Source organism: Pinus tabuliformis, chromosome 1_2 (genome assembly GCF_031772625.1).
Source record: "Pinus tabuliformis cultivar Carrire ecotype Pingquan chromosome 1_2, CPIR1, whole genome shotgun sequence".
In the NCBI taxonomy this organism is placed as follows: Eukaryota; Viridiplantae; Streptophyta; class Pinopsida; order Pinales; family Pinaceae; genus Pinus; species Pinus tabuliformis.
In genome coordinates, this window is record NC_142298.1 from 944651265 (window position 1) to 944723353 (window position 72089).

Consider the following 72089-nt stretch of genomic DNA (forward strand, 5'->3'; position numbering starts at 1 on the left):
TGAGATACTTGTTGAGAAAAATGACTTTGATTGTATTAATTCAAAAGAAGAAGAACTTTACAACCTGTGCCTTGACGCTGTACAAGCTCCTCCCCGGATCCAGCAAGAAGTCTCCTCTACTTTGACAAGTTTCACTCACTTCCGAATGAAGCCAAAAAGGTATGTGATCTCTCCTCTTAAGCTCAACTAGGAAGTCTTAATTTCACCAGCATTTACCCTAAAAAATGTTCAGCTTCTAACCTCTCTAGCAACCAGCCCAATGCCTGAATTTATAGTGTAATGGAGGGAGGTTACTAGGTCCTCCTTCAAAGGGATAAAGCCCTCCTTCAAAGGGATAGCTCCTCTCATCAAGGGATTATCTCCTTCTCTTTTGGGATGCATGAACCACCTAAGAGCGGCCAATCCACGTCAAAAATCCTTCTAGAATCATCTAGAATTAACCCAAAGTGAGTTTTTTATAATAAACTTGCGCCTTTTTGACTTTCACAGGGGTCCGCACCCACACCTTTAGGGACAGAGCGGGCAGGTCCACAGTTTTTGTAAACAGAAGGTGCGGGACCGCAAGTAACAGTGAGAGAAAGTGCAGAACCAGAGTTTCATTGATTTTCAATGTCTTTCTCCCATTTTCAAAGCTTGACTTGAAGAGCTGAGGTCTGAGACTTGCTTAGGAGGACAGTACAAGTGATGATAGACCCATACTGACTGCAAATAATCATGGTGATGATATTTTTGTGTAACATTCCCCTTTCCCACTTCTTTATTCCCTCATGATTTATTGCAGGATCTTGCACACCAAGAGCAAAACAATATGCTCTGAAGCATCAAGGAAGGGCAAAGAAAATTTCCAGTATAAGTTAAGGAAATCATGTGAAAATCCAGCCTATATTTAAATTCTCTGTTTTAGATATTATGCTTGCACTAGTGCAAGCATGTTGTCCTATGTGATAAGATAAGCAGAAAAGTACCAGCAGAACAGTATGATTTTAAGCGGTGCAAGATCAGTACGAGCATGCACCTCATCAACAGCATAGTACAAGTTATTTTTATATCATATGGCATAAGAAAGTGGTCATTATGGAAAGTTATATGAAGTCTTTTCATTTCACCGACGAGTATTTATGCTATCATATTAACTAGGAGGAAATTAATTAAAAGTACAAAGTTTTTCTAAGTAGAAATCATGATTTTTTTAAATGAATGCTAAGTTTCATTTTTAAATTATGAAGAAATGCGGAAATGTGTTAACCGTTGCTTGCACGTAATTACCCCTGCTTCGCCATAATCTTAAACGTCCTTCACTCATGATTACCCTGCTCCACCATAATCCTAAACGTCCATTCACACGTAATTATGACTTTAGCTAACCGTTAAACCGTCGCCACGAGTACCAATTCGGCCAGACCTCCAAGATGTTGTGTATCTACGACAGGTGAACCGGTGATACGATGGAAAGGATGGATGAACAGTTAGATTTCTATTTATGAAGGTTGATTTCCCTGGTATTGCATGCAAATTCTTAGAGCTCGACTGTTCATAGCCGCTAGCAGCAATGCCGCCTGTCCGGAATGAACCCCTGTCTCTCAGCAAAATTGAGCAGACTGCCGAGTATCGCAATAGTCTTGCACTATTGCGAGACTCGGGTTTTCTATAGTTCCTATAGAAGTTTGACGGGTATGACAAAGAAGTCGCCCTACAGTTTGCAAGAAGTTTTAAAAACGGCCGAGTGAAAATTGGGCCTCTTAAATTCAAAATTACAGAGGAATTCATAGCAGCAGCAATGGGCTTGGACAACATGGGAGAACAATGGTTCAAAAATCAGAAGCTGGAAAGTAAACACTGGCAGCATTTCATTGTTGATAAAAAGATAGAGGTGGACTGGAAATTAGGAGTTCCACGCAAAGCCCTACTGGGACAGTGGCAGGACCTCCTCTTTATTTTGTAGAAGTTTGTGACCTGCGAGGGAAGATACACCCGCACCTTGGTGTATCATTTTAGAATGCTCCAAAATTTTGAAGCAGGCTGACATGTCCGATGGAGGATGAACTTCCCCTACTTTCTGCTTAAAAGCCTGGAGAAAATGACTAAAAGCGTACAGGATGGAAGGGCAAACCAGGCCAATACAAGGTTATACCATCACGGCCTGATCAAAACCTTGGTCCTGAAGCAGCTGGAGAAGAAAGAAATGACATGGGAAGCACTGTTAAAACAACTACATGAAGGGACACTCATTGGAGAAGAGATAAAAGACCCCGCTAGTATGAGCAAGGGCTCGAGCAAAAGCGAAAAGGGAAGTCCTTCTCGCACTAGTGCGAAAAGGAAGCGGTCAGAAAAATCGACAGAAGAGAAGGCCTCGTCTTCAGCTAAGGAGACAGCTAGCACACCCGCTAAAGAAACCCCTACTACACCATCACCACAGGCACAAGCCCCCAAGCACGACAACCTGTCGGTCCTTGTAGACGCGGCAAAGATTGCAGAGGTCGAGGATGATACTCTATTGGCCAATTTTATCAAAAGGCCCCGGAAGAAGAGTAAAGTCTTTGATGCAGGAAAAGAACCACAACCCCCACAGGGTGTGGAATCCCCTCCTGCACTAGTACAGGAAGAAGCACCAGTGCGAGAGGAAGAAACGGAAGCAGAAGAAGAAGAAGAAGAAGAAGAAGAAGATGCAGGAGGAGAGGAATCCATAGAAGAAGAAAAGGCGAAACCCGAAAAAGAAGAGACAAACCCCACATAAGAAGAAGAATTGGAGGAAGAAGAACTAAAGGAGGAAGAGCTGTAAAAAGAGGGACCACAGGGAGAAGAGTTCCCTGATGTGACCATGGCAGATATGAAAGTCCCTGAGGAAGTTACAGCCCCTACTGAAACAGAAGGAGGAAAAGAATTGGTGACTCTTGCTGCTCGGGTAGCTGAGTTGGAGCTTCAAGTGCAGAACTTGGAGCAACTTGTAGCCGAAGCACAGGAGGAGAAAGAACAGAGCAGAGGAGAGTTAAAGGTAGAGCTCTAGAAAAAGAAAAGCAAGGTCAGAGTTTGGAAATATCGAGCTGCACGATGTTTCAAGCGATTGAAAAAGGTGACAAAGAAGTTAAGGAGCATCAAAAAGAAGAAGGCTGAAATAGTGCAGCCTGAGGACAACATGCCAGAGCAGGATTGAGTTGGAGTACTTAAAATTTTGAAGTTTTTTGCAGAGGTAAAGAAGTTGTGTGAGGACACACAACAGTTTAGGGATGGGAGGATGTTAGTCCCCTAAATTTCCCCTTTTTGACCATTTTTCCCTTCCTAAATACCCCTGTTTTACCTATCTTACACACCCTCATCTTGCACTAGTGCAAGAACGATGACACATTTTGCATTAACTTTATATTTTACATTTTTTAACTCAACTTAACATTTATTAATTATTTATTATGTGATTTCTTGCTTATAATTACTTTCATAACTTATCGATACCTCTAATGTTATTTGGTAGTTAAATTCTTACGTGACCGCTGATCTTAGTGCAGGAGTGGATCTCGCACCAGTGCCAGCACTGCGAATCCTTGCAGCAAATCCAGATCTCCTTGATCACCGCCCAGTTTTGTGCCGCTTTAGCCACGACAGCAGGTTAGATCTGAAGGCAGTCAAGCTCCAGTTACGACAGCAAGGCAATCTAGAGGTAGCTGAGATCAGGTTTATGAGAAATGAATAGCTGGTTATTGTTGCAGTCTCTTATGTTAAAATGCCTAATTTTGAAGGCCGAAAGCTTAATTCTGCAATCGGTTATGTAATTAGTTGAACGATCTGCAATCGGTCATTTAATTAGTTGAACAATCTAAATTCTGCAATCGGTTATGTAACAAGTTAAACGATCCTTTTGGCCTTTGGCCAAGGATCTCTATAACGAGAAATGCAAATAGGACAAGATGGCGAATGGTTGATAGAGTTTTATAGAACAAAGATAGAACTAGGAAGGTGGTAAAAGGCCTGTATTTTGTTATCACCCAAATCTGGGCTGGATATGTAATCACGCATGTATTTTCCTTTATGATTTAATAAGAAAGGGAGCTCCACCTTATGTTTCATGAATCTTATTTTTATGTTTAACAGCTGATGAATTGATACAGTACTAAGTAGCGTTTGCATTTAAAAGGGAAACACACTAGTTGGCTAGGGCCCAGCCAACCCAGCGCGTTCTCCCTATTTTTTGTTCTTGTAATTTATGTTTTATACTGCCAAGTGTGATTAAATTTACAGCATCTGAATTCCTGTTTGAGTGAAAGCAGATCTACAGTGTGAAGCAGTTAAATTTCCTTTCCCTGCATCTGATTTTGGATTGGTTTTTCCCGCCTGGTACAAGTAGGAGAAATTACTTTCACTAGTGCACATTGGTGTGCTATTCACTTTCTGCACATTTTGTTTGGTTTTCCCTGCCTAGTCTAAGCAAGAGAAATTACCTGCACCAATGCACGTTCGTGTTCTGCAAGCCTGTTTGATTTGGTTTCCCGCCTGGTTTAAGCAGAAGAACTGAACCTGCACCAGTGCAAGATTGTGTGATGTAGCAAGCCTTTTTAGTTTACTTCTAACAACTTTCTTGCTTTCATTAATACTTCATAATAGGATAAATTATAAGCATTGTTTCTCTATTTCTACACTTTGCTAAATTCAGAAACACTCATCTTTTTGGTATGCAATTTGGTTTCATAACACTTGCAGTAATTAAGCACTGATTTCAAGAATTAAATGTTAAAGTGTAAGAAGCTCTGATCTGGTACAAGAACCAGTTTCTTGTTACTGGATCTGAGTGCTTCGGACTTGAGAAAGTTCAAGCCCTTGCACGAAGAAAAACACTTTTAGTACAGACATCGTTTTACACCCTCTACATAAATATTTGTTCCTGCACTAGTGCAAGATAGATTCTTGCGAGAAGGAAATATTTACACAAGCAGGATTTGAAGGGCCCATCTGTAGAAGACTATTAAAGTGTCTTTGCTAAAGAAAACACACACTCAGTAGATAATCAATAGTTAGCTAGAGTAATTGCCCCTTTATTTCTAAATTTCTTTTGCAAGTACATTTTTTGGTTATATTTACTGATATGAAATGAATGCAGGTTTTAGGCCTTCTTCAACTAAAAATAGTGTCACATCTCTTCAAATTTCTTCTTGAAGACTTGTCCAATGATGCAAAACTAGGTTGTACATGTAGACAAAAAGTAAAGAATAATGATGTGCTTGTGCATTAATTTATAATTTACAAGCCCTATTTCACTAAAGTTATTATATTTTCTTAAGTTAGCAGAGTAGCTTGAATTGATATACGTGCTCGGGCATTAATTTATAATTTACAAGCCCTATTTCACTAAAGTTATTATATTTTCTTAAGTTAGCAGAGTAGCTTGAATTGATATAAAACCAGCATAGATCCATCTTAAATACGGATCTAACATGAGCCGAGAGGGATCGAGTTTCTTCATGTGCAAATTTTTTATGAACATGCATTATTTAAATTTTTTGTATAGTTATTTATTTATTTTTTAATTTTTATTTGGGCCCACATGAGAAAAATTTCAACTTTGATGACAGAAGGACAAGGTTACACATCATACTGCGCTGTATTAGTTAGGGTTGGAGTTAAGGTTTTCTAGAAACTATTTATAAAATTCATAACTAAATTAACATTGATATAAAATTAGTTATAATTGAGATTAAGATTTTCTAGAAACCATTTATAAAATTCATAACTAAGTTAACCTTCCCCAAATAGTTTTAATTACTATTATAGAATAAAAAAAACATATATATATATATATATATATGAAGATTAAAAATTAGTATAATTACTATTTCTATTTTCATTCTATATTTTTATAAATATTATAAACCTCAATATATTATATCATCTAAATTTGTCTTAAAAAAATAAAGTTAATTGAGTTACTATTTCTATTTTCATTCAATATTTTTATAAATATTATAAACTTCAATATATTATATCATCTAAATTTATCTTAAAAAAATATATAATCATTCCCTAATAAATTGTTTAAAACAAAATTTCAAAAAGTTCACAACTAATACCAACCCAAAGATGCCATTAATAAGCACCTAAAAGTGAGATGGAAAAAAGTCACTAAAGGTGGACGCAAAGCGGATAATTGTAATCGCTTTCATGGTAAGTTGAAAGATGGGAAGTAAAAATTGCATGCTCAAGCTTAACGAAAACATTGGCGCTTGGTGAAGGATGCTAAGTAATCGGTGAAGAGCGTAACTAGCATTTGCACCAGATGTTGCAAAGGAAACGCCGTAAGGCATAAAATGCGGAAATTCATTATACATGCAGTGTGCGTAATGTCAATGACCTAAATATCAACATATCTATTCACTTTTTCTAAATGTTGTAAACAACCAGAATTATAGAAATATTCTTAAATGTGTACCAATATTTATAGGCACACTCCCTATACCTTAAGATTTTTGGCTTCAGCATTGGAAGTCTTGAGATTTACCAAAGCTTCAATTCTTGCTTCTTCTGGCTCATGTTTGAAATTTACAGAAAACTTGAATGCTCACAAATTTTGCTGTGAGAATTATAGATAACAAATGCTAGCAATCTATTAATTTAGAAAAAGCTTTGTCAAAGATAAAGGTCTTATCGTAAATAAACATGTTTATGAATACATAGCATTGTAGGCTAGAGCTCATTTCAACTTTAAAAACTGGAAATTGAAACTAGAAAAAGAAAAAGAAGAAAACATAAAAGAAATTTCACAGAATTGCAATACAATCTTTTAAATGCATTAACACTTAGCTAATGATATGTTCTTAAGAAACAAATAGGTAAGTTCAATGTATCAAAACAAACCTAAATTGCAGACAAACAAAATAACAATAGAAATTTTCAAAAACGATCATAATGATTTTAGTCTAACTCTAAACTCCAACTGAGCTCCTATTAAACTAATTGTAAATTCTTGTAATCTATTAGCCCAGCAAAGACTAACAATAACTTGGTATCTGACCAAATCACTGAACCCAAACCAGAACTGAGCACCTAATATTTAAGGAAATAGTTAGACCATCATAAGCACAAACATAATAAAGTCCTAATATAATAGCTTGCTGCTAAGTTGTAATAATTGTAGATAACAGAGCATCTAGATAAAATATGGTTCATACCAATCAAAAATTTATGATAGAAAGCTCCTCTATAATGAGGAAATAAAAATGTTTTTGATTAATATAGAGCAATTTAAATAAAAATTATTGAAAAGCCCACAAGTATTGGAAAACTCTGGATCATTATAAACCTATAGAAGTACGTTAGGGTTAGATTAGTGTTAGGTAATGCCCAGGATTTCTGGACTCTTTTCTTTTGTCTTGTTTTCATGTTTTGTTGCAGATAGATATGCGTTAGAGGCATTATAGTATATTCACATTCTCTCAGATGTTTGTTAATGCTTTTGATTCATTTATCTCAGCTTCAAATGAAAATGGTACATAACTCATAATACATAATATATATGAATTGGATGATGATGCACAGAATTTATATAAATAAACTGTAAATTTCATTCAAAGTCTAGCTGCTTTGTACAATAAGCTAAAACTCATTTTCTTATCATTTCTCTTCGGGTTTGAAACTTATTGGAAGAAAACTGAGTTACATTATTGTCCACATATAATCTCTTATTGCCATTCTAGCGACCAGAGTGCTAGAGAAACTATCCACTCTGAACCAGCCACATACTCAAGTAAGACTTCTACAAACCCTGCCACTTCAGATCCTTCTCTGAATCATCCACTCTGGGCATGTGATCTTCCAGGGCATATAAGGCCACACCAGTGCTGTAGACCCGTTATCTCTAGACCTGAAAGATCCAATCAATAGCATAATCCAGAATAGACAATATCTCACACTGCACTCACATATCTCTGCAGTGGTTGTTGTAGATTTTAAAGAAAGATATTGAAGTGAGATTGAGTCCACATGTGTAGATCCAACCTTCCTCTTATCAAATTTGTAATTGAAACGGCCAGACTGTGATAAAATTAAAAAACCTGTTACCGTTTCACCCAATTCAAGTTCTACTGAAAGCAAGACTCGACAAGCACGCAAGGCAGCCAAGCAACCTTAAAATCAACCACTGCATCATAAATTAGTTCTCCTGTCAAGTTTTGAATACACCCACATAGAACAAATTTGTGGTGAAAACTGCGAAAGTGCCTGTGCACGTGATTCCTACATCTGGAGATAAACTAGCAATTGCCCCAAAAGGTGCAAAGAGAGGCCGATAGAAATGTTACATTGAAAGAATTGTATTTTGGTTCAAAATAATAAATATTATAATAATTTAATCATTCAAACTAAACCTAGTCAATAAATTGCCCAAAATAAAATAAATCATTAATCAAATTATACAAATTATTATTCTTCGTTTCTCTCAATTATTTATATAATAAGATCCAATCAATCATTCAAAATTTTGTAATAATAACAATCCATATGGTTCACATGTGACTGTTGAGAAAATTTGAGCCACTAAATTACAATTTAAGTCCAACATAACCTAGAAATTCAATATAATCCAAACATATTGAATCCAAATATCATCTATATAGCAGTTCCATGGCAGTTAAACGCACTTTGTAGCATAGGTGTTTTTCTATATAGCAGGTCAAGGGAGTCTAAGAAACACCTTGAAATGTATACACTAATTAGAATGCACAATGTATAATGGTAGTTCAATGCTATCATTTGTTAAAGTCTTGAATGAGTAAACATTGATCAACTGTTACGACCCTTTAGCCAATGTAAAGGATCATTTGTGGAAGTAAATGGTACGTGGATTGATTGTGAGATTAGTATATATAGGAGACACTCTTCTGTATATTAGAATTTGCAGGCGCCAGTAAAATTAAGATTAGTGTGTTTGCTCTTTACAAATTTTACAGTGTAAGTCATTAGTAGAAGAGAATTCTGGAATATTTGCGTTTTTACCAACTGAGTTGATGTTTCACACTACCAATCAAGGGCCCACTTACAAATACAGTGGAGAAAACTGTGTTGGCTAAAATGAAAGAAAACCTAAACCAACACCAAAGATAAAAAGTCAAGCTAAACAAGCTTAAAGGAAGGAAGAAAATGATAAACAAGAAGCTAAAAAAATTTAACACCTAAGCAACAAGAAACAATTAAAAGTTAGAGCAGCGCTAGGGGATTGGTCAATCAATTGAACCAAAAATCTGAACACCTAAAAAGAGCCCCAAGGGTCAGCTCAATCATTTGAACCACCTGCCCAAGTATTGTTGCAGATAGGATAAGCCATAAGTCACATGATCAAATACAGTAGAGTCCCTCAGGGTTACCAGCTGTGGTGGCTGACAGTTGAGTTGCCCTCTATTTTGATATTCTAGGGAAGAGGGGGAATCATGAGAAGTTTTCCATAGAAAACAAATATAGAAGCTAAAGGAATAAAGGCTAAACTTAAAAAACAAATTAAGTAAAAATATAAACTAAAACTAAGAAACCAAACTCTAAGGTGGCAGGTGTAGTAGGGATCGTCCTTGATCCCAGAGGAAATCAAGAACTAAGTTTAAGAAAGGGGTTTAGGAGAATCCACCAAACATCAAGCAGAGGTGTGCCATTGTTTCAAGGGTTGAAAATTCCCATGCCAATGTTTCAAGGGTTGAAAATTCCCAAGCCAAAAGAAATAAATTGACTTACAGTACTTGGGGACTCTACGGTTATAGTTCAGCATACACAAAACCAATCAAGCCCTCGAGATATGTGTCTAGGTAGACTCATTCGTAGTGCTCAAATGCCAGCAAGGAGCTTCCAAAAAATAGAATTCTACCAAGCTTAGACCTTCAGGAAAATGAAGTAACTTTGATGGACAATGGAAAGTTATGCATAAATGGGCAGGCTCCAACTATTTCACATCTTCCTTTAACATTCAAAATACACAATATATCATAAGAATGAAGGAAACACGCATATTTAAGAGAAGTGGAGGAGAATCATTATGGTGAAAGAATGGGCACTAAAGCCCTCCCAGTGTCTGGTAACCTGTCATTTACTCTAACGCATGGTGAAGTTTATCAATTCCAAGTGATGGATTAAAGGCTGAGGGTGGGATTCTCAATCTCTGGAGAAGTCGATCACTAGTCAATGATCAACTGACCTTGTATCCATGTGTTCTTTGTGGCATGGTTTGGGTTTCTCTGGTATTTGGTTCCTCCGTCTGTGGCGGGACATGGTTGCTCTTAAGTATCATTTGGCTCTGTGTTTTTAGATTTTGCAGTCCAAAGTTGGATTGAGTAATGTTGGAGAATGTAGCTATGTTCAGTATTCAATGTTACTTTTGAATAATTAAAATTATTATTGACAAGCATGTTCTTCATGCTTTGTATTGGTCAAAAGAAAAATATAGAAAGGCATGTTCATCGTGACCCTTTCAAAGGAATAAAATTGAATTTTGTTAAGTGTCATTTACCCTGCCAAGTGGCCAAGTAGGCCCTCCTAACCCTCATGTCGGCTCAGCTTAAGTGGCACCCTTTCGCATGGCTTGGAGACTATACATATAGCCCTCTCGCATTCCTCATTTGATACATCTCACACACATATATTTCTGATCTCAGAGGCCGAAATCAGAAGTAAAACATATCTCTGATCTGCCCTTGCTCAAGGAGACTTGCAAGGTCAAGTAGAAGACAAAGCCTGAGGCATAATTCTCTGGGGTATTGTGGCTCCTTCTTATGGAAGTAAGTGTGAAGTCTGAGTGAAATAATGAGAAGTGGAACCATGTGAAGTTTGAGGCTTTTATTTTGAAATATAGTGCTAAGGTCTGTGGCATAATCTGAGGCTGAGGCAGAAGGAAAAATTCGGCTTTTGGAGAACTGAAGCAGACCTCCTTTATGGACAGATTTGGAAGCATTTTCTCTTGGTATGCTCGAGGGTTGAGTTGGCACTTGGAGGTTGGTTATCTTAGCTACATTACTGGTTGGTTTGTATATGACTTGATGTCTTGTTGACTTGATTCCATAATGAAAGAATTGTTGGGTTTCTCCCCTTGGAGTGGTGTTTTCCCGTGTAATTTCTTGTGTGGCCGTCTCTTCATGTTTTTCTGTTGTACTTCTCTGTACAATTGTTTTATGTTGCATAATAAATAAGAGAAAATATCAACCTGAGTATAAAATCATAACAAACAATTATCGAGTTAAGAGAACTACAAAAAATTCAATAGGTAAGCTGTCCTGTGGCAAATTGAATTGATTTAAGTGAAGGTCCTCTTCTCAGCAGGTAACACAATATCTGTTGGGGAGATCTAGAAAAGAAAGGTGGGACACGATCATTTGGGTCGGTGTATTCTTTGCGAGTCCTCAGACCTTTGAAGAGCCCAGATAATAAATAATCACCAAGTTGAGATACGCAAGTAGCCCTTTCATACTTCAACAACAGACTGGCTATTCTTCTATGTGCAGATGGAAAAGTCACGCAGAGATTTCTGGGAAATTGACATGTCAAAGTAAGCAAATACAGAAGGTGGAAGCAAACTGTATGATACTCTATGAGCTGGCTCTAGGCCTAGCCAGAAGCTCACACTTAAATGAAGACACTACACATTCTAGGGTCATCCCTCAAAAGGCATCCATTGGCTTGTTTTGCATTGTAGTGAAAAATGAGGGAACTGTTCAGCAAACTTCTTGTGACACGGAGATCAGAAATACAGCTCTCGAATTCAATCTTTCGGCAGCCATCAAGCAAGAAACCCTTGGCAGACATGATTTCATTTAGGTTCAGGTTTTTATTATTTATTGCAAAGTAGTTTTTTTACCAGTTCAGTATGCTAGACATTGTACCTGTTGGCTTTACATCTATACCTCCAGAAAGGTAAGAATAGACAGCGAATTTTGAATTTTGAATCTTTTTGAAAGACAATTGGCATACCATTATTTCTGTTTTGTTATCTTACTGTATGGCTTGGCCACAGACATTTTTTTAATACAAATGATATCCTTTCCTGTTAAAATCAACTGTTACGACCCTTTAGCCAATGTAAAGGATCATTTGTGGAAGTAAATGGTACATGGGTTGATTGTGAGATTAGCATATATAGGAGACACTCTCCTATTTATTAGAATTTGCAGGCGCCAGTAAAATTAGGATTAGTGTGTTTTCTCTTTACAGATTTTACAGTGCAAGTTATTAGTAGAAGAGAATTCTGGAATATTTGCATTTTTACCAACTGAGTTGACGTTTCACACCACCAATCAAGGGCCCACTTACAAATACAGTGGAGAAAACTATGTTGGCTAAAATGAAAGAAAACCCAAACCAACACCAAAGATAAAAAGTCAAGCTAAACAAGCTGAAAGGAAGGAAGAAAATGAGAAACAAGAAGCTAAAAAAATTTAACACCTAAACAACAAGAAACAATTAAAAGTTAGAGCAGTGCTAGGGGATTGCTCAATCAGTTGAACCAAAAATCTGAACACCTAAAAAGAGCCCCAAGGGTCAGCTCAATCATTTGAACCACCTGCCCAAGTATTGTTGTAGATAGGATAAGCCATAAGTCATATGGTCAAATACAGTAGGGTCCCTCAGGGTTACCAGCTATGATGGCTGGCAGTTGAGCTGCCCTCTATTTTGATATTCTAGGGAAGGGGGGCAATCATGAGAAGTTTTCCATAGAAAACAAATATAGAAGCTAAAGGAATAAAGGCTAAACTTAAAAAACAAATTAAGTAAAAATATAAACTAAAACTAAGAAACCAAACTCTGAGGAAGAAACCAAACTCTGAGGTGGCAGGTGTAGTAGGGATCCTCCTTGATCCCAAAGGAAATCAAGAACTAAGTTTAAGAAAGGGGTTTAGGAGAATCCACCAAACATCAGGCAGAGGCGTGCCATTGTTTCAAGGGTTGAAAATTCCCAAGCCGAGAGAAATAAATTGACTTAAAGTACTTGGGGAATCTACGGTTATAGTTCAGCATATTCAAAACCAACCAAGCCATTGAGATATGTGTCTAGGTAGACTCGTTCATAGTGCTCAAGTGCCAGCAAGGAGCTTCAAAAAAATAGAATTCTACCAAGTTTAGACCTTCAGGAAAATGAAGTAACTTTGATGGACAATGGAAAGTTATGCATAAATGGGCGGGCTCCAACTATTTCACGTCTTCCTTTAACATTCAAAATACACAATATATCATAAGAATGAAGGAAACACGCATATTCAAGAGAAGTGGAGGAGAATCATTATGGTGAAAGAATGGGCACTAAATCCCTCCCAGTATCTGGTAACCTGTCATTTACTCTGACGCATGGTGAAGTATATCAATTCCGAGTGATGGATTGGAAGGCTGAGGGTGGGATTCTCAATCTCTGGAGAAGTCGATCACTAGTCAATGATCAACTGGACCTTGTATCCATGTGTTCTTTGTGGCATGGTTTTGGGTTTCTCTGGTATTTGGTTCCTTCGTCTGTGGTAGGACATGGTTGCTTTTAAGTATCATTTGCTCTTTGTTTTCAGATTTTGCAGTCCAAAGTTGGATTGGGTAATGTTGGAGAATGTATAATATTATTTTATTGATGTTACTTTTGAATAATTAATATTATTATTGACAAGCATGTTCTTCATGCTTTGTATTGGTCAAAAGAAAAATATAGAAGGGCATGTTTATCGTGACCCTTTCAAAGGAAGAAAATTGAATTTTGTTAAGTGTCATTTACCCTACCAAGTTGCCAAGTCGGCCCTCCTAACCCTCATGTCGGCTCAGCTTAAGTGGCACCCTTTCGCAAGGCTTGGAGACTATACATATAGCCCTCTCGCATTCCTCATTTGATACATCTCACACACATATTTCTGATCTCAGAGGCCGAAAAAAGAAGTAAAACATATCTCTGATCTGCCCTTGCTCAAGGAGACTTGGAAGGTCAAGTAGAAGACAAAGCCTGAGGCATAATTCTCTGGGTTTTGTGGCTCGTTCCTATGGAAGTAAGTGTGAAGTCTGAGGCATATTACTCTGTGAAATAATGAGAAGTGGAACCATGTGAAGTTGGAGGCTTTTATTTTGAAATATAGTGCTAAGCTCTGTGGCATAATCTGAGGCTGAGGCAGAAGGCAAAATTCGGCTTTTGGAGAACTGAAGCAGACCTCTTTTGTGGACAGATTTGGAAGCATTTTGTCTTGGTATGCTCGAGGGTTAACTTGGCACTTGGAGGTTGGTTATCTTAGCTACATTACTGGTTGGTTTGTATATGACTTGATGTCTGGTTGACTTGATTCCATAATGAAAGGATTGCTGGGTTTCTCCCCTTGGAGTGGGGATTTCCCGTGTAACTTCTTGTGTGGCTGTCTCTTCATGTTTTTCTGTTGTACTTCTCTGTATAATTGTTTTATGTTGCATAATAAATAAAAGAAAATATCAACCTGAGTGTAAAATCATAAAGAGAACTACCAAAATTCAACAGGTAAGCTGTCCTGTGGAAAATTGAATTGATTTAAGTGAAGGTTCTCTTCTCAGCAGGTGGCACAATATCTACTGGGGAGATCTAGAAAAGAAAGGTGGGACACGATCATTTGGGTCGGTGTATTCTTTGTGAGTCCTCAGACCTGTGAAGAGCTCAGATAATAAATGATCACCAAGTTGAGATACGCAAGTAGCCCTTTCATACTTCAACAGCAGACTGGCTATTCTTCTATGTGCAGATAGAAAAGTCACGCAGAGATTTCTGGGAAATTGACATGTCAAAGTAAGCAAATACAGAAGGTGGAAGCAAACTGTATGACACTCTATGAGCTGGCTCTAGGCCTAGCCAGAAGCTCACACTTAAATGAAGACACTTCATATTCTAGGGTCGTCCCTCAAAAGGCATCCATTGGCTTGGTTTGTATTGTAGTGAAAGATGAGGTAACTGTTCAGCAAACTTCTCAGTGACATGGAGATCAGAAATACAGCTCTGGAATTCAATCTTCCGGTAGCCATCAAGCAAGAAGCCCTTGGCAGACATGATTTCATTTAAGTTCAGGTTTTTATTATTTATATGAAACGACATGAAGCTTCTATATATGTGTCAAACACCTCTATATACGAGTGGAAGTGCATGAGTGTTTTTTTACATATCCATGAGAAACTACTTATATGTGCATACACATATATGGGAGTGCTTTTTACATGTGCGGAGGAAAAAATTTCTATGTGATTCATTATATATCCATGTATGGAAACACTGTACATATACACTTCTATATATGTGGAGATAAATCCTACTTAAATACACATACACTTGCAAGTTACAATAAAGAGTGGAGCAAACTCATAAACTAAATTACTCTTTACATCAATCACAGAACCTAAATTAGTCTTTACATCAATCACAGATGTGGTTGCTTCAAAGTCTGTGCCGCCTCATCCACGGGTGGAACTATATTCTTCCAAAACCAATGCTTTCTCCATTGAAAAATCATTTCTTCGATGGGTACACCCTTAGTTACACCCTTAGTTTCTGGCAAGAAGAGGTATACAAAGATACAACCTAAATTAGTCTTTACATCAATCACAGATCTGGTTCCTTCAAAGTCTGTGCCCCCTCATCCACGGGTGGAACTATATTCTTCCAAAACCAATGTTTTCTCCATTGAAAAATCATTTCTTCAATGGGTACACCCTTAGATTCTGGCAAGAAGAGGTATACAAAGACAGTCATGATACAGATCCAGCCTGAAAAGAATAGGAAAATCCCATACTTGAAAGTACATAAAAGAGATAGGAAGGCCTGTGCAATTGCAAATGTGAAAAGAAAGTTCACAGAGACAGTTATGGCCTGTCTAGCAGAACGGGTTTCTAGTGGGAAAATTTCCATCCAAGAGAACCCCATGACCACCCAAATCCAGCCACAAATAAACAGATAACTGTTACCACCAATGCTGAGAAGCCTTTGGATAGTTGTTTGTTTCCTCTGAACTTTACACTCAAGATTATGCCAACAGCAACCTGTCAAAGGATAGGACAATATTGTTACTGACGGGTCCAACAGGAAGCAACCCAAAAAGAAAGGCCAAAAAAACTTTCCATGAGCTGCTACTAAACTTTTCTTAAACAGACAATAGTAATTCGAGGGCTTTTCTTCCCAGTGCAACCAGTTGTTGGGATTAAATAAGGGGTTTGGAATTTGGAACTTTGAAAACAGCGGCCCAACCTGTCAACAGTTGCAATTGATACCAGGGTGGAAAGTAGAAAATTTCCTCCATCTAAATTACAGAACTATCAGTCCAGTTTTGTATATTTTATCGATGCCAACAAAAAGGTTTTATTTACCTTAGAAAAATAATTAGACAAATTCAAACAAAATAAATTTCTGTGTTTTATTTACCTTAAAAAAACAGTAGACAAAATCAAACAAAATAAATTTATGGGATGTCATGATTGAGGTAGCCAATCAAAAATAAAGAAAAAGCAACCAGATACAAAGTACTGCAGTCTCGTTTTGGAAGTCCAAAAGAAATTAGTTTATATTTGAGTTATGCTTTGAAACATAATAATTTTCATACGTAACTCAGTTTTGGAGAAAGGCACAATAACTTTATGTGTAATGATTTCAGATATAGTTGGTTTGTAGGTTATTTGTTTTTGGATTTGAACCAGTGATCTATCGCAAGGAGTGTCTTAACAGTGCACTCATTCACCATCAATCCAAAACCCCATGGACTACTGTAGGCTATTATTAATCACAAATCTGATCCAGAATAATTTCCAGACATACTATTGTTAATCACAAATCTAGTCCAGAATATTTTTCTAGCATCTAAATCTCAGAAGTAATAAAACAATTCTGTTTTGTAAATTTCCTTCAATGTCCATAAAATAAAGTTTATAACCGGAATGCCATGATTGAAGTAGCCAATCAAATACAAACAAAGTACTATTGGAAAAGCAACCAAATACTACTCTGACAAAAATGAATACAGAATACTGCATTTACATTTCCAGTGTTCTTTCTGCAGCCTTTCATTAAAGCAGCTGGATAGCAATAGAGATATTTACAACGTTGTAAGAATAATTTCCAGACATACTATTGTTAATCACAAATCTAGTCCAGAATATTTTTCTAGCATCTAAATCTCAGAAGTAATAAAACAATTCTGTTTTGTAAATTTCCTTCAATGTCCATAAAATAAAGTTTATAACCGGAATGCCATGATTGAGGTAGCCAATCAAATACAAACGAAGTACTATTGGAAAAGCAACCAAATACTACTCTGACAAAAATGAATACAGAATACTGCATTTACATTTCCAGTGTTCTTTCTGCAGCCTTTCATTAAAGCAGCTGGATAGCAATAGAGATATTTACAACGTTGTAAGTCTGATAAGTAAAAGAAAATATGTATAAAAATCCAATGAAATTTAGCTTATACTTTAGCTCTGCTTTGAAGCATGTTATATACATAATTCAATTTTTGGATAAAGCCAAGCTATCCTTTGAAACATAGTAACTTTGATACACATTCTTCTTTTAAAAGGGCTGGATACCAACAGAGATATCCACAAATGTTGTAAGCCTGATAAATAATATCAAATATATAAAAAAATCTAAGAAAAAATAGCTTATAAATTATAATTTAATTATGCTTGGAAGCACAGTAACTTTGATACACATAACTTAGTTTTGGATAAAGGCCAGTTATGCTTTGAAGTGGATGGATACCAACAGAGATGTCCACAAACGTTGTAACCTGATAAATGATACCATATAAATGTGAAAAAATCGAAGAAAAAATAGCTTATGGTTTAGTTCCTTTGAAGCATAGTAGCTTTGATACACAACATTTAGTTCTGGATAAAGAACAGTTATGCTTTGAAGCACAGTAACTTTGACACAATTTAGTTTTGGATAAATGTCAGTTATGCTTTGAAACATAGTAACTTTGATGCACATAATTCACTTTTGGATAGATCTGAAATAATGAACTCGGATATTTGTCTAGAAAATAAATGTTAATCAGCCATATGCTCCTCACAAGGCTAGTCCAGAAATTTTCGGTCCATGAACAAACAACAGTTACAGTTCTGTAAATTTTCCTCAATGTTGATAGAGTAGTATAATCAAACAAAATACATTTGTGGGATGCCGTGATTGGGATCGGCAACAAAAAATACAAATGGAATACTAAGGGAAGAACAACCAAATACTACTCTGCCACAGAGGGCCACAGGATACTGCATTTACATTTACAGCTTTCTTTCTGCAATCTCCCTTGAAGGCGGCGGAATGAATTTATATGTGGAGATAAATCCTACTTAAATACACATACACTTGCAAGTTACAATAAAGAGTGGAGCAAACTCATAAACTAAATTACTCTTTACATCAATCACAGAACCTAAATTAGTCTTTACATCAATCACAGATGTGGTTGCTTCAAAGTCTGTGCCGCCTCATCCACGGGTGGAACTATATTCTTCCAAAACCAATGCTTTCTCCATTGAAAAATCATTTCTTCGATGGGTACACCCTTAGTTACACCCTTAGTTTCTGGCAAGAAGAGGTATACAAAGATACAACCTAAATTAGTCTTTACATCAATCACAGATCTGGTTCCTTCAAAGTCTGTGCCCCCTCATCCACGGGTGGAACTATATTCTTCCAAAACCAATGTTTTCTCCATTGAAAAATCATTTCTTCAATGGGTACACCCTTAGTTTCTGGCAAGAAGAGGTATACAAAGACAGTCATGATACAGATCCAGCCTGCAAAGAATAGGAAAATCCCATACTTGAAAGTACATAAAAGAGATAGGAAGGCTTGTGCAATTGCAAATGTGAAAAGAAAGTTCACAGAGACAGTTATGGCCTGTCCAGCAGAACGGGTTTCTAGTGGGAAAATTTCACTTGGCACAGTCCATCCAAGAGAACCCCATGACCACCCAAATCCAGCCACAAATAAACAGATAACTGTTACCACCAATGCTGAGAAGCCTTTGGATAGTTGTTTGCTTCCTCCGAACTTTACACTCAAGATTATGCCAACAACAACCTGTCAAAAGATAGGACAATATTGTTACTGACGGGTCCAACAGGAAGCAACCCAAAAAGAAAGGCCAAAAAACACTTTCCATGAGCTGCTACTAAACTTTTCTTAAACAGACAATAGTAATTCGAGGGTTTTTCTTCCCAGTGCAACCAGTTGTTGGGATTAAATAAGGGGTTTGGAATTTGGAACTTTGAAAACAGGTTCACATGTCCCTGTTACACATGGCATGGCATATGAACTTGGAGTCACTACAAAATCCCTCTTTACAAGCTACTTAATGGATGTGGTCACAACTACTAATTTAATTAGAGAGATTTTACAACCAATTTCCCCCTAACACTCACAGCAATTCCTATCCTTTTAAGAAGTCATACAGGCTTCCATGCCGAATAAAAGAAACCAGGAATACAATTGAAGCATATTTATTCTAGCTTTCCTCTCACTTACTCGGCTCATATAGGCAAAACTCAGGATTCCGATTCAACTCTGCAAATGTAAGTGGAACAGGCCACAAAAGCACTCAAGCACAGATAGCAACAATGGTTTCAACCAACCCCTAAAAGAGAAAGCATAATATCGGGAGCTTTGTTTCCCTGGTGTAAAAGTAAGGGACTGATGCACTTCCCACAGTTCAAGCCTTATTTTGAACTAATATTCGATTAAAAATCATCAAGTGCATTTGGCTCCTAGAGTTGAAACACAGGAATCCTCCAAAAATATAGTTTTCCTTCATGGGGGCATCCCTAGCTATGGTGAAAACATGGGTGTCTAATAACCCTGGGTTTCACCATCTGAAAAGCCACATACATCGAGGATGTATGCTGACATGCTTGAAAACAAGATGCAACAAAATTAAAAAAGGTCTGCCGTGTGTCAGCTTTGCTCTTACCTGACATGATATCATCAGAATACCACCACCAAAAAACAAGGTTCTGCGGCCCAACCTGTCAACAGTTGCAATTGATACCAGGGTGGAAAGTACAAGAATAGCTCCGGTTAAAACAGACGAATACAGGGAAGCATTTGAACCAAAGCCCAAACTGCCGAAAAGAACAGGGGCATAGAACAATATGGAATTGATTCCAGTCAAGATCTGAAACATGGGCAGGCAGATGGCCATCCCTAGCTGTGGCCGATTCCTCCTCTCCAAAATATTCCTGAATGGATGTTCGATGGCGTTAGCCAATGCACTTGCATCCAGCATATCCTCATACTCTGCATCTGCATGCTTGGTGCCCCTGGTCTTCTCCAGGATAGCGCGCCCTTTCTCTAGATGCCCGCGTTCTATCAGACTGTTGGGAGTCTCGGGAAGGAGGATCCCTCCAATTGTCATGAAGGAGGATCCCTCCAATTGTCATGAAAAGTGCAGGAACTGCAGCCAAACCCAGAGAAAGGCGCACTGAGCATCTGCACACCCACACCAGAGAAAATCAATATTAGCAGGGGGCTTTTGCAAACAGAATAACCTCAGAGTAATCTTCAGCGTTCTCCTTAATAAAACTCTGCACGAACGCTTCTCTGCAGGTCCCCGCCCTCCTCTGGAGCGACTCCGCCTGCGCCCTCCTCAACATCCCCGCCCTCTTCTACATCAAACGTTGATATCCACGCGTCATGACGGGTTCGATAACGGTTTTTTTAATGTTTTTTAAAATGTTTCATATTAAATTGGATGGACGGCTGATTTTACTTCAATCGTCTAACAAAAGATCCGACGACTACGCTGAAGACAGAAAGGCATCTGGGTGAGTTCATCTCAGAGGGAAACGCCTTACGGCGTAAAAATAATGAACCAAAACTTTGGGGCCGCTCAAACTTATCATCATCTCCCAGCGAATATGAAATTAAGTTTCAACGTCAGATGGGCTGCACTCTACTTTTCCCGAAAACTTTGGTTACGATACACTCCGTCACATCAATATCAGCGACAATGGAAATGCGGTGGAAAAGGATGAAAAGCGAAGTAAATGAAACCACGACGTTTTTTCTTTTCCACTTTCCGACTTTCTCGACTACTTTTACTTTTCCACTTTCCTGCTTTCTCGACTTTTCGCTGACCGTTTAGGTGCCCCCACTTTTGAGCGCACAGAGGATGTTCAGGTGCGCCTCTTTCTCTTTATAAATAGCTCTTAGATCCAACTCCAAATCACCCCATTGCCCCTCTCCCAATTGCCTCTCTCCCCACGACAACGATCATGCCGTCTCTCTCTTTTCATTTTCCACTTCCTTTGCTGCTTCTCCTCTTCTGCACTTTTCTCTTCTTCTCATCCGCTATGCACTCATTTCACGATGACCGCCAATCATTGCTGGCTTTCAAGAATCTGATAACCAGCGATCCACATGACGCTATGGCCGATTGGAATGACACCAATCTCCCCATCTCCAACTGGACTGGCATCACCTGCAGTCGTCGTCATCCAGACAGAGTGCTCGCCCTCGACCTCAGCTCCATGGATCTGTACGGCCCCATCTCTCCTTTCCTCGGTAATCTCTCCTTTCTCCGCTCCCTCGATCTTTACAGAAATGCGCTCCATGGTCGTATCCCAACTCAATTGGGACGCCTCTATCGTCTGAGAACTCTGACGTTGAACTTCAATCAACTGGAAGGACATGTCCCAACTCAACTCAGCGGTTGCAAAAATTTGGTTTGGCTGGCGCTCTCCTTCAACAATCTCAGAGGAAATATTCCTCGGGAGTTGGGTTCCCTCACACATCTGCAGCACCTTGCGTTAGGAAGCAACAGACTCACAGGTAACATTCCTTCTTCCTTAGGAAACCTTTCAGCGTTGCTTCTTTTGACACTTGAGGTAAACAGTCTCACCGGCGCTATTCCGCCACAATTATGTTTGCTCACAAGTCTTCAGATCCTTTTCCTCCATGCAAATGAATTGTCAGGCAGCATTCCCATTTCTTTGTCAAACATTTCTACTTTGTCTATCTTGGATATTGGATCAAACAAGCTCGCTCGCACTATTCCACAAGAGTTGGGCCTCCTCACCAATTTGAATATTCTTAATCTATGGGATAATCAATTGAGTGGAAACATACCAATTTCTATTGGAAATTGTTCTAACCTCAATGTGCTTAGTCTAGGTTACAACATGTTGAGTGGGAGTGTGCCACTAGAGTTAGGTAAGCTATCACTTCTTGAAAAGTTACATTTACCTAATAATGATCTTGATAGTGGCACCACTACAACTATGCCCTTTCTTGTAGCTCTTGCTAATTGTTCTCACCTACAAGAAATAAGCTTGAGGAACAATAAACTAAGTGGTGTCTTACCTCTTGACATAGGACACCTTTCTACCAATTTGTCTTTCTTGTCATTAGGAAACAATAGAATAAAAGGAAACATCCCTCCACATATTGGTAATCTTACCAGCCTAACCTGTCTAAATTTAACTACAAACCTTTTGACCGGAAACATTCCACCATTAGGAAACCTTAAAATGATAGAAAGATTGTTTTTAAGTAACAATAGATTAGAAGGAAATATCCCCGATGACTTTGAACAATTACAACACCTTGGGCTATTGGACATCAGTGAAAACAACCTCTCTGGAAGGATTCCCAATTCCCTTGCGCCCCTTAAACAACTAAGAAGAGTCCTCCTCCATCACAACCAATTATCAGGGGGCATACCTACCAGCTTAGGAAGTTGTCTAAATTTAGAATTACTTGACCTATCTCACAATATGCTCACTGGTAGCATACCACGAGAAATTGCCAAACTTCACAATTTACAATTCTATTTGAATTTGTCAGGGAATTTATTAGAAGGCTCCTTGCCCTTAGAGATTGGTAAAATTGCAATGGCTCAAGCTATAGACATCTCTTCCAACCGATTGATTGGGGCAATTCCACCTACACTTGGAAGCTGCAGTGAACTACAATCATTGAATTTATCTCAAAATTCCTTCCAAGGCTCTATTCCAGATTCCTTTGAAAAATTACAAAGCCTCTTGAGCCTAGATCTCTCTTCCAACTCCTTATCAGGTTCAATACCAATTACTCTTGAGAAGCTGAAAATGCTTCAATTTTTGAATTTGTCTTTCAACCACCTCACAGGGGAGATTCCGAAAGGAGGGATTTTTGCAAATCAAACAAGTGCTATATTTTTAATTGGAAATCCCGGTCTTTGTGGACCACACATATTCAATTTATCTGCATGTCCAACGCCAAGAAGTCATTTTCCATTTGTGAAAAGAATATTACTGCCAATCATTGGAGCTCTTGTTTTTATACTATGTTGTCTACTTTTGGTATACTTTTGGAAAGGAAATATACATATGGAAAACTTCAATTTCTCACAAGCTATTTTCCAAAAGCTAGTGCACCAAAGGATCTCATATCAAGAGCTTCACATAGCAACTAATGGGTTTTCCAATGTCAACTTGTTGGGAAGAGGAAATTATGGGTTAGTGTATAAAGGAATTTTGAGTGATGGTTCATTTGTTGCTGTTAAGGTTCTCCAGTTGCAAAATGAACAAGTTGAAAAGAGTTTTAAAGCAGAATGTAGTGTCTTGCAAAAGGTTCGACATAGAAATCTAGTGAGAGTCATAACTTCATGTTCCAGCCTCCAATTCAAAGCTTTGGTGTTCGAGTTTATGCCTAAGGGAAGTTTAGAGAATCATTTGTATCCTGATAGAGATGATAACAATGATGAAGATTTGTGTGAATTGAGGTTGAAAACACGATTAGACATTGCCATAGATGTGGCCCATGCCATAGAATATCTTCACCATGATTCTTTTGTGCAAGTAGTTCATTGTGATATAAAACCCAGCAATGTACTTTTGGATGAAGACATGTCAGGCCATGTCACAGATTTTGGTATTGCAAGGCTAATTGGTGCAACCTCAAATGATTCACTTACATCATCACTTGCCTTGAAAGGATCAATGGGTTACATTGCCCCAGGTATGACTTTTAAAACAGTACTTTCACTTGTCTTTTCTTGGTAATAATTTTGTATTATATGGATTGGTTAAGTAAATTTTGATGATTTTTTTTTAATATTAATGCAGAGTATGGATTGGCTGCGGCAATTTCCACAAAAGGAGATGTTTATAGCTTTGGTATTTTGTTACTAGAAATGCTTACTAGAAAGCGACCAACTAGTGGCATGTTTGTTGGAGAGCTAAATTTGCACAAGTGGGTGAGCCTTGCATTTCCAAATAGAGTGAAGGAGGTAATTGATGAATTGTTTTTTGAAGAGGTGGATGAATATGAATTTGAAGAAAATAATATATACAATTGCCTCCTTTCTTTGCTACATGTTGGCTTGAGTTGTTCAAAAGATTCACCTGAAGAAAGACCAACCATGAGAGAAGTGGCAATGGTATTGGAGAGTATCAGAAAGGATTTGATGGCAGCGTCAGTTCCTTCTCAAAGATTGAGACGAAGCATATCTAATTTGCTTAGCAATACAAATGAAGCAAGCAATGTTGCAACTGCCTCAAAAGATCAAAGTTCTTCTACAATATAGTTTGTGCAAAGTACAATAGGCAATGATTTGAGTCTTGTTAGTCTGCTTACAATAGCAATATCTTTTTTGTAATTATGCACTATCTATTTGTAATTATTCTTGACATGAAAATTATATGGCTTTACAATAGTACATTATGGAGATTGTAGATCTACATTTTGTTTCACTTGTTATCCATCTATAAGTCCAATATTATATCCATGAAGTAATCTCTTCAATAATAGTTACTACCAAGAAATTATTGCATTTTTTTTACACCTATAAGTGAAAATATTGTTATTTAAATTTAACATAACATATAAAAATGATTTCTAACCTAATGAAATGTTTGTGTGTATTGTTTTAGATCCTAACTTATTGTTTTACTCTGTTTACTAAATGTTATAAGTTGAATTTCTAGTTTAGTTGTGAATTTGAATTGGTTGTACTCTTCAAGTATACCATATTGCTCTACAACTAATGAAACATGAAGATAAATGTTGTGAACCTATAACCTACTAAGCAATTTCTAGTCATATTTAATATCTTCCATATTTTCCCATGTTAAAGAGATGTCCCTATCCCTTCGACCTTTTTATGTCCTTAATGAATATTTGTAAATCATATAGGTACTTCCTAGAGCTCTCTACATTTTTGAATAATCACTCTAGCATATATCATAGATCCTAATGAAAACTTGGAATTGTTATTACTATTATTGTTAAAGGGAAGAATTTTATGAAAATGAATGTTTTAGGTTAATTGGTCCTACTAGCATCCAATAGGCACAAGCTTTTCTCAATATTGTATAAAGATATGATTATTTCAAAATAAGAAGTCAGAGTGAAGCTATTTTCCATTCCTCATATTTCTTAATGGCATGTTTGTTTCCCATGTTAATGATATTGTTATATTAATTTGACAAAAATGATTCACATACATGGATACTTCAGATCTTATGATTGCTATGTAAAATATAATTTTACATAGATATTTGTTCTTAACATGGATTTGGTTGTCATCCTTCTTTTTTCCAAAGAAAATTTAAAGGAAAAATTTTATCCATTGAGTGCAATTTTAAATGTTTAAAACATAACTTAGCATGACATTTATATTTGTGATTTATGCATCAAAATATAATGAATTTCCATACGAATAATACTTAGCCAATACATTTATAATGAAGGGAAAGATTCATGCAATATTTTATACTCATTGTCTACAATTGCAATAGTCATTTACCTTGAAATTTTTTACCATCCACGATTCTTAAATCTGCATAGTATTTTTAGAAGATTCATTCCTCCTAATGTTTCTAAATACCTTACAACTACAACCTATAATGCGTTCATGGATGGCTAGACTTTTATTTGCATAGTCAATGTGGAGTATTAAGAAATTTCTAACCATATTTAACATCTTGCATATTTTCCCATGTTAAAGAGATGTCCCTATCCTTTCGACCTTTTTATGTCCTTAATGAATACTTGTTGACCATATAGGTACTTGCTAGAGCTTTCTACATTTTTGAATAATCACTCTAGCATATATCATAGATCCCAATGAAAACTTGGAATTTTTATTACTATTATTGTTAAATGGAGGCATTCTATGAAAATGAACGTTTTAGGCTAAGTGGTCCTACTAGCATCAAATAGGCACAAGAGTTTCTCAATATTGTATAAAGGTCTAATTATTTCAAAATAAGAAGTCACAATGAAGCTATTTTCCATTCCTCATATTTCTTAATGGCATGTTTGTTTCCGATGTTAATGATACTATTATATTAATTTGACAAAAATGATTCACATACATGGATACTTTGGATCTAAAGATTGCTATGTCAAATATAATTTTACATATTTATTTGTTCTTAATATGGATTTGGTTGTCATCCTTCTTTTTTCCAAAGAAAATTTAAAGGACAAAATTTCTCCATTGAGTGCAATTTTAGATGTTTAAATAATAAGTTAGCTTGTTTATATTTACAATTTAGGCATTAAAATATAATTATTTTTCATATGAATAATACTTAGCCAATACATTTATAATAAAGGGAAATTTTCATGCAATATTTTCTACTCAATTGTCTACAATTGCAATAGTCATTTAACCTTGAAAATTTTGATAATGTACGATTCTTAAATATGCATAGTAGTTTTAGAATATTGATTCCTCCTAAATATTCCTAGATGCCTTACAACTACAACCTATAATGCATTCATGGATGGCTACATTTTTATTTTCATAGTCAGGGCAGAGTACTTAATAATATTGGGTGCCTATTCCTTAGAGTATATGTTACTGTTGGGTTTGGCTCTTTGATGGTTATAAGATGATTTTTAATAATATGAAGTGATACTCCATGCAAAGCTAATGTCCATTCACCTTGGGAGGATATGCGAAGCATAAATCCACATCTTTCATTTCCTCTACCATTCTTTAGTTTTTAGCTAGCAGTGTAATTTATTGTGAATAATTGACTCTTGAATTTGCCCCTGATCCCTTTCAGTGAATGATGCCTAAACACTATTTTCTAATGCAGTTATTCTTTTGGACTACTAAGACATGATGATTTGACCTCAACAATTTTCATTCTTGTTTTCCACAATGGGGGGGAATCTCTACACTCATGTCATTAGCTCCACTCGAAAGTATTGACATCCTCAGGTATGGCATTGGAATTCCACTTTTAGATGATAGCATTTTTTTTGTAACCAATGGATCTCTTTGTTGTTCCTTTTGCTTACTGTCAAAGAGGTTGATGTATTGTTAAACACTAAGTCATTTGTCCTATTGGGATTTTGAATAGGATATGTATCTTATTTGTCATCACCATTACTCCCAACATCCTTATCACTATTTTCCTTTTTCAAACCCCTACATCTAATAGATTGTTCATCCACGTGGCTAGAAATTTGAGTAACTCCAAATCATCTTCTTGTTGTCTAAAGTTCTTATGTTGGAGAAGAGGACATTTTAACAAGGGAACCTAATGATGATATACTTGTGCTATATCGATATCTTTCATGGTCATATAATCCCATGGTTAAATATTTAGGAGTTTCCTTAGTCACTAATTTGTTCATGCTATCACCTTTTAAAACATAACTTTTTTGTCCTTAACAAGCTTTCCTAGTTGTTGACAAGATTAAGCCATTACAGAAAGAGAAGAACTTTTCATGATAAGTAATTGATTGTTCTCAAGAATGAGGTGTTTTATTTACTTATTTATCATCCTAGGGTCACACTTCAATTCCTTACTAGATGTTCCTTCCTTCACCTTGGGCATAAAATCAATATCATAGAATGGTTTTCTACCTTTCTTTGTTAAAAGGCCATATCAAGCACCAAATGCCAACTCTCTATTATTATCAATTGAAATGTAATATTCTGAATCTTAGGGGTCTACATAATCTTTACTTGGGAACATATAATTTCATTTTTGAGAAAGGGATATAAACTTGCAACATGCATCTCTATGGTGAACACATTCCTATTAGTATGAATAGTTTTGCACAAATATGACATGACCGATTATTATTATGGATGTGAATTTTTCATTTCTTCCTTTTATCACTAGGGCACAAGTGGGAGGCTTACTTTAAATGATTTCCTCTAATTAATCTAGAAACAAAATATGACCACCAATGTCTTCTATTGCAAAAACCAACAATAAAATCCTAATGAAAATCCATACTTGATTCTTGTCGTAACGAAATGAGCTACACGTCTATGGTTGTTAACCACTCTCTATTGAGAAAGGAGGATATAATTATAAATAGTAAGACTTAAGCTTAACCCACTTAAAAATATTGAAAAGGGACACAATTCACATAATGTTGTGGCACTTATTGCCTTGGAAAATGCATAATTTTATGTATTTGTTACTTCTATTCCACTTGACTATCTAATTAAGATGAAATTTATAATGGATTAGTTCTTGATATAATTCCAAACAACAAATATATATTTGGATGAGAGAATGCATATTATATTTTTGATAGAGCATTATTATCATTAAAATCGATAGATATTTACTTATTTAACATTAATATAGCATAATATAGATTTGTGGCACACCCAACCCCTAAAGTCACCTTGAGGAGGCGTGGTTATAATTTTTTTTCTTCCTTTACTAAATTCAAACCCCATTTCTAAGGAAACCATTGTATTATACTCATCGAGAGCTTTCATTGATGTAAATTCCATCTCACTCTAAGCTTAGAGCAATGGAATATGGCCCCTGAAAGATTTTGTACTAGTGTCATGTCAACATGATTGCATCGCTAACTTGTCACTTTAGGGTGGTTCCTTATCAGTACCAGGGCCACCTGGCCCTACTATAACATCCATTGACTCTAGTTAACTTACTTTATGCATATTTGAATGAGTAAAATTATTAATTAATTAATTTAAATATTAATAATATATACATATTATCATGACATTATAAATATACAATAATCATAGAATTATAAATATACAATACATTATGTTTATATTTCTAACATATAAAATCATAGGTGAACCCACACACATTCCTTTTTAACTATTCAAAAACACATACCTTCATGCTATCTCAAATGGACTTGCCACATGGTGTGATTTGATGTCTTTAGAAACAATCAATGGTCAAAAGGGTGTATTGAATTTTTTTTAGGGTGGATAGGGTTTAATTCTCTCAAGGGTCATGATGGAGGGGTTTGGGCCCATACTGCTCACTGGGTATGTGGCACCTCTCCATTGTTGTTGAACTTCATTTGGATTGCAAAAAACATCCTGCCCATTGATTTGATACCACCAATCAATGTCTAGTTGACTTTCCTTTGTGCTTCCACATGATTCCACCATTCCTCGTTTCCCAAATTATTGTCAAATGAACATCCATGTTGGAAGGCATTCCCTAGATCATATTCACTTCAAATATTCCATGTGAAAATTGGGTTTAGCCTTTGGTGCAATGGGCATACATTTGGGAAATTATTTTAGCATACCTCTAGCTTACAAATTTGGCACATGCCCTTGCATAATCATCACAATTTGGCTTGTGCCCTGGCATAGCCATCACGTCTTAGGAAACACATGTTGCCATATATGGTGGTGCATATGTATTTACATATCATATTTTATATATCTTGCAAATGATTTTAAAAAGGCACATGGAAAGCCCATTGGAGCCCTTGCACTATGAATGCAATTGGGACAATATTAGAGATGTCAACCATGCTTAAGAAATTAATTTCTAGGCACAATAAATCGATTATAGGGACATGGAAAAGGCCATAAAATCATAGCTTGACACATATTATAAATGCCTTAATAAATTTTATACTTGAGTTCATTTGATTGTAATTAACTCTTTAAATTGTTTAGTGTTTTATACGAGTTCATTCGATTATAATTAACTCTTTAAATTGTTTAGGGTTTTCCCAAATTGATATTTGGAAGCTTCCCCTAACACGTACAATCTACAACCTATAACGTGGAAATTTTTTATAGCATGTAGAGTTTACTTATAGAGTAAATTTAGATGTTCTCTTTTTCATCAAGTCTATTTTATTTTGGAGATATAATCACTATTTTTTTTCATTATTAAGACTTTTTCTGCATGCAAGAAAACAAATATTAAAGTAAAGTTTTAATGGGCCTTTAAAGGCATGTAATTTACATAATTTAAATTTTCACATTTCATAATAATGTATAGCCCTCATCAAGAAATTCTAATTGAGGCCATAGGGGTAGTAAACCAAAGGCTATAAAGGCTTGAGAGAAACCTATTACTCAACTAGCTTTTGGCAATATAAGGCTTTAACCACTCATTACACATTTAGAGGAAAAAGGCTAGACTAAGGCCTATTTTTTGTTAGGAACATAATGCATATAAAATCTCTTGTGAGTTGAAAATAGAATGCCCACATATATCCTTATAGACTTGTGACAACTCAATGAAGCTCTTACACTTACCCATGGCCTTGAGTGAGAGCTTTCATTCAACTTAATTTTTGTAAGTTGGGCCTTCAAAATCACATTATAAATTAGGTGAGAATGTCCATAATTACGCCATTTGTTTTTAATAATTTACAATTTCAATGCCTTAAATTATTAGCTAAAACTTTAAACCATTTGTTTTTTTCCTCAAGAGTACAAAAGCTCCAAAATTTCAATTACAAAGACCTCAAATCCTAGTTAATGCACAAAAAGGATCATGAACCCAAGGTTGATCCCCTGTATTAGAGTTTTTATGGAATCATCCATTCCTTAATGAAAGTTATAGCTTCTTAACCTAATATTTTTTGTGAATACTTAATCAGCTTAGTCTTCATTAGAAATACAATGTATTCCTCCTTGGAGTTGGGTTCATGATACAATTCAAAGTAGTTTTTCCATTATCAAATTTATCTAGAACTCCCTTGATTGGCCAAGATATTTTATTGAGAAACCTACTAATTGTATCTTCTCTGTTGATTCGACTCCGATTACTGCTCAAGATGTTTATTGTGTGTTAGCCTCCTGTTGCAACAGGTTTCATATTTCATGATTGACAGTGGAAGTGCCAAAAATGTTCATCTTTTCCATACTGCAAAAGTTCCATTTTTGAAAGATTCCTCGGTTAAAGGAAGGCCAAACAACTTAATCTTGGCTTCCTTAGGTTTAAATTTCTTGTTTTAGAGATAGAGAATAAATGTCTGCCCAAACAGCTTAAGCTGGGAAGATTAATAGCTATGTAGAGAATGAAGGTGCCCAACTGTCTAGTCTGGGCTCTTGGAAGCAATAAGGGTAGTTTTTAGATAGGAGGGCAGTTAAAAAGAAAAAAGCAATCAGGGTTTGCAAGTCTAAGTGCACCCTTCCTGAAGTAACAAAAAATGCTAGGAGTATTAAGCTGGGTAGGTAGCCTGGGGTTGCAGAAGCAAGATTATCTTCAGTTTTGGCCCTGACAAAGAAAGCTCATCTCATCAGTGGCAGAGGTAGCAAAGCAGTGTTTATGGCAGAATTCTGAAAAGCATGTTTAATTTCCCTTCACCCCCCCTAAAAGTCTCTTACTAACATCCCCCTAAAGGACCTTGGAATCTGCCCAACAAGTCCTGATTTCATTTCATTTTTGTGAAACATCAAGTCAAAGTTTTGGCTTTCTCCATGAAAAGAAGCCACATTTCTTGTACAAAAGTCATTTTTCCACTTTCTATGCAATTCCTATGTATATCACCACTTCATAGACTTATCATTGTTCCCTTTCCATTTACACTCCACCAAGCCATATTAACTTCTAATTGTACTATGTAGCTCCCTAACTATTTCCCCATCCCCATTTACTACTAAAATTATATGAAATCCCCAAAAATATTAAATAACCCCCCCCCTTGGCACTATAGCCATATGTTTTAGTCCGGGAAATAGTAGCCCATCTGGGGCTCCTACCAACCCTTCCGTGTCCTAACCTGGAATTAGTCTGACAACTGGTCACACTAATAACCTTTTCCCTTAAGTCCTAACCCTACAATACTCATTTCCCGCCCTTGTCCTAAGGTCACGCATGTAAATATATTTCACCCCGTTTGTATATAACCCAAAACCCACTTTCCTAAAGTTTTCCCCCCGCCAGAATAAAACAATTAATAAAAAGCGCCGCGGGCCCCATCCCTAACCATCCGCCGCGTTAACTGTGCCGCCGACCGTCCGATCTGGCGCGCCCAAGATCTACGGTGGGTGGGTCTTTTGGTGCCCCGACGTGCCGAGGGTTAGCGTCCGGGAGATGGGCGGTTTTCCCATCGTACTCTCGCCACGCGTCGCCCTCCTGGCTGTGGTGGAGCCCCTTCCTTCGAAACCGCCTGCGCACAAAAGCGGTGCGCCTGAAACCAGATACCGCCCTCCCCTGTGTGACGTTGGCGCCACGTCTCCCCCATGACGTCACCTCCACGCCTCCACTGCTCTGCTGCGATTTCCGCCACCTCATCCCTTTCGTGCCCGTGCCCTGCCACCGTGTCATTGCCACGTCACCGCCCCATCAGCTGCCACGTTACTTATCCGTACCCGGGACCCGCCGATGACGTCACGCTGACGTCATCCCGAAAAAGCGCCAAAATGTCATTTTTTGCATAAAAAGCGCGCAAACGACCGTTTTATTTCACTTCTATTGGTCCATTTGCAAAACTCTGGTTCACTGTTTTTACCGTTTTTTCATTTCCAAAGCTTGAAATCGACCAACCAAGCTGTTGCGGCCTGCAATACGACTCCATAGCTTGCCATTGCACCAGCTTGTCCTCCCTCAGTGCCGTTTTAACCAGGTATTTGCCAATTTCTCCCCTCTTCGCTCCTGTTCTTCCATGTTTTTCCGTTGTACATGCTGCAAACCTGCAAAATTCCTCAATTGGCAATTCTGCTACACCTAAGACTTCACTAAAACCCACTGGTAAGCCCTTATTTCAAAAACAATCTTGTAAACCCACACCCGTTTACAGTTTCACCGTCAAAAACTCCATTTAAAGCTTGGCCTCCAGACAAAACCTTGTAAGAGCTCAGCATTGCCCAATTTCACCTCATTCCACTGTATAAATCAGTCCATTGAAGTCATAGTAACTCCTTCCCCTTCTGCATTTCTCCTCGCAGTCTTTAACTCCAGAGAGTTCACTAAGAGAAGGGAAGTTGGCCCATAAACTTTGCAAAGTTTGTCTCTCTCATAGCATAAGTGCCAAGCAGTCAAGCTATTGTTACATTTGAGTTCAGTCCTAGGTTCCTCTGCTACTCCTTACAAACAAGTTTGTTAGCCAGCTATTGCATTGACCTTCCTTCCAAGCTCAAACAGTGAAAGGTTCCATAATGGCCACTCCATCAGATCTGAGCATCACTCCCATGAATCCACCAAGCAAAGAGCTTGAGTCAATGGCCTTGGCTGACACAGATTATCTTATTCAAGACCTAGTTGGGAACAGGAATCATTTGCATACCTACTGCCAGCTAAGAAACAGCTTTATAAACAACACTGACATGTATGGCATATGGGAGTCCAATTTGCCACATTATTTCCTCCCCTCTGTCAATATTTTTCCTGAGATTATTCACCTGTGTGCTGCAAACTATGATCCAAATCAGAGGGTTGTTAAGTCTCCATCTGGGAGCATACTTTTCTACATCACTCCTGACTCCATCAACCAGATGTTAAATTTCAAACAGACTGAGCTACTATTGCCTTTCTCCATGAAGCACTTGCTGGATGAGGCCTCCTGGCTCCCTGGCCCCAGGATTGAGAGAATTGCTAAGACATTTATGAGGGCAGATTGCCAACCTAAGGAACCACCTCCATTCCTTTATGTCCATTTCAATGAGGTGGAAAGCTACTTGTAGACATGATATCCTATGTGTTAGGCTTCAAAACAAGTGAACATGTGGATGAGACAGTGTTGGTTCTGTTGTCTTCATTCAGCCAAGGACAGCCTCCTGCTATCAAGTATAATTATGCCAAGTTCATAGCAAACAAAATTCATGACCAGCTCACTAAGCTAGATAGGCAGGGAGTTTTCAAATATTCCTCATACATCTATCATTTGTTCATGTATTACCAGTCTGAATGCTTCCAATGCCCTATCAAGAAATTGGATTCAAAGGGAGAAAGAAGATCTGTTGTCTTCTGGTCATCAGTATTCCATCAAATCCAGCATTCTCCTTACTCTTACTGTGAGTTCATTGACCAGTTTGTTTATCCAGTCTCCTGCCTCTTAATGAAGGCTCCTCCTCCCAGAATAACTTATGAGATGTAGAAGATACTGCAGCTATCTAAGAGCTACAAAGTAGGTGATTGGTACCTATACCAGAATCACACTGTCATCAGAATCTATGGCTGTGAGCTTTGTCCTTACAGGCTCCCAAGATATGTACCAATGAGGCTGTTTGCCTTGGAATACTACAGGCAGCTTATCAATTCAGATCTGACTCATTTTCACAGCACCAAGAAGAAGGCTCGACTGAAATTTAAAGACCACCTAGGCCCCTTTATCATGAACAAGAAGGAAGGTTGGCAAGATGCTGACCTGATACTCAAGGATCAACTTAAGTTGAAAAGAAGTTTCTAGTGGGTCCCTTATGACCCACTTGGCTTTATTAATGCCAGAAGAGTCAAATATAGATTGACACCCTATGATCACTGCAAAACCCCACACATTGAAAAATATGCTAATCAAGATGCATGGGCACAAGGCACCTTAGTTGAAGAATTCACTCAGGAGGAAATTTTGGAGCAAACTGCTAAAGATCTTGAAAAAACTCTTGACTTGGATTCTGCTGACCAGGTAACTTTCAAGCTGCCATACCAAGTTGAAGAGGGCACATCTACAGCTGCAGCTTCACAAGCTGCCCAAGGAGCATCTACATCAGCAACAGGTACAACTAAAGGAAAAGAGCCAATGGAGACAGAGCAAGGAATGGTCACAGATCAGCCTGCCACTTCAATAGAACAAACTCAAGGGCAGGCCCCTCCTCAACAAACAGAGGCGCTACAAGTGCCACCTTTGCAAACTCCTGTCAATGAAGAAAGAAGCAAGAAGCGAGATAGGGAAGAATTTACACCAGCTAGTGGCTCTACACAGCAGCCTGAAGCTAAAAGGCAAAGAGTTGATCCTCCATTTGAGGAGGAAGTCAGTGAAGAACTCATAGAAAGCCCGAGAAGGGAAGCAAGCCAGCATACAGCTACAAGCTCTTTCCAACAAGAGCAAGACAGACAACATGGCATGGAGGTATCTTCCTCCACACAACAAAGCAAGAGACCAACTAGCATCAAAGCCAGCTTTAAAGAAATTAAGGCTCAAAATGAGCTACTGAGAGTGCAATTGTATGACCAATTCCTAAAGGCAACACCTGCCAAGCAGGAAAGGTTGATGGCAGCATATGACATTAAAGAAGAAAGGATGATTCTCACCCACTTCAAGCCCAAGGTTCAGCAGCCACAGTCAGTTGCAGACTATGTCAGGACAAGATTAGAGGTCCTAGCCAAGGACATTCACCCCATGGATCAAATAGAGTTACATAAGCAAACAGGGGAGATGGTTTATGCCACCCTGGTAGAGAAGGCCACGTTGGCTCATGAATTGAAAGAATCTTTAAAGAATACGAATACTCAGCTTGATTTGGAAAGAATGTCCTCCACAGCCAAAGACAACAGAATTAAAACATTGGAGGACATTATTGTGGACTTAGGACATGATCCTAAGGATCCTAAAGGTGTGAGGGCACTTATGAAAAAGAAGGATGATGATATTGCTGCATTAAAAAAGCGATTGAGGTTGCTTCCCACTGAGCACCCTCAAACAGGAGAACTGGTGAAAGAGAAAGAAGCTGAGGATACATTGGACCTGCTAATGCAAATGAACCAGAGAATAATTGAGATGGAAGGGGAGTTGGAGAAAGCACTACAAGGCAAGCAGGGAGAGTCAATTTCCCAGCCACCTCAAACAGTTCCAACTGTTGTTACTGTTCCTCCTATGCAAGCAGCAGCGACCCCTCCAATTATTCCAGCTACTACAACAGCTACAGAAGCTACAGCGGCAACAACAACAGCTCTTGACTCTAGCATGAGCATGGATGAATTGACAAAAGTTGTCAAGGAGCTAGAGCTTCAAGCAACAGAGATAAAAGAGGCCAAAGAAAAGTTGGCCAATCTAGAAGGAAAATATGATAAGTCCAAAATGACAGTGGCTGAGCAGACAAGGGAAATTAAAGCCCTGAAGGACAAAATAAAGGCCTTGGAGAAAGAGCTGTCTTTGGATAAAACCTTGGCTGAAATAAAAAAGATTCTGTGGGCCAAGATTAATCAGTCAATCACAAGCCAATGGAGGTCAATTCAGGCCATGTATGAACAGGTAGAACTAATTGGCCTAGCTCAGTTTGAAACTCAGAGAGCCAAAGCAGCATTGGGAAACATGCCTGAGCAGGCCAACAAAATGATCAACTTTTTAAATCATCAGACTAAGGAAGAGTTGGCAGCACTGCATATCATGAACAGAACAGACGCCATATTGACAACAAAGAGGGTGCTCGTATTAAGAGGCTTTGTGCAAACCCTAGAAGCAAGATGTCGGGAAATACAAAGGGATGTAGACAATTTTGAAGTAAATCTTGCAGCACTACAGACTAAAGGATTTCCCAGCCTACTGACCAGCGCTGGAAGGTTATTGACACGTGACCAATATGCAACCAGGCTCAATAATTATGTCACAAATCAGCTTACTGCTTCATCAGGTTCTCCAGCACAAGCAGAACCTCCTTCAGGACAGACTCTCTATGACAAGCTGGAAAACTTATTTTACATAGAACATGAAGTTAACCATCTGTTTGAGATGCCACCCAACTATTACAAGTACACAGAGGCTGATGAGACACTCGTCAAGATACAAAAGCATCAGTTACCTCCCGAGGATTGGTGGCAGGCAATGCTGGCCATTTTGCCCAGGTAATTTCAGTTTTTGCCCCTTTTTGTTTATTTCAAATCTCGGTCAGCTATGAGTCAGCAAAAGGAGGCACGAAAGCACCGGACAGAGCGGTCAAGGAACGCGCAGAGCAGGTTGGAGCAGTGGAAAAGCAAAGAGCTGGGACGACAAGCCTAAAAGCGCGGATTTTTGAAAGCGCAGCCCAGCCGACTCAATTGGACTCAAAAGTCAAATTTTTCTGACAGAATGAACAACTGTTACATTCATATTTACTGCGGCATTTATTCTTTCAGCTACTACTCCTTAAAAGTTGGCGAAGAAGTTATGAGCTATTAATTCATCATCTAGATATTTTGTATCTTGTTTTTTGTATATATACCACCCTCTGCATTGTTAAAAGGGTTGGTTGGTTGTATAGCTCCAAGAGAGACTCGCTCTGTATACCTGATGTTTTACTTAATCAAAGACTGTTGAAAAGCTTGGAGGAATGACTGTGTGCTGTGTATTAATGTTTTGAAGAATTGAATGTGGAATTCTTGTGCTACAACATGACTCAATAAGTGCTTCCTATCTCTGTTTCAATTTCATATATGTCTTTATCATACCTGTATCACCATCTAAATAGCAGAAAGAAAGATTAGTTTAGACTTGGTTTAATTGCCCTCTATGCTCAATTTCTGCTGTTTCCTTATGTTTTCATCTGAATTAGTAATGAATATGAATTCCCTGTGGCTCATATTTCCCCTAATTCGCTCATGTTTGACAGTTATCTAGGGATTCTTCACTGCTCCTAGATAGAGCTCATTCACCTTCCCTCTGATAAGCTGAACGAGAGATTCTTAACTGCCTCGCATTCCTAGCCCTCATTCCATCCTTTTAGCTTGAATCATTGTTTCATGTGCAGCTAGCTTGCTCCATATTTCCTCTTGTGACCAAGACAACGCACGAGCAGTCCTACTCCTTGACTCCACGCCAAATGGTTCTAAAACTTTCATGCTATCCCTGCCTCTTTACTTGAAAGCATCATCCTTCCCACCAAAACTCAAACAAAACCCCTTGTACTCAATAACTAGCCTAAAATCATCATCAACAAAGCTAAATCCTAAAGAGAGAGCCCTCTCTGACTACTGGTAGGCTAGGACTTGCAGTCCAAAGATTAGTTTGTGGTTACCTCGGCCGTATCCCTCAAGGAGCCAAGGGACAACCTGAGTGATAACACTGTGTAGACAACTCTACCCTCTCAACATACATACATACATACATACATAAATACAACAAACCTATTATTAAAGGAAACAAGTGGACAAGACACCATAGTAATCTCTATCCATACTTTCACCAATTTAACTTACAATCATACCACCAAGGAAATCAAAGAATTAAATTTTTTACAAGTCCTATGCTAATGACAAAATTTATGAAACCTCCATAACCATGCATCACAAGTATTAAATAGTAAATTGAGTAAGAAATTATTTAGGATTACATATAATCACATATAGGAATTCATGATCATGCCATATTTTCCATATTTGGAAATTAAACATAATTTACTTACTTGATTTAAATAAAAGGTTTCTTACAATTTTAATGAAGGGTGAGCCATTTTCCACCCATTAGTAGGCTAAATAGTGCATAAATTTCTCTTACAGCTGGCCATCCCCTAGATCGACCAAATATCGTCAGAGGAACTTTATTTCAATCACATAAAGTGTAATAATTAAGGCCACTCTCCTTCATAACCAAAAAATAAACAAAGTTTCCCTTCAACCCTTCTAAGCCAAGAGATTGCCCAAAGCTATGGGTAGTTTCTCAAATAGCTTGCATAGCACAAGGGATCTCCTTCACTAACCTAATAGTCCCTTAGTTACCTCTCCTACTAGTGCTTTTGTGCTTTTCCTAACAAGACCAAAAACTGAAACTCTTTCTTGCAACTTAGTGTTAGGATGCTTGTGCTTGATTTTCTCAATCCAAAAATGGATCTAAAACACTATTAAGCCCTACAAAAACTCCATGTTAACCCTAAAATATATTTTTAAGCCCTATATATTTGGTTATTACATTTATATAGTTATATTGTTAGGTATGCCAAAACCTTTCGTTGTACCCTTCCATCATAACTGTACCCTTTGTCCTCTATATATACACCAAGGAGACTTAGTCTTAGGATCATCACATCCTATCTTGTATTGTATCTATTGTAAAAGGAGGTTCTATGCTTGAAATGGAATTTGTTCATTGAATTCTTATCATCTATAAGGAATAAGGTTCATAACATTTGGTATTAGAGTATATCGATTGATGATAAGTAAATAAAGGGAAGATATAATAAGGTTTGAAGGAGGTGAAGGACAAGATAAAAAATGGTTACCTCTGCTTATGTATCAAAAATACCTACCTCTATTCATGTAGAATAAAAATGTAGAAATTGATTCAAGGATATATTCCAAACCATGTTTCAAATGGCCATAAATTTGGAGGAGAGAATTAATAAGGTAAGATGAAAAAATCCACAAAATTTCAAGTAAACCCAGTTTGTAGTTTTTGAAAAATTAAGCATCATCACTTATATCCATTTTTATAATATCTAAAGATACGTGTATTAGATGGATCTAATTTTTGGTGTGGAAGAGAAATAAAATATTAAAAACTTGCTCAAAAAATTTCATTGAAATCCAATTTATACATTGTGATAAATTAGTTAACAAAGTTTGTTGCTATACTCATATCAGATCCCACGGTTGAAAATAGATTTTTGAAGGGTTTATCTATATAATATGGGAATTATTTTATCCATTCTCCTTGTATTAAATACGTTGATCCATGGTGAGAGATCATCTAGTATTGTACCTATTTATTGTGGTATTTTATGATTTGGAGTTCCCTTACCCTTGGTCTTTATTGACATCTACAGGAAAACCTGTAATTAAATAATCCAGTAAAAACAAACAAAAATCCCAGGAAAATCCTAGAATAGGCTTGGTACATGCAACCCATTTTTCTGTTCTCATTGATAGTTGATTTCATTAAGTTATTTTTCAGTTTTATTGCATCTTTTGGTTATGTTGTTGCAGGATGTCATACATAAGAATGGTATGGAGATCCCATTGTAACTAGAAACTATAGGAAGAACAATTGTATGTCAATAGAAAGGCCATGTTGTCAAGGAAATTAAGCATGCAATGACTAATGCAAGAATATTTCTCCCTTTCTTGATCAACTATTCTAGTGGTGTTTTTTTGGAAACAATAGGAGATAAAATTGATGATTGTTACATTTTCAATGTTGCAGAGTATGTGGGTTATGATATTACATGGGACAAAGGGCACATGTAGGTAACATACATGTCACTAGTATTTATATAACTTTTGAACTCTCTCATGTGGTTGGATCAGATTCAAAGTAGCAAAGTTTATATTGTTTATAAAAGGTTTAGTGGCTAGGTACAGGAAAAAATGGAATTACATTGTTCAAGTCATTAGGTATTGTTATTGTATTCAGTGTGTCCTTTATATATGGCCTCAACTGAACAATGCTCCTGTTAATAGCACAAAAAATGTAGCTAAACTTGATGATAATTAGAATATTTAGTACTGCACTATAAAGGAACTAGACTAATGAGGAAGTCGATAGAAACCTGGAAAATATGAAGACAAAGCATCATCAACTTGTATATTAGGCTAAGTTGCACAGGCTCCTACAAGAAGGAACTAGTAATGTAAATGTAATATGGAGAAGTTTTTGAAATGATAGTCAAATCTTGAAGGTGCAAGAGAAGGTGAAGTAAATGGAAATGGACTCGATAGATCATCTAGGACAATAGTTACATATAGTAATACTTAGATTGAACATGTTAATATACATATTTGTCCTACTACAGACACATGTTTGCATAGAGATGTGGCACAACAACAAAATTTCATAAATGCTTCTTGCAGTACCTCTTTCTTTGATTGTTCTAATGTGTTGGCTTCCTCAAAATGGAAAGTTGGATTCTCATAGAATTAATGTAGGGTTTGAACATATTTCAATGGGCCCTACTTCATGTAAATTTGTTTAAATTCTTATTATGAAGGACTCAAAGTTCTTAACATATCTATCTCTAATGTTGCCACCATTTGAGAGTGAGGATGTGCTCAAAGTGAGGGTGTGCAAAACAATGGTTTGAGGTCTAAAATTCATTAAAAGAATGGTGAATTTTATTTTCTAGCACATATTCTAAAATATTGGAGGCATGAAGGGTAAATAAGATTCTTGTAAGAAAGGAAAAAAATGTTAAGGCTAATTCATCAATTTTTGCAATTACTATAGTGTTTGGATGGAAGGAAGTACGAAAAAGGTTGCATGAATCTATTGGACGGGATCATGGATTTTTGCTTACAAGTGCATGTCTTAAGTCCAGAGGTGCATCTATCTTACCAACTAATCATAGACCTTGTGCACATGTGGAGCATCATTCTCAAAGACGGAGTGATATAATAGGTGTGGTTCATAATTATGAGAATGAAACATTGTTTAAAGAGAGTGGCTGGTATGAATTCTCTTTAAAACAAGATGGGTGGAGTACAAACTAGTTTCACATTCTAGAAAATAGAGAATACCATTGTTTCATTATGATACTCAGGGGCATCAATAAAATGGATTCGAGGGTAAAGGAATATGACTCCATGAAATTATATGAAAATATTGGAAAGGATGATTGTACAAATAAATCATGCCATATTAGATAGAGTGCAATCAATAACGGTTATGAAAGTGTTAATGCAAGTGCCATGGTTACATGAATGAAGGGAGAGAGTGGGACTACTAATAAGATGTCTAGTAAAACCATATAGGATGGTTGCATTTGGAAAATTAGGTGACTCTTTGTTGCCAACTCTATATTGTTTGCATGAGGGCAAACAAAAGCGCAGGCATGGGGAAGATGTAAATTCACCAAATTGTTACCTTTTTCACCATTCCAAGCATCCATTTTTAGTGAATTTTTCATAATCCTTTAACCATCTATTATCCATATTTCTATTCTTTGTGAATTACCAAAACAGCATTAAAGTATTTAATTATCATTATTTTCCTTTATTTTCAATGAATTAGAAAGTATTATTGTTGATTTTACTAATGATGGTTTTCCTAGCTTGGTTCCTGTAACTTTTATGTAGCTTTCAGGGTTATCAATTGTCATTGTAGTTGCTAGAAGCACCACAGAAATACAACTACCAGAAGCACAAGAACAATCCAACTACTGGAAGTGTAGAATGATCAAGTTAACATGAGTCACTATTTCGGTAGATACACAAGGATATATATGCATTTTCAGTTACCAGACGTCCAATATTAGACCGCCAATGGCACGCTTATCGGTTGAGACATTTCCCCACAAATTCAGTGAAAATAACGTCATGGGTTTTATTTATAGCATCGATAACATGATTTTATGTTATTGACATTGCACCCAAGTCGATTTTAGAAGCCTCCGGGCAGAGATTAAAAATTCAGAAAGCTCGTGCCAGGAAGAATGAAGTCATTAATTTCAGATGAAATTTTTGGGCAAATGAAGCAAAATTTGGAAAATATAAAACATGGTTTTTGTTCAAGACATCCCCAAGTAGGTTATTTGTGTGAATTTCCTCCAAACAATGTGTCGATTGGGAGATATACATGGCTCTTTAAAAGGGCCTGTTGAGACTCGAATATGTCTATTTTTCCATCACATAGTACCACTATTTCATAACCTAAATTATGACATTTTTAACTCATTTCATACCGTAATTCCACAACCTATCACGAAATCACATCTTACACCTTATGGTTGATTATCATTAGTTTTCTTAGCTTTTCTATGATTAGAGATGATTTAGTCATGATTTACTAATGGCATTTTTTGCTAGGTTCATTTTTTGCAAGGTTCCATTGCCAAAATTCTTCACAAGCCAATTAAACTAGTTGCTACAGGTTGAGTACGGAATAAATTCTTGCAGGTGAAAATATCCAATTTGGAGCTTCGACATCTCGGAACACCTTTGGGGAAAACCGAGGAATGTTATTGTCAAAAATGATTTTCTAACACCTTCCCATGAGTTGGATTGCACCCAAGTCTCACATGTGCATCTCTAGAAGAAAATAAACAAATTTGCTCAAAATCCACATAATTTTCAAAATGCAAAGTTTGACCTTGATTTGCGTGCAGTTGCAGGCGAATCTTGAAAACATGGGAAAATGGATTTTTTTACCAATATAAAAAATTATCTATAACCAAAACCATTTCTCAATATTCGCTTTGGTTCAAAATTTATACGCGGGTCTTTGAGGCCATTTTTATAAAAAAAACATTGTTTTTCCAAAATTCTAGATCTTGCTCGAATTTGCAAAAAGAGCCAAACATCCAACTTCGGGAAAGCTTTCAGAGGAAATGGAGTTGAATGTTAAATATCCAAGAGATATTTTGGTTGAAAATATGACAAATTAGTTTCCCTCCAAACAATTTTCCAAAATTAGCCATGGTTAGGAAGATATGCAAAAAGCTTTGAGGCCAATTTGTTAAAAATATGCAATTTTCCATAATTAAGGAAAATGACTGTTAGAGTCAAAATTCGCCTTGTAAATTTTATAAATGGCTTAGCCATGGCCTGTGTGGAGGAATAAAAGGATAGATCAAAAGGATTGATGTAATAATTTTCACTTTGCCTCAGAAGGACTGAAAGAATGTATGCATATAAACTTATGTTTTGAATTTTAATACAACTCTGATTCTGCACTCAATTTGTTGTAAGTATTAATGTGATTTTGATTTTTAAAGAGAGTATTTCATTAATTTAGACTTGCTCTAGGAGTGGAAAGGGCCCACCATCGCTTGGAAGTAAGTTTTGTAAAACATCATAGCATAGATCTAGACGTAGGGATTTTATTTTAAAAGCATTTGTTAATTAGATCTCATAATTCTGATTTTGTACTCAAGACTGTAATTTGTTTTCTTGAAATTAAATAAATACTTCCTCTTCAACTCGTTGCAAACTAACGAATTGTCTTGATCAATGATTTTATTGCATAAATAATCCCTTTGTTACAGGTCTACGATTGGAATACTCAAAGGTGCTTCTTAATTAGATAAACAAGAGATCGATAACTCTGTTTCTTTTAGATATGAATTGAAATTGATTCCATAGCTTACTAATTCACTATAATTTCTCGTAACATTATGTTTTGGCAATCAAGTATTTGAAAGCAATGCAACGAGACCATTACATCATTGTTTGGAGTTGTAGTTTAGTTTCGAAATTCATTATAATTGTAATCAGTTATTGGTAGAACCATTAGTTAATGTGCTTATTTTTGAATGATTTCTTGAGTTTGATTAAAGTAATCTAAGGATAAAATAGTTTCTTATTTTGCAATATTTTATATCTGAAAGCATGCCAATTAGAATCTTGCTTTACTTAGTTTCTTTTGAGCATTTGCATAATTAAATACTTGTCAATTTGTTTCAACACCCGGGATTTAGCTTAGCAATTAGATCTCTTTTCAATTAGAAGCTTTCTTGCTTTTCATAGCATAATCATTTCTTTGCAAGAGAAAGTCCGAGTGTGAAATTGATTGCGCAAGTAGAGATATTAGTTTAATGCGGATTGATTTGGTTTTCATTTACTTTTGAGTTTCAATTACGAGTTTCCTGATTATGAAGAGTGAGCTTGCTTTCGAATGATTTATTTCATTTAGATTAGGAGTCTTGAATTGAAGGTTTTTCATAGATTAAGTTGCAATGAGTTTCTTTTATTAGGATCGTTCAAGTTAAAATTGCTATCATAGGTGTACTTTTTGAGCAAGTGTATAGTGTGTTCTTTTAAGAATTTGTTTTAAAGCAAGTGAGTGGTGTTTTTTTGTAAGTATTGATTAGAAGTTATTTTACAGAAGTGATTGGTGTTCTTTTATAGCAGTAAAACCGTAAATTGATTTTGTACTCTAATTTAGGTTAGATGCTCTGATACTTCGTTACCTGTGCTTGTTCCTCGAATATTACGAGCCCCAAATTGATAATTTAATGTTGGAATTATAACATATATAATTTCCCCAACATTTTTGGCGTCATTACCGAGGAGGTGCAAAAAGGATTAGAGCATAGTTTCCTTCACAAGTTTTCGGTGTGATCTTAGTTGAAGGGCAACTAGAGGGCGGAGATGATGGTAAGATGTGAGTGAAGAGCCACGCATTCGCTTTGGTTTGGGGTCACTCCAAAGTCTGGTTTTCCAAGTAAGCGAGGATTTCAAGTTTGGTGAGTTTTATTGCAATTAGTAGTTTTAATTCATTTAGATTAAAAATTCAAGATCTTTCAAGATAAAACATTTTTGGGGTGCTGTAAGAACCCCTTTGTGCTAATCCATGTTGCAAGATAGGGATCATCAACCAATAGAAGAAATTCAAGAATGATTGAGAGCTTGAAGAATGTCCCTCGAAGCACTTTCTCAAATCCTAGCAGTAGCTGGGATATCTGCTTCTCAGGAAGAGTTCACCTTGACCACATTCAAGAAATTATCTATCTCTCCATAGCCAAAAAAAAATTTGGAAGTCTCCCTTGATTCCTCTTGTCTATCCACCAAGGAGATTGAAAAATCATGTACCAAATCCGATGAGGAGCATCCAGCTAAACCTGAAATCGAAAAACTTTCACCATGCCCAACTGCAAGCCTTGTATGCATTCCTGAGACCAATTATCCAAGTTTTCCTGGCATGACCAAGGAGGACTTTCACAGTGGTCCAAATGAAGAAATGGGACAATACCATCAAGATTGCATCAAGCATTGGTTCCAGATCACAATCCAATCAAAGTACGACTCTCATCTTCAAGTACTCTTTGTATCACATCTTTCAAACCTACTAATTTTTCATGCTCATGTATATTCTAAATTTTATATGTTAAATATGAGCATGAATATATCCTTGTACCTGATCCGCACATGGCTTCATTAGAAGTTCTCTTTCAATTGAAGGATGACATATTTTCTCCAGTATAGCACAAAAGTTAGTATTCTAAACAAATAAATAAAAATAGTAAAGAGAAAAATAAGTCCTTTTGTGAAAACCAGCTTGTCTAGCTCAAATGATAGGGACTTTGCTTGAAAACCAGGTAACTGGTGGGAAAGGTTCCCAATAAAGTTTGTAAATTTGTATGAGTTCTTCAATCATGTATCTTTCAAGTCATTATGTTTGTACTCGAGTTGGTTGATGTGGGATCCCTTAAGGCCCACCTTCCAACAAGCCTTGTCCCATCGACATTAACAAATTATCTGGGACCAAGGTTAGAGTTAGATAAGGTACCTAGGAGCCTACATGCCTTAATGGTAGGTATCTTTGTCATCTACTAAGGAAATACATCAATGTTTCTTGGTGGATGAATTATGCAGTCCATTTGACTTCGAAAAATATATTCATGGCTAGTAGAATGTACCTAGTGCCTTGATTCCCATTGACATTAAAGGTGGGATATTTTTCCATGGTTAATGACATCCTCAATGGTCAGTAATCCAATGATTCTTGCTTATGTTCGACATCAACACCATTTATTCATATATGCAATATTTCACACGGGTGTGTAGCGGTTGAAGACTATATGGTTTTATGATCTCAACATGGGTTTACAACAGTTTGGATTTTTGTATAAGACTTTCCATTTTCATTTGCAGCAGCAGTTAAATTTTCTCAGTTGTTTGGAGACATACAACTCCTCAGACATGGGGGAGAAGGGGACCTTTAGTTCATCCTTCATCCTTCAGCCTTCTTCGGTATATCAGATCAGTAGTCACATCATCTCCAGCCATTTCATCCTCCACTTCATCTTGCAGCATCGGGCACATCAACGACAAAGGTAAAACTTGAGGTAAGTTTGGTCTATGATTATCTAATTCATTAGAAGGTTAAAGAAGCTTAATGATTCACCACTTATCATTCTACACATTTCATATTTCATAAACCATTATCCTTATATTTCCTTCCATTCATTGCTCATAATAAAAGTACTTACACTCTGATTACAAGACCATGTTAAAGGAAAATCCTTATGCCATATTAAAAAAGGCAGTCCCTATAGAGTCTTTTCCTCCTATGATAACAAGCATTCTATTCAAAGGATGAATTCATTGTTGCCATGAAATTATGAAAGAAACCACTTATTGGTCTTACGATGACAGAGTATGCAAGCACCTATTCACATACCTACCATCTCCATCACACCTCATTTCATCCATCATCTCTCCCTCATCCATCCCTTTCTTGTCCTCAATTTGTATTTCTCAATAAATTAGTGTGATATATGTCAATATGAAGATTGTTTCCCCACAAGAACCAACACCTCCAAATATTCAAGCAATGTTGCTCCACAAGAACCAACATCTACGAAACAATGTTAGAATTTGTCAATGAGCAAGAGATTTGTTTATATGAGGATATGCCAACCCTCATGCATGGGGAGATGTTGAGCCTCGAATATGTCTACTTTTCCATCACATAGTACAACTGTTTCATAACCTAAATTCTGACATTTTTAACGCATTTCATATGGTAATTCCACAACTTGTCGCCAAATCAAATCATACACCTTGTGGTTTATTATCATTAGTTTTCTTAGCTTTTCTATGATTAGAGATGATTTAGTCATGCTTTACTAATGATGGCTTTTGCTAATTTCATTTTCCGCCGGGTCCCATTTCCAAAATTCTTCATAATCCTATTAAACTAGTTGCTACAATTTGAGTATGGAATAAATTCTTGTAGATGAAAATATCCAATTTGGGGCTTCGACATCTCGAGACGCTTCCGGGGAAAACCGAGGAAGGTTATTATCCAAAATGATGTTCTAACACATTCCCATGAGTTGGATTGCATGTAGGTCGCACATGTGGGTCTCTAGAAGAAAATCAACAAATTTGGTCAAAATCCGCAGAATTTTCAAATGCCAAGTTTGACCTCGATTTGCGTGCAACTGGAGGCGAATCTCGAAAATATGAGAAAATGGGATTTTTTACCAATATAAAAAATTATATAAAACCATTTCTCAATATTCGCTTTGGTTCAAAAGTTATATGTGGGTCTTTGAGGCCGTTTTATAAACAAAACACTGTTTTTCCAGAATTCTAGAATCTTGCCCAAATTTGCAAAAAGAGCCAAACATCCAACTTAAGGAAAACTTTTCGATGGAATGGAGTTGAATGAGAAATATACAAGAGAGTTTTTATTGAAAATATGATAAATTAGGTTCCCTCCAAACCATTTTCCAAAATTCTGCATGGTTAGGAAGATACACAAATATCTTTGAGGCCAATTTGTTAAAAATATGCAATTTTCTAGAATTAAGTAAAATGACTGTTAGAGTCGAAATTTGCCTTGTAAATTTTATAAATGGCTTAGCCATGGCCTGTGTGGAGGAAGAAAATGACAGATTGAAAGGATTGATGTAATAATTTTCGCTTTGCCTCAGAAGAACTGAAAGAATGTATGCATATAAACTTATGTTTTGAATTTTAATACAACTCTGATTCTGCACCCAATTTGTTGCAAGTATTAATGTGTTTTTTATTTTTAAAGAGAGTATTGAATTAATTTAGACTTGCTCTGCGAGTGGCAAGGGCCCACCGCCGTCTTGAAGCAAGTTTTGTAAAACATTATAGGATAGATCTAGATGTAGGGATTTTATTTTGAAAGCATTTGTTAATTAGATCTCATAATTCTGATTTTGTACTCAAGACTGTAATTTGTTTTCTTGAAATTAAATAAATACTTCATCTTCAACTCGTTGCAAACTAACAAATTGTCTTGATCAATGATTGTATTGCGTAAATAATCCCTTTGTTACAGGTTTACGATTGGAATACTCAAAGGTGCTTCTTAATTGGATAAACAAGAGATTGATAACTCTATTTATTTTAGATATGAATTGAAATTGATTCCATACCTTACTGATTCACTATAATTTCTTGTAACATTGTGTTTTGGCAATCAAGTATTTGAAAGCAATGCAACGAGACCATTACATCATTGTTTGGAGTTGTAGTTTAGTTTCGAAATTCGTTATAATTGTAATTAGTCATTGGTAGAACCATTAGTTAATGTGCTTATTTTTGAATGATTTCTTGAGTTTGATTAAAGTAATCTAAGGATAAAATAGTTTCTTGTTTTTCAGTATTTTATATCTGAAAGCATGTCAATTAGAATCTTGTTGTACTTAGTTTCTTTTGAGCATTTTCACAATTAAATACTTGTCGATTTGTTTCAACACTTGAGATTTAGCTTAGCAATTAGATCTCTTTTCAATTAGAAGCTTTCTTGCTTTTCATAGCATAATCATTTCTTTGTAAGAGAAAGTCCAAGAGTGAAATCGATTGCACAAGTAGAGATATCAGTTTAATGCAGAATGATTTGGTTTTCATTTACTTCTGTGTTTCGATTATGAGTTTCCTAATTATGAAGAGTGAGCTTTCTTTCGAATGATTTATTTCATTTAGATTAGGAGTCTTGAATTGAAGGTTTTTCATAGATTAAGTTGCAATGAGTTTCTTTTAATAGGATCTTTCAAGTTAGAATTGCTATCATAGGTGTTCTTTTTGAGCAAGTGTATGGTGTGTTCTTTTAAGAATTTATTTTAGAGCAAGTGAGTGGTGTTCGTTTGTAAGTAGTGATCAGAAGTTCTTTTATAACAGTGATTGGTGTTCTTTTATAGTAGTAAAACAATAAATTGATTTCGTACTCTAATTTAGGTTAGATGCTCTGATCTTGTGTTACTTTCACTTGTGCCTCGAATATTATGAGACTTGGATTGATAATTTAATGTTGGAAACACATATAATTTCCCCAACAGGGAAATTTATGGTTGTGACCATTGACCAACTACACCCAAACTGAGAAACCAATTAACATAACACACTAGATCAAGATATTTCTAGATGATTCCATGCCAAATAATATTTATGTGATCATATCTTAATCTAAGAACGTATGAAAGACAATCCTTTATAAACTATTAATGATTTGACAAGATAATTATGGGAGAGGTGGTTACAATTTTTGCTGATCTTTTCTTGTATAAATATTTAGGAAAAAGGCAATATCAGGGTAGACAGGGGTAGAAAAAAAGTTTAGGGCAAAGAGAAAATGGTTTAGAGGGGGAAGTTTTGTCAGATGAACTTGTATTTTGTAATTTTTAGTTGAGTAATGTAATCATTTTTCCGCTAATCAGTTTCCGAGTTTCTTTCATCTTCTTGCAATGCTCCCAACTGGGAATCCCCCCTGTCTTGGGATGCACTTGGAAAGTTAGTTATTGTTGGTTTATATTATTTTATTTATTTATTGTTGAAAATAGCAACAAGAAATGTTAAAATCGACATCAAGAAAATCCTAATTTAATTTGTCCTTGAATTAAATTAGGAATTAAATTGTAATTTTATTCTCATAGCAGCTTGTAGCAGTTAAATAAGTTAAGTTGACCTAGTTGACTTAGTAAATTTGAGTTGGAAGTATATCTAGAGTCATGTAGAGTGATCCCTAAATTTTAGGGGCCTAGGTTGAGTTATTATTGAGTTGTAATTATTTAATTCAGTTTAACTGAGTTAAATTCAGTTAAACTAGTTCTAATTGTTGGAGGAACTAGTGAGTGGTCAAGTGGATAAATTGGATTTAATTCACATGTAGTGATCAATCAAATAACTGATAAATCACTCAAAATATCGCATGCATGTCACTTTAGATGAAGACCCAGTTGAGATTAGAGTTCAAGGACAGTGTACTATCAGTTGTATATTTTTCTGAGTTGTACAAATGGTGCATGCAATCAATAGAAGGCCTAAGATGGATTGCATAGTTGTGGTGAGGGATTATCCCAATTAAATATCGGCTAATTACCTTAGGGTTTGTGCAAGGAATTAGGGGCTTGGTAGGCAACAAATTTAGCTAAGTTTTGACTTGAGCTGGTTTGTGAAGAAGTGAGATAGTTTGTACTTGTGTAGAGATTGTTCAGGTTGAACAAAAAATGTATTTTCTTCTCAGATCTTCTGGTTAATGCAATATAGATAATCGGGGTTTTGAGCATTTTCTTTCCCCAAAAAAATATTGTGTTATGTGTGATTGAAATTCTTCCTTTTCTGCTTTTTGATTTCATCGATCAATTTTTATTTCTGTTGATGAGTAGAGTAGATTCATGTATTTTGTTTTAGCATATCACATAAGAAGTTTGAATCTAAAGTAAAAATATACATGGTATTAGAGATGAAGTCACTATAGAAGAGGAGAATACGAGTTTGTTGTGCAGGTGAAATCGAATTTGTAGTTTCATGCTTCAAAGTTAGCATGATGCCGTTCTACGACTTGAGACTTGATATGCCCTGGAGGGAAGCTCGAATTACATAGCTTGGAAGGATAGGATGCAGACAGTGTTGGAAGACAATGGGCTGAAGGAATTCAAAAATCATGATATCTCAAAGCCTCCAATATCTGATGCTAAAAATCTGGTTGAATGGAGAAAGTGTGTGGAAATGGTGAGAAGAAATATCCTAGAAGGAGTTCAAGATCATATTGTCTCGAATCTCCACGGTAAGTAAACTCCATTTGCAATGTGGAAGGCATTGACGGACCTAATTCAAAATAGAAGTGACCACAGGAAGCTGGCACTAAAGGAAAATATTAGAAATATCAATATGGAGAAGGGTGACTCAATTTTGAGGTACTTGACCAAGTTCACACAATGTCGGGACGAGCTTGGAAGTGTCAGGGTTTCTATTGCAAAATATGATCTAGTGAGCCTAGCACTTCTAGGACTTCCCAAGAGCTGGCACAACTATTAGGACTTAGTTGATGGGAGGGAGAAGCTACCAAAGTGGGAGCGATTGTGGTCCAACTTGGTATAGGAAATTCGGCAGAACACCAGAGATGGGACCTCATCCAAAGAAGTGAAGAGGACTTTGCATTAGTCAGCAAAGAAAAGAAAGCCAAGGGAAATAATTCCCAATCACTTTAACGAGCTGGAGAGGCCAAATGCTCGGCAATATTTTCATATTTTACAAGTCAGATGAAAAGAGCTTAAAGGAGACTCATTTTTTGAGGAACGAGTGATGTTTTTGGATAGCAGCTGGTTCCAGGTAAGGTTTGAAACTTTTCGATCACGGCAGTGTAAAGAAGGTGGCTAATAGGATCACTCGTCGCAGTTGTTCCTCAAAAGGGGTAAACAATCAAATGGAGGCGTATGATCGGCTAAAAAAGAGTGGAGGTGATGGTAAGAACATGACTAAGGCTCAAAAGCTGATAATAATGCGATCGTAATGGTTATTTACCGAAGGTGGGTTCATTTTTCAATGAGCTTAAACTCTAGTGGAACATATGCTCATTGCTAGGTTTATTTTTTAACGAGCTTGAACTTTGCATAAAACTGCTCGTGCCAGTCGTATAATAAGGATGTCTCATCGATAGGTTCAATTTTTAGGGAGCTTGCCCCATTCGAAACTTTGCTCCGGAGCCTTTCGTTATGCAAGCTAGGAATGACCAACCTACGAGTTTAAAGGGGTAAGAACCTACAAACTAAGAAAATAAATGGTCATTTTTCACTTGCATGCAAAAAGGTTTGCATGCCCCCAGGTATATAGAAGTAGAGTTTCCAGGTTACCATACAGAAGTTCTTGCATCCACAAGATGGTTCCACCTGCGCAGCAGACGAAAACACTTCCTGGGCTTTGTCCATCGAAATGGACGAAGGTGATTCAAGTTCCAATCACCTAACCTTGACGAGGGAATCTTATTCCAGTCTAATCCCATTTTCCTAAACGGACAGGTGTGTCAGACTAGTCATATATCCTCTGCGGAAACCTACCCTATACCTAAAGTTTTCCTGCCGAAGTAGACCAGGGTGCATGCCCCCTGGGTTTCAGTCACAATCACCGAATCACTTGCGCTCATCAGGTGGACGGACTGGAGATTGATGAGACATTCCTTGCGTAAAAAGACCAGTTAGGGATGGCATTTGACTAGTAGCTATGTGTGGGCCGGGGAATGATGTTGAAAATGCAACAAGATGATGGAGCTTAGTGAAAAGAAGTCGCCTTCACTAAGTGGGCCCGCAGGCTATTTTTGGCGCAAAGTCTATTTTTAGACATATGGATCATGGTCTATGAGTTGCAGGATGCTATTTGTGGATGATTGGTCATGTTGGTAAAATAGATGGACTTCTATTTTTAGACATATGGGCGGAGTCTATTTTTAGACTGCCAGGCTAAAAATAAAATAGTTGAATATTATTAGCTCTTAATAATATTTGGACTCTAAACATTATCTTATCCTCTTGGAGCACTTCAGTTCGAGCTATGGATGTGGCACATGCAACTACCAGAAGGAAATACGCTTTTCTTATGGGTTAGTTGAGCCATTGCATGATGGACTTCAATTAGAACTCAAGTGATTGAGTTTGGTGGAGTTGATTGAGGAGTTGATGGAGCTGTGTTCAGTTTGACTTGGTTGAACTAGTTGTATTTAATCTAACTGCAAATACACTAGTGATGAGTGATGTGAATTAATTATTAATTAATTCACTAATTATTAACTCATAAAGCAACTAAAGAATACATCAGTTAACTCAGTGCATGGACAGTTCAGTGGAGACAGGTGTTAGAGGTGGAGACTACTATCAGTTGTGACTATAGTTGTGCATGAGATTTGCACAATCAGTGATTGAGATTGCCAATGAGGATTGCGCAGTACAAGCCAAGGAAAATGAGCTTGGATCATTCCTATTCTCACATTGGATTGCGCAGTAGAGGCAGGCAGACAACGGAGGAGATTTGAACCTGTGACTTGATTAAGATCTGAGCTAGTTTGTGTGTAGCAGGTGGAGATAGTACTGAGTACTTGTGAGGAGTATTGTACTATGTATTGTTACATGTTCTCTATCATTATAATATACAGATAGTTGGGGGTTTTCAGTTGTATGCTTTCCCCAATACATACTGTGTTGATATGTGTGATTGATGTTTCAATGTGCGCATGCGATTGTTTTTTATTCCGCAAATTGATGATCAACGTAGAGAAGGTTATGTATTATGCATGCATTCCACAAATAGTGTATAATCAGGATAATCTCTGTGAATAAGTGTTATATTATTCAAAATTTCTACATGGTATCAGAGCGAAGTTGATCATCAGATCTATTATTCAGAAAGTGATTACATTTTATTTCTTCAGGCAGAGTCTGTAATCGGGCCAGGTAGCCTCTGGATTCATCCTTCTTTTGGAAGGTGAGATATCCGGTAAAAGCCCATACAGTCAATCTCTGTACGAGAAATACTTTGTTCTCACGAATTTTAGATCAGAAGCGGTTGAGTTTTGAGTTGGTGGAATTTGAATTTGCAGCGGTGTTTTCTTGGTGTCGAAGTTGAAATGTATTTCAACGGATTGCGATTGGAGTATGCCCTTGAAGGCAGCTCAAATTATATTGCATGGAAAGACAGGATGGAGGCGGTGTTAGATGACAATGGGTTGAAGGAGTTCATAGAGGCTGAGGTCCCAAAGCCTACTGATGTTGCTCACGTTGAGGCTTGGCAAAAGAAGAGAGCAAAGTGTCTAAGGATTCTGTTGGAGGGCGTGAAGGATCACATTGTATCCAGCCTGCATGGAAAGGTTTCTCCATACTTGATGTGGAAAGCGTTGATAGATTTATTCCAAAGCAAGAGCGACCAGAGGAAGTTGGCACTCAAGGATAAACTCAAGAACATTAAGTGTGAGAAAGGAGACAATATGCCCAAGTATCTCACGAAGTTCACTCAATGCCGGGATGAGCTGGGAAGTGTGGGGGTGACTGTCGATGATGAGGACTTGGTGAGCTTGGCTCTCCTTGGTCTTCCGAAGAGTTGGCATTCCTATCAGGACTCTGTTAATGGTCGGGAGAAATTTCCAAGATGGGAGAGACTTTGGTCAGATCTTGTGCAAGAGGAGATCAGGAGGAATACCAGGGATGGATCTTCATCAAAGGCATCTGATGAAGAAAATTGCACTTTGGCTGCCAAAGCAAAGAAGGGGAAGAACAAGAAAGCTTCTCATTCTGGTGCGAAAGGCAAGAAGCAGGACATGTCCAAGGTGAAGTGCTTTCACTATCACCAGCACGGAGATTATGCCACAAATTCTTCGCAAAAGAAGAAAAATAAGCAAGTTGTTGGATCTGCAGTGGGAGAGGCCTTAGCCTCGTAGTTTGAGCTGGATTTTTCACTGATCGCATGCTTGGTATCAAGTGTGATGGGATTGGTATGGTTCTTGGACAGTGGTGCATCTTTTCACATGACAGGAGATAGAGATTTGTTTTCTAATCTGGATGAGAAAGATCTTGGAGTGCACATCGAGATGGGCGATGATGGTAGATACAGTGTGACCGGTATCGATACCATTTCCTTTGAGAGGGAGTCTGGTAAACCCTTCGTATTGTAGGAAGTGATGCATGTTCCAGGATTGAAGAAGAATCTTATCTCTGTGGCGATGTTAGAAGACAAGGGATATGATGTTGTTTTCAGCGAGGGAAAGGATTTCCTGCACAGTAAGACAACTGGAGAAACCCGGAAGATAGGGGTTCGAGTCAGGAACCTTTATCAATTGCATGTAGATGGCTATGCAGCAATGGCATGCAAGGCAGGAGGATTGGTGAGCCAAGATGATGGCGAGCTGTGGCACAGGAGATTGGGCCACCTTCACCATGGAGCCTTGAAGATACTGCAGCAGATTTCTACTGGGCTTCCTAAAGGCACTCTTGTGTAGTCAGATCAGTGCAAGGGGTGTACTTTGGGAAAATTTGTGAAAGTCACCTTTCACGAGAAGGATAGTCGCGCCACGACGATCCTTGAGAGAATTCACACAGATGTGTGTGGACCTTTCTCAGTAGCTTCGACAACAAAGCACATGTACTATGTGATCTTTGTTGATGATTTCTCTCGAAAGTGCTGGATCTTCTTCATGCAGAAGAAGAGCGAGACATACTCAAAGTTATGTGAGTTCAAAGCACTGGTCGAGAAGGAATTGGGGAAGAAGGTGAAGGCTCTTAGGAGCGACAATGGTGGTGAATTCATCTCTGGTGAGTTCAAGGACTTCTGCAGTGCAGAAGGGATTCGAAGAGAGCTCATAGCTCCCCATAGCCCACAGCAGAACGGGGTTGCTGAGCGGAAGAACAAAACAATCGTGGGTGCTACACGGGCGATGTTGCATGATCAGGGCCTACCCCATCACTTGTGGGTGGAGGCATGCAATACTGCAGTATATGTGCAGAACCGTTGTCCTCACAGGATACTTGGCATGAGTACACCTGAGGATGCCTATTCTGGTAAGAGGCCTGATATTTCCCATGTGAGGATTTTTGGTTCTAACGTTTACATGCATGTGACGAAGGATGCTAGGAAGAAGCTGGAGCCGACCGTAGAGGTTGGGATATTTGTGGGGTACACTGATATGCCCCACAACTATCGTGTGTATTTGCCAGACAGTCGCAAGACTGTTGTGCAACAGGATATCAAATTTCAGGAGGAGAAAGCCATGAAGTGTTCGCTTGAGAGGGAGCCACACTTGCATGCAGATGAGGAGCTATTAGTTCCTAAGGATGAGCTTTAGGACGTGGATCAGCCACAAGATGAAGTTCATGGAGTGGAAGAGACCACTCATGTAGCGCCAACCATCAGAGAGAGAAAGCACACTACAGAAGCTGAGCGACTGGATCAAGATGCAGAGAAGGTTGTAGTACCACCTACAGGACGGCGCAGACAGAGACAATCACCTGATTGGTACATTGGATACATGGCTCTTGTGAGCAAATGTATCGTGACTGAGCCATCCTCTTTCGAGGAAGCTGTGGAGGATCCTGCATGGGTAGATGCCATCGTGGAAGAGTATGATTCGATTGTCAGAAATAGTGCATGAGAGATTGTCCCAAGACCAGAGGGGAAATCAGTGGTGGGTTCGAGATGGATCTACAAAGTGAAGCAGGCAGCTGACGGGAGTGTGGAGAAGTACAAGGCAAGATTTGTTGCCCGAGGCTTCTCACAGATAGAGGGGATCGATTATGAGGAGACCTTTGCACCTGTCACAAGGTATTCTTCCATACGGACGATTCTTGCTCTCTCAGCGCAGATGGGGTGGCACATTCATCAGATGGATGTGAAGATTGTGTTCCTCAATGGAGTCATTGAGGAGGAGGTGTACATAGAGCAGCCCGAAGGTTTCGAGATCTTCAGCAGCGAGTCGCATGTGTGCAGGCTCAAGAGAGCGCTGTATGGGTTGAAACAAGCACCTCGTGCTTGGTACACACGGATAGACAGTTATTTCACCGAACTTGGATTCTCCAAGAGTGAGGTGGAACCTAACCTATACCAGATTGTGGTGGAGGGTAAGTTTCTTATCATTGTACTTTATGTAGATGATTTGATTTTGACAGGAGATGAGTTGTTGATACTTTCATGCAATGATGATCTTGATAAGGAGTTTGAGATGAAGGACTTGGGCCTCCTTCATTATTTCCTGGGATTGGAAATTTGGCAGCGCAGTGATGGACTATTTGTTTCCCAGGGTAAGTATGCTCGGGAGGTACTGGAGAAGTTCAACATGCATGGCTGCAAGCCTGTTGATACTCCTCTTCCAGGAGGTTGGAGGAAGGAGGATGCTACTTCAGCGGAGGTAGTGGATACCACTGTTTATCGACAGTTGGTGGGGTCGCTTATGTATCTGGTCAATACACAACCCGATATATGCTATGCTGTTAACCAGCTTTCACAAGCTATGGTTAAGCCAACCAAGCTCTTCTGGAAGGCAGGCAAGCATGTATTGCGTTATCTCAGAGGCACATCGGATATGGATTATGGTATAGACAGGAGGATGAGGTGAAGCTATGTGGCTTCACGGATGCAGATTGGGCAGGGAGCCCAATGGACAGAAAGAGCACATCTGGAGGGATCTTCAGTATCGGGTCGACAGCAATTTCTTGGTACAACAGGAAACAGAGATCCGTGGCACTCAGTTCAGTAGAGGTCGTGTATATGGCAGCAACTTTGGTTGCATGTGAGGCTATATGGATGAGGAAGATCCTGGTTAGGTTGTTCGGGTCACACTTGGAGCCTACTGTGATTTATTGTGATAACCAGAGTTGCATTAAACTCTCAGCTAATCCAGTATTTCATGATAGATCCAAGCACATCGACATCAGGTACCATCATATCAGAGATTGCCTGCAGCGGATAATCATGTTACTTTCATACATTCCCTCGGAGGATCAGGATGTTGATATCTTGACGAAGGCGCTCACCAGGAGAAAATTCGAATACCACCGAGGCAGGATAGGGGTTGCAGATAATCCATATCTTGCGATCAGGTCGTGCAATTCCACGATTCCTCTAGCCCAGAAACTTATTGAGGGAAACCACATCACTCCTAGGATTTATGGTCTTCCTAAAATCCATAAGGATGGGGTCCCCCTGAGACCCATTGTCAATACCATTGGTGGTCCGACGTACCTCCTGGCCAAGTTCCTCGCCGTAAAATTGAGACCCTTGGTTGCGCAGACTGAGTCCTTTGTCAAAGACTCAGCCTCCTTTATTGAGGATCTTAAGAGAATTAAGCTTGAGCCCGAGGACATTCTGGTAAGTTTCGACGTGGTCTCTCTTTATACTTGTATTCCTATCAATGAGGCCATGAAGGTAATTAATAAGCTAACTGACCCTGATACGGCTAAGTTAGTTGAGCTTTGCCTTACCTCCACCTTTTTCAGCTTCGAGGGAGAATTTTATGAGCAGACTTGCGGAGTTGCCATGGGCTCCCCCTTGTCCCCTGTCGTCACTAATCTCTTCATGGAGGATTTTGAGGCCAAGGCTTTGGCCTCCTCTCGTCTCTTACCGAAGCTTTGGAAAAGATTCGTTGATGACACTGGTGTTGTCTGGTCTCATGGTCCTGATGAGCTGGATCGTTTCTTTTGTCACCTCAATAACCAGTCCACCGCCATTAAATTCACAATGGAAAAAGAAGATAATGGTTGTCTTCCGTTCTTGGATGTTCTCATATCTAAGAAGGTGGATGGTTCCTTTTCTCATCAGGTGTTTAGAAAGAAGACGCATACTGAACAATATTTGCATGCGTCTTCGCATCATTTCCCCGCTTAGAAGTTAGGGGTTCTTAGCACGCTTGCCACTCGTGCTGTTAGGATTTCGGATGAGGAGAGCCTGGAAGCGGAGAAGGCTCATCTCCTAGATGTCTTTGAGAAGAATGGTTACAATAGGCACCTAGGTCGAAAAGCCTTCCTTAGGGCCAAAAAGGAGCCTTCAATCCGGAGAGTCCCTAAAGACCATATTATGGGTGTGAACCTTCCTTACATCCAAGGGACCACAGATAGGATTGCGAGGGTTCTGAGGAGGTACGATGTGCCTGCAACTTTTAGACCTCTCCGCACGATCCGTAGCTCCCTCAGGTCTGTGAAAGACCCTATTGACCCTAAGGACATGAAGGGCGTCTATGTCATTCCCTGTTCTTGTGGGACCCCTTATATTGGTGAAACTGGTCGCTCTATTAATCAACGGATTAGCGAGCATTCAGCTGACTTAAGACATGGTAGAACCAAGTCCTCAGCCCTAGCTGAACATGCGGGGAAGACTATGCATCATGTGTGTATAGAGGATGCTCAAGTCATTGCCAAAGTTGCGCAGTTTCACCATCGTAAATTTAGAGAGGCCCTGGAGATTGAGAAAAGGCCGAACAATCTTAATAGGGATGATGGCTGGAAGATTAGCAGTTGCTGGGTCCCAGCCTTGTCTTCCTAGCCTCCTCATTCCCCTTTGGTTAGGTCTTAGGGTTTCTGTCTTCCCTCTCCTCAAATTCTGGTTTTGGCGGTTGTGTCTTGGAATGCAGGCGTTAGAAATTTGTTATTAAGTAATTTCGGGCTAATTAGGGTATTAACCTTATCCCAGGGGTATTTTATAATTAGATCAGTTTCTTTGCATTGTTTAACCTAGTTATTTCCTTTAACTGATTTCCTATATATTGAATTAAAAAAAGAACCCCCTTTTTTAAACCATGGTAGTAATAACATAGTTAATTTTAAAAAAAAAATTAATTAATATTGATTGTTAAATGATATAAATTACTAAATTAAATAAACATGTTCTTTAATTATGGCATTTACATAATAATGATTAACTAGAATATGATTTATAAGATTAAAATTATAAATTATTAAGTAAATATAGATTATTTAATAAACATAAATTATTGTATGATCTTATTATAATTAATAAAAATGATTTATTTTAGAGGAGATCTAATTCACCTTTGGACCGAGAATTTTAATAATTATGATTAAATAAATACATAATTACCTATTGAAACTATATTATAAGAAGAATAGTAATTTAATATGTTTAAATAATTTAGGAATAATAATAAATATAGGTTATATGAATATTTAATTTATTAATGACCATTATATTTAGTTTACCATAATTTATTAATAACCTTATATCTGGTTTACCTTTGGATCCTCTGATTTAAACAGTTATTATTAAATAAATACATAGTTACCTATTGTAACTAAATTCTAAGAATAATAGTAATTTAATACTATTTATTTATATTTAAATAATTTGGTGATAATAATAAATATAGGTTATTTATTAAAATATGAAGATATAATGACCATTATATTTAAACAATAAATTTATTATTCATTTAACTAATAATAATAAATTATATGCTTCTATTAATAGAAATCAAAGGTCTGACTTTGATCCTCAGGTCAAAATTAGCCGTTGCAATCTAGCCGTTGGAGTCTCTGCACACTCTATTTAGTCAAGCTTAGCCAGATCAGTTCTTCAACTTGTCCTGACGATGAACCACACTGGTTGGTTCAAAACGCGTCGACAAATGATTGATTATGTGATTTTGCCGAAGATTATCCAGACAATGTTATGGATCACAGAAGTCTAAATTCTTTAATCCATATCTTGTTGAGAGGGAGTGTTGAAAATGCAACAAGATGATGGAGCTTAGTGAAAAGAAGTCGCCTTCACTAAGTGGGCCCACAGGCTATTTTTGGCGCAAAGCCTATTTTTAGACATATGGATCATGGTCTATAAGTTGCAGGATGCTATTTGTGGATGATTGGTCATGTTGGTAAAAATAGATGGACTTCTATTTTTAGACATATGGGCGGAGTCTATTTTTAGACTGCCAGGCTAAAAATAGAACAGTCGAATATTATTAGCTCTTAATAATATTTGGACTATAAACATTATCTTATCCTCTTGGAGCACTTCAGTTCGAGCTACAGATGTGGCACGTGCAACTGCCAGAAGGAAATACACTTTTCTTATGGGTTAGTTGAGCCATTGCATGATGGACTTCAGTTAGAACTCAAGTGATTGAGTTTGGTGGAGTTGATTGAGGAGTTGATGGAGTTGTGTTCAGTTTGACATGGTTGAACTGGTTGTATTTAGTCTAACTGCAAATACACTAGTGATGAGTGATGTGAATTAATTATTAATTAATTCACTAATTATTAACTCATAAAGCAACTAAAGAATACATCAGTTAACTCAGTGCATGGACAGTTCAGTGGAGACAGGTGTTAGAGGTGGAGACTACTATCAGTTGTGACTATAGCTGTGCATGAGATTTGAACAATCAGTGATTGAGATTGCCAATGAGGATTGCGCAGTACAAGCCAAGGAAAATGAGCTTGGATCATTCCTATTCTGACATTGGATTGCGCAGTAGAGGCAGGCAGACAGCGGAGGAGATTTGAACTTGTGACTTGATTAAGATCTGAGCTAGTTTGTGTGTAGCAGGTGGAGATAGTCCTGAGTACTTGTGAGGAGTATTGTACTATGTATTGTTACATGTTCTCTATCATTATAATATACAGATAGTTGGGGGTTTTCAACTGTATGCTTTCCCCAGTACATATTATGTTGATATGTGTGATTGATGTTTCAATGTGTGCATGCGATTGTTTTTGATTCCACAAATTGATGATCAACGTTGAGGAGGTTATGTATTATGCATGCATTCTGCAAATAGTGTATAATCGGGATAATCTTTGTGAATAAGTGTTATATTATTCAAAATTTCTACAAATGAAAGTTGGTCTACGAGCTGGACCACTTTGCCTTCATGCGGAAAACACATAACTCAAAAGAGTGAGGAAACAATAGCTCCCATGCTATAAATGTAGTCATGCCCAAGGAGTAGATTGCAATCTAAAGGTCCTTGGACTACTATCACGTTTAGATGAACGATTTTCCTTCTCAAAGTTATAGGAAGATTTGGAAGGATCCCTAACGGTCGACTGGTTCCTTTGTTAAAGCCTATCAGATTTCAAATCTCAGGCAGAAGCGATGGCGAACCAAGCGCTTTCCAAGCAGTTGAGGAAAGGATACTCATAGAAGCCCCTTCATCTATAATAGTACTGACCATGATCATTCTGTAAGCTTGTACTATGACTCGGAATGGTATGTTAGATGGTAGGCGGGGTCTGCCTAGTAGATTCCAATCGAAGGAAACGACTAGATTGCTTGGAGGTGGGACGAAATAAATGGCCAGATAAATCTCTGACGAACTTCCTTCCTGTGGTAATGGGTAGATTGCCCCCATGTTCACCGGAGTCTGTGTTTACGAAAATAATTTGAACAGTGTCGTTCTCATTCTCTTGGGTGACGGTATCATCTGAAGGCGAATCCTCTGAAGACAAGATTGGGTCGATTGCCATCTCGACCTGTTGACTTTGGCCCGGTGTGGACTCAGAGGGTTTATCTTCAATGATAGGTGCTTCGACCGACAACAAAGGCATGTCAGTCGGATCTTCAACTAGCGATGGATTCGGCAAGAGTTTCTTGTATCCAGGAGGAAGTCACTGCGGTGAAGTAGGACGGTTGTCCAAGACTCTTTTAGCTTCATCCAGGAAGGGAAAATGATGGATGGGATGATTTCCTTCACACGGTCTACAAGGAAATTTAGATCTTCCTTTATGTCCATTGACTTCGTTTTCACTAGTTGACAGTGTACTTTCAACATTATCGTCAGAGGTTGACGACACCGGATTGTGCAAACGAGGAGACCAATCCCTTAAGATCCAAGGGATGCAAGGACAATCTCGATGATAGTGGTCCCCTTTGCAAATGACACATGGAGATTTAGGTTTGGACGGTGCAGTGTGTGGATTTTCGCTAGACGATGCATGGTTGCCCCTTTTTACCATTGGCTCCTTCTTCTTCTTCTCAATTACTTGGTTTTTAGTTTTACTAGCTTCACCAAGCGAAGAGGAAGAAGGAGAGGGAGAAACAAACGAAGTAGAAGGTTGGGGGGTAACTCTAGTATCATCTGGTTGTTGATTTGATTACTCAGGAATCACAGTGTTTTGAACGATGGAGGTCGAGAAAATCCATATCGGCAAGCCAATCGTCAGCCCTGGAAGGGACAATGTGGCCATATGAGGTGCACCAACATTCCCCAAGAGGAGAAAGGACTAGGATTCCCCCCAAGGGGAAATCCTGGATTGGTGGACTCCATTTTCTCAACCTAAGACCAACGAGGGAACAGTGACGTTATTTCGATTAAAATAAATTTTATGATGCTTTGACACAACTTGCTTTTTCAATTTTTAAGAGTCGAGAAAAAGCTAAAGATGACTCTAGTCGCCTTCAATTTTTAATGAGCGTGAAGTGACAAGTGCTCAGATGGACCTTTTCTTTTAAGGAGATTGAAAAGGAACGAAAGTGACTACTCTGGAAATCTCAACAGAGGGATTACCAAACCAATCGCAAAACTGTAGAATACTTTTTATGGTACGACAGTCAATCTTCCCGAATGCTGTGTTCAGTGCATTGCGATCGATAGGGCAGCAGACACGGCTTCCTAAGGATAAAGGATATAGCCTATTGTGGTCTCCCAATATATACTTGACGGTACGTGGGAGCACAAGTCCGTACTGGCACTTGTCGTCTCAAAGAGGAGGAATCACCCAACCTATGATGAAAGCAATAGTTACCAGGCTTTATGACACCGGAATACGTCTCTAGCCTAGACTTCTAAATGTTGTGCGTTAGGTTCCAAAGCACTTTTATGTTCATTAAAATTTATTTTACAGTTGATCTTTCTTAAGAAATTTGCCTTTAAGGTTCACTGCGTGATGTAGACATACAATTCCTAAATATGCAAGGTAAACAGACGTTTACTTTCTTTTTGCAATGAAAATCCTAGCTACTAAGGAAAGAGAAGTAAAATCCTTTCAACATAGAGCAGAGAGCACACACTAAGATGCACTGTCCTAAATCAACTTCCACAAGCAGTCTAAATGCAAATGCACATGCATGTATTTGTTTTCTGCTTTCTTAATGTGTGAATGACAAAAAGAATGCTAAGTACAGATCTGAACTATTCTTCTTTCAAAGCGATAGTACTAACAATTTTCTTTTTAAAAAAGAAAGGAAGACTAAGACGACACTTTGCGATTTCAAATTCAAAAAATGAAAGGAAGACCACTTTGTGATTTCAAATTCAAAAAACGAAAGGAAGGCTAAGATGACACTTTGCGATTTCGAATTTGAAAAATGAAAGGACAACTAAGAGTGACACTTTCAACTTCAATTTGAAAACTGCTTTCGGCACTTGGAATACTATTAATTCAAATCAAATACAATGGCAAAAGTGTAATCAACTATCAATAAGAGAAGACTCTTTTCTTTGACTGAAAACGACACTTGCGATACTTTCAAATCAAAAGACGACAGTTGTATTAAGTCACTGTTCACCAAGGAGAACTGTAAATGACGAAAAATACATAAAAACATTCACAATTCTTTATACAATGGAGGTTGAATAATGCAAAGGAAGGGAGTTTCAACAGTGGTATACTGGTCACAGATAGCAAAACTCCTGAATAAAGCTGAAGACAATGAAGAAAAAACCAAAATTTGGAGGCAGAAACAGTCTTATCTGATCATCGCACTTGTAACACAGGGAAACAGGGATGCATCTCACCTACATCACACAGGAGGTGTGATGCATCTAGACTATCAAAGGGAGACAGTGCGATGGTCCAGGGGCAAGACTGGGCTTGGTTTTTTGCTCACAGTTTGCAGCTTAATTTAGGGATTTAGGCCGAGCTAATGATAGTCAGTAAATACAAAGCATAAGGTCTGATCTAATGAGGTTACTAGAGCTACCACCAGGGCACTTAGGATGTTTTCAAGTCAGTTGTTCAGTTTATAAACAAAACTCAGAGATGGACTGAAGCAGCGTTGATCTACTTTGCACTTGCATAGAAAATGCAGTTCAAAGGCTAGCTGGCTTAACTTTAGGCTCCGTCTGTAGTCTATAAAGCAAACAAATAGAAACAAGCAAACAAGCTATTCGCTCCCAAGCGGAGTCGCTATTTTGTTATCGGGAAAACTAGTGTCCATTTAGAGCTGCTAGTCCCACTAAGATGGGTAGCTATCTTAGAAACAAACAAACTAAAGTTACTTTTGTTTTCCTTTATGAGAGATAGATGAGAGAGAAGCAGAGAGTACCAACCTTAGTCTTTCGCTTGGCTCCTTGCTTGTTTCCTCCCTCCTTTGACAGAGCTTCGCCACTTCTTTACTTGTCTCGCTTCAAAGAACACCTGTAGAGTCAAAGCAGCATAATACCATCAAAGCATAGAGATCTATAACCATAAACAATATAGGATCAGACGTATATTAACCATACAAATGCATATATCAATACAAGATTCAAAGATATACAAGAATATGGAGGAAAACTCAAATAGCTTTTTTGATAGAAGTAGTAGAAGAGAGGATTACAACCCATTGGTCTGACCCAGCACCATCCTCCCAGCATGAAAGCCCTCTTCACCTCATGAAAAGCTTAGATCATCCAACATTGTTGCACAGAGAAACCAACAGCACTTCCTTACAAAATACACAATTCCAGCCTCCTAGATTTCTAGGATGAGGGATCCATATATAGATGTTTGCAGGTGGGTGAGTCAGCTTCTGGGATTTTGATTAGGGTAATCTCTCTGATAGTTCTTGGTTCCACTTGGAGATTTCATGATCTCTTACTCATCCCTGGGCGAATTCAGAGAGGCAAGTGTCAAATGGGCAGTTTTTAGAATATTCTCTGGGTTTCCACCTAGCCAACTGCCTCTGCCATTTGTCTGCTCTCGCTCATCGCACCCTACAGAAGGGATTTCCAGTATGCATCGCATTTTTTGCATGTGGCAGGTGAGATGCATCACACCCTTAGCACTGAGCAGTCTGTATGGTCCTGTTTTGACTAGTTTTGAGTAGTTTTTCAGGGAGAACTTCTGGGAGATGATGTAATCAGCTGACCTTGCTCCTTTAGGGTATGAAACAACACTTTTAGGGACTTAGAAGCCCTTGGTTAATGGACATATGCGATTGGGGTTGCAGTGCCCAAATATGTCCATAACAGTAGCTCCTTCAAAACGTTTTTCATTGTCACCAGATTCCAACCATTTAGGAAAAACACCATCACAATGTTTATGAAATAAATTTCCATTGACCAATTGATAGGAAGAGTTTGAGTCTAATGGCCTTTTTCTATTTCACAGACAAGGTAGAAGGAAAATTATCTTGTTCCAAATATTATCTCATATCGGGACAACAAGATGATGACAATTTGGGTGTGGGCACCTAATTGTTTTGATACATTTCATTCTCCTACTCCCATCCCGACAGTTCTTCCTTAGGTTGATCATAAGCTTCAACAACATGCTTTCATAAACCATGTCCCTTTACTATGTGGGTTAGTTTGAACTCAAGATCATATTCCTTCAAACATGTCATCCAATTGGTGTTGCATTCACTTAGCTCTTGGTTCACAAATAGAGATCTTACTGCAGGGTGGGGTACAAATACTATGACATGATTTTTCAATATATAAGGTCTGAAATGATTGAAATCCTTATAGGAAACATATGTGTGCATATCCATATCATGATAGTTTAACTAGTATCCCTTTAAACTAGCAGTCATACAAGATATAGTTTTCTCATTACCTTGATCATCATTTTTTGTCAATGTGGATGCCAATGATGAATTTGAATTAAATGTGTATAACATAATTTTTTTTATTAAAATTAGGGTTGTAAAGAGGGTGGGCTTCCACTATAACTTTCTTTATATGGGTGAAATACTCATTCTATTCTTGGTTCCATTTAATTAGTGCACCCTTATTTATCATATTTTGCAGTGGCTTTATGATTTGGGAATATCCAACAATGAACTTACAAAGAAAATTAATCGTACCCAAAAATGACTGCATTTCCTTCTTTCCATTGGGGTGCGAGATTTGCGTGATAGCATTTATGCACTCAAGATCCACTGTAATACTACTCTTTTCTATTATGTGCCCCATGATGTTAACCTCGAACACTGCAAGATGCTTTTCTTGAGGTTGAGTGATATTCTATATTTCCTACAACACTCAAAGATTTGCTTTAGATGGCATAGATGATCCAATATTTTCTTTGAAAACACCATTACGTCATCAAGGTAGACTACCACACTTTGGCTAATCAACCCTCTGAAAGAAATATCCATTTCCCTTTGGAAAGTAGCTTCGAAATTTATAAGGACGAAGGGAATGCATCTAAAAGAGAAAGTCCCTCATTTTATTCTAAAAGTAGTTTTCAAACGATCTAGTTCAGTAACCAACACTTGGTTGTAATCATAAAATCCATCGAGCAGAGAGAATATTCCAAATCTAGAAACTGTTTGAAACATCTACTCCATGGAGGGGACTAGATAATTATATTTATCAGAAGCTCAATTAAGGTTTCATCAATCAACACACAGACTGATCTTGCCATACCTCTTCCTTACAAGTACAAGGTTGGAGACCCAAGTGGAATTCCTGACTTTGAAAATGATTCATGCATGTAACGTCTTATTCAACTCTTTTTGTATGAGAGGCTCTAGCATTTGATGCACTTTTATTAGCTTATGTTGAAAATGTCTAGCCTATTCGTTTATTGATATCACATGCTCGATAATATGGGTGTCATACATTTTCAGATATTCATACATCCAAGAAAAAACATCTTGATACCTCTTGAATAACCCAATGTAAGTTTTCCTTACTCCAGGAGAGCAACAAGTACGGAGATTGATAAATTTAGGGTCAGCTTTTCTTCCAAGATTGATATGTTCATGCACCAATGTGGAACTTTGAGTCTTTGTGTATGGTGTTCCTCGGAACCGGTTCTCTAAGTTGAACAAATTCTCAAGAGAAACAACACCTTTGGGCATGGGGTTGCCCTTTCGCATGTCAAGTTCTTCCAGCAATGCTTTATCATGTTATTCTTCATCTATTGCCACATCCTTAAACAAATCCACATTGGAGTCCAGTATCGATTGATAATCATTGAAGACATGGAAGTTAGTTATATTATTTGGAATAGCAAACTTATAAACAATTTCAATAGAAAATGTATCAACAACAACATTGTTAATCCTAGAAACTTATTTAATACTAAAATATTTAAAAGAAGAAATCAACCGCCATACCTCTTGTTAGTAATTTTTCAAGTGTGGTGACAAACAATGGATAGTGTTGCGTACTTTTCTTGTAATGATTTCTGAATCACCAATTACCTTTAAGCACTCCACCTTGAGGTCAATGGTTTTCTTCAGCCTAATAATCAGTGCCTCATACTTTTTGGTGTTGTTAGTGCATTGAAATTCCAATCTACAAGAAATTAAAAACTTATTTTTTGGGCGGTCCATCAGGATGTAGCCTATTCTAACTCCATCTTGAGTCTTAAACCCATCATAGCATAATTCCACATGTTAATACAACTAGAATATAAGTTAAATTTATTCACATCTAAATTACAAAGTTCATTAACATTAGCTAGAGGGTAGGGAAGGAATTCCAACGGCATATCTGATGAGACTGGCGATTGTATGGCTTCGTAAAAATTGATGTCAAATTCCAAAAAACACATCCCCAATTCTTGTTGAGTGAAACTGATTGGCTCATTAGGTGGTTTCAACTCGAGGACCGTGTACTTCATGTACGACTAACTATTGACTCTAATTTGGTTATTCTTTTCCTTATAGGGGAGCCACAAATGTGACCAACTTTTAGCAAAAAATCCTTGTAGCTTGCTAGACCAATCTTTACTTAGAAACAACCCATATGCTTTAGGGATATCGAAAACCATAATATATATGAACACTCTTGAGTCAAAATACAAAGTAGTAAGTTCATTATTCAACTCTCCAACAACTTTATTTTGAGATCTATCAAGGTGGATGATTCTTGTATATGTCTTCTTTGGTTCAACATTAAGTTTGTTGCAATCTCATAAAGGCATGATGGTTGTGGATGTACTAGAATCAACAAGACAGTTGTGCACATTATAATTAAAGACCTCAAAATTCAATAGGACAGGAGGAGTTGAAGGCATGTAATTAAGATTTACGAAATTGAAAATGGATTCAATATTTACTGATTATTTAAATTTACTAGAGGAAGTAGACTTGGAAGAAACAAAGACTTTACCAACAGAATACATGGAAGCAAATGTCTCTGCAATCAACTCCCTCTACATAGACAACTTTTCTAATTCGTAGAGAGACATGTTTTCCTAGGTCTTGTTCATATCTTCAATAATGTTGTATCCAATATCATAAGATACAACTTTCTCCTTAGATGGTTGAGCAACAGTAGTTGGTTGAGAAGACTTGGTAGAAAATTCAAGAGTGTTAGAGTTATTCGTAGTGCTTGTTGATGTATTCTTTTAGGAATGCATGGTTGAAGATTTAGAATTTGAATGTTGAGCAGGGTTGCTTGGCAGGAAAATCTTCCTTAATAATGCCTTATTCTTATCTTCTAAGGTAGGTTCATCTACCAGTCCCTTACTCCTCAAATCATAAGTCTTTGGAAGTTTAGGAGGAGGAGTTTCCTTGACTAAGGCTTCTTGAATAGACTGAATCTCACCTTCTAAAAAAACTTCAAATGTCATCATAGAGGAACCGACGTTGCCTTCAAGAGGACACTTCTTCTTCTTCATCCTTTTATTGCTTATCTTCACATCCAATTTTTTTATCATAAAGAACTTTATTCACCATAACCGTCATATTTTGTACCCATTATGGGCATGTCTTCTTCACGTGGGTGACTTAGTGGAATGTGAAGTAGTTGTCCATACCAAGTTCTTCAATATTGAGATTCAAAATAGAGATTTGATTTGATTTCACCGGTGGTTACTGCTTTTCTTGAAGAAAGGCTTGTAGGGTTTGCTTCTAGATTAACTCTCACTTGTTTTCCTCTTCAACTCAAATGCTTCATTAGTTAACTTCTTTAAAGATTTCGCTAAATCTTCAAAATAAAATTCATCTTTATCATGAGATCTATTGGATGAAACTTGATATTTGTTACTAGCAGCATTTGAATCATCGTGTGCTTCATGCTTGACCACTCCTATGGACATTAGGTCCTTCTCAATCGCAAGAACCTTCGCAAAGTTCTTCACCAGTGTACTTTCTGCTTCCCTCTTCACGAACATAGTGATTTCATAGGGCAGTGCTTTAGTATAGCAGTCGACCATGATAGAATCATGGGGAGTAAAATTAGCTGAGAACTTATTCAAGATGGTAGTGAATAACTGATTAAAATATTTTACCTCTTCCTTCTTCCCCATCTGCAACGAACTCATCTCTGACAAATGCATGGCATAAAATTTTTCCATAGCAAAAATTTCAATAAAGGCCTTTAGAAACTCATCCCAATTTCGAAAAGACGCTACGGGTATGGAATGATACCATGTAGTGGCCTTGTTTTCTAAGGTGGGTAGAAACATCCTCCATGCAACGTCGTCAAGTTGCACTCTCATCATTTGTAATGATAGATAGATATTGCTAATGTGATCTTTAGCAGTAGTCCCTTTTTTCAGGTCATACTAAGGAAGATGCTTCTCTGGATGACAGGGTGATCCGAACTTAAACAATAACGCAACAAATCACATATATAACCATAAATACAAAGATGCAACAAAAAATAACACTTCGTTTCATTAATATCAAATACTGAAATATGCTTACAAACATAATGGAAATAAACTAGCTTGGGCGATGGTAGCTTATCTCTTAGAAGAGATGTGATGTGGCGGCTACATGCCTCTGAACTGTGTTACAATGAAGCTCGAAGGCATATTTATTACTGAGAAACAATGGAAAACCCTAAACATCAAAAAACCTAACCCTGGGAGATGATGCGCAAAAACTATGGGCCATGTTTGGGTAAATTGGTACATCAACTTCCCGGGGTCGTAACTTTGGCATACAACTTTTGTTACAAATATCTATTTGAGGACTACAACTTTCAAATAATAACATTAATGAAAAGACTCATCTTTTCCCGGTTTTCCCAAAAAACGTCGTTTAGGGCCTCAAAACAGCTCTGGAAGTTCAGGACCCAAAAACTACCAAAAATAGTAAATTGTGCTACAATTAAGGAAACTAAAAAATCGAAAGATACAATGTTTGGGGTCTAAGTGGAATAGGTGGGTTGCCACCAATATGCACCTAGATCACAGGGCATGTCTTCAATCGCACCCCAAATGTCTAGAGGAGATTGTGCCATCCAGGCCATAGTTCGTGGTTGATTTCTGACCATGTTGTCATTATCCTCCTCATCACTCTCTAAATTAGAACCTAAGCTTTCATTCTTACTCCTTAGATTCCTTTGGTTCCTTATATTTTCTTCACCTCTAAGTCTTTCAATATTCTAGAGGTTCTCTCGAACACGTCAACTTATGCCTTTTAAATTTCTTTCCCTGTGATTCTCCACTTCACCATGGTTAGAACCAACTAGATTTTTAAAGCCTTCTATTTAGCATCTTTCAATAACATCAGAAAAATCATCCAAATTCATAATAACCAGTTCTTCAACCGAACTTAATAAGAGTCATTGGTGGGTTTGATGAGCTTGTGTTGCACGAGTATGAGGTAGGAAAACTGCAACCAGGATAAGTTTGAGGCTCCTAGAAAGTTTGTAGAAATTTTGAATAATATGACACTTATTCACAGAGATTATCTCGATTATACACTATTTCGAAATACATGCACAATACATAATCTCCTCTACGTTGATCATCAATTTAGCAGCATCAAAAACAATGAAACATCAATCACATGCACACATTAACACAGTATGTAACCCGGGG

The 72089-nt window shown here is 37.5% G+C and overlaps 2 protein-coding genes across 4 annotated transcripts; one reads left to right on the forward strand and one right to left on the reverse strand.

The window, feature by feature from the left end:
* Positions 1-15228: 15228 nt before the first annotated feature.
* LOC149209059 (sugar carrier protein A-like) lies at positions 15229-20594 on the reverse strand. 2 transcript variants are annotated; one of them, XM_089396276.1, is made up of 2 exons: positions 19896-20594; positions 15229-15966 (listed from the first exon to the last, which is right to left on the reverse strand). In XM_089396276.1, exons 1-2 carry the CDS (start codon positions 20337-20339, stop codon positions 15817-15819), a joined length of 594 nt encoding a protein of 197 aa, XP_089252402.1. In that variant the 5' UTR covers positions 20340-20594; the 3' UTR covers positions 15229-15816. The 2 variants fall into 2 exon arrangements, with proteins under 2 accessions (XP_089252402.1, XP_089252401.1); XM_089396275.1 differs by lacking the exon at positions 15229-15966 and adding an exon at positions 17928-19009.
* Positions 20595-21110: 516 nt separating this feature from the next.
* On the forward strand, positions 21111-24605 carry LOC149209060 (uncharacterized). Of its 2 annotated transcripts, none has more exons than XM_089394202.1 (2): positions 21111-21754; positions 24031-24605. In XM_089394202.1, the coding sequence occupies exons 1-2, from the start codon at positions 21199-21201 to the stop codon at positions 24489-24491; spliced, it is 1017 nt and encodes a 338-aa protein (XP_089250328.1). In that variant the 5' UTR covers positions 21111-21198; the 3' UTR covers positions 24492-24605. The 2 variants fall into 2 exon arrangements, with proteins under 2 accessions (XP_089250328.1, XP_089250327.1); XM_089394201.1 differs by having other exon boundaries at positions 21113-23923.
* Positions 24606-72089: the final 47484 nt, after the last annotated feature.

Coding starts and splice junctions, on each gene's coding strand:
- LOC149209059 (XM_089396275.1), bottom strand. CDS start 20,339: ATGACAATTGGAGGGATCCTCCTTCCCGAGACTCCCAACAGTCTGATA. Junction 19,010..19,895: donor TTCTGATGATATCATGTCAG/GTAAGAGCAAAG, acceptor ATCTTTTGACAG/GTTGTTGTTGGCATAATCTT.
- LOC149209060 (XM_089394201.1), top strand. CDS start 21,199: ATGCCGTCTCTCTCTTTTCATTTTCCACTTCCTTTGCTGCTTCTCCTC. Junction 23,924..24,030: donor AATGGGTTACATTGCCCCAG/GTATGACTTTTA, acceptor ATATTAATGCAG/AGTATGGATTGGCTGCGGCA.